Source organism: Schistocerca nitens, chromosome 3, assembly GCF_023898315.1.
Source record: "Schistocerca nitens isolate TAMUIC-IGC-003100 chromosome 3, iqSchNite1.1, whole genome shotgun sequence".
Taxonomy (NCBI): Eukaryota; Metazoa; Arthropoda; class Insecta; order Orthoptera; family Acrididae; genus Schistocerca; species Schistocerca nitens.
This window is the reverse complement of record NC_064616.1, coordinates 75549478-75604498: the sequence shown is the minus strand read 5'-3', so window position 1 is coordinate 75604498 and position 55021 is coordinate 75549478. Positions and strand designations below refer to the sequence as shown.

Here is a 55021-nt window from a genome sequence, read left to right as displayed (position 1 = left end):
AGCCCTGGGACGCAGAGACCAGATGGCAGAGGCAGCAGCAGAAGAAGCACCGACGACTGGGATGCGGCGACCAAGATGCCGAGGCAACAGCAGCAGCAGCAGCGAGCCCCGGGAGGCGGAGACCAGGTGCCTGAGGCAGCAGCAGCAGAAGCACCGATGACTGGGATACGGTGCCCAGGAGGCCAAGGCAGCAGCTAGCACTGGGAACCGGAGACCGGGCGGCTGAGGCAGCAGCAGCAGAAGCACCAACGACTCGGATGCAGTGACCGGGAAGCCGAGACAGCACCAGCAGCGAGCAGTGGGAACTGGAGACTTGGCGGCTGAAGCAGCAGCAGCAGATGCACTGGCGACTGGGATGTGGTGACCAGGAGGCCGAGGCAGCAGCAGCAGCGAGGCCTGGGACGCGGAGACTAGGTGGCAGAGGCAGCAGCAGCAGAAGTAGCGACGACTGAGATGTGGTGACCGGAAGGCCGAGGCAGCAGCATCAGCGAGCCCTGGGACGCAGAGACCAGATGGCAGAGGCAGCAGCAGAAGAAGCACCGACGACTGGGATGCACCGGAGACCAGGTGCCTGAGGCAGCAGCAGTAGATGCACCGATGACTGGGATACGGTGCCCAGGAGGCCAAGGCAGCAGCTAGCACTGGGAACCGGAGACCTGACAGCTGAGACAGCAGCAGCAGAAGCACCGACGAGTGAAATGTGGCGACTGGGAGGACGAGGCAGCAGCAGCAGCAGCGAGCCGTGGATGGCGGAGACCAGGTGGCAGAGGCAGCAGCAGTAGAAGCACCTATGAACTGGGATGCGGTGACTGGGAGGCTGAGGCAGCAGCAGCAGCGACCACTGGGAACCAGAGACCTGGACGGCTGAGGCAGCAGCAGCAGAAGCACCGACGACTGGGATGCGGCGACCGGGATGCCGAGGCAGCAGCAGCAGCAGCAGCAGCAGCAGCGAGCACCTGATGGCGGCGACCAGTAGGCGGAGGCAGCTGCAGCAGCGAGCAGTGGGAACCGGAGACCTTGCGGCTGAGGCAGCGGCAGCAGAAGCACCTATGAACTGGGATGCGGTGACTGGGAGGCTGAGGCAGCAGCAGCAGCGACCACTGGGAACCAGAGACCTGGCAGCTGAGGCTGCATCAGCAGAAGTACAAACGATTGGGATGTGGTGTATGGGAGGGCGAGGCAGTAGCAGCAACAGCAGCAGCAGCAGCAGCAGCTAGCACTGGGAGCCAGAGAACTGGATGGCTGAGGCAGCAGCAGGAGAAGCACCGACAACTGGGATGCAGTGACCGGGAGTCCGAGGCAACAGCAGCAGCGAGCATTGGGAACCGGAGGCCTGGCGGCTTTGGCAGCAGACGCACTGACGACTGGGATGCGGTTACCGGGAGGCCGAGACAGCAGCAGCAGCAACAGCAACAACGAGCACTGGGCACCGGAGACCTGGCGGCTGAGGCAGAAGCAGCAGAAGCACCGACGACTTGGATGCGGTGACCGGGAGGCGGAGGCAGCAGCATCAGCAAGCAGTGGGAACCGGAAACCTGCCGGCTAAGGGACCAGTAGCAGAGGCACGGGTGACTGGGATGCGGAGAAAGGGAATCCGAGCCGACTGGGAGGCGGTGATCGGGAGGCCGAGGCAGCAGCAGCAGCAGCAGTGAGCACTGGGAGGCGGAGACCAGGTTACAGAGGCAGCAGCAGCAGAAGCACCAACGACTGAGATGCAGCAAGCGGGAGGCTGAGGCAGCAGCAGCAGCAGCAGCAGCGAGCACTAGGAGGCGGGGACCAGGCGACGGAGGCAGCAGCAACAGCAGCGAGCACCTGGTGGCGGCGACCAAGCGGCGGAGGCAGCAGCAGCAGCAGCAGCGAGCCCCGGGAGGCGGAGACCAGGTGCCTGAGGCAGCAGCAGCAGAAGCACCGATGACTGGGATACGGTGCCCAGGAGGCCGAGGCAGCGGCAGCAGCGAGCACTGGGAACCGGATACCTGGCGGCTGAGGCAGCAGCAGCAGAAGCACCGACGACTGGGATGCGGCGAACGGGAGGCCGAGGCAGCAGCAACAGCAGCAGCGCGCCCTGGGAGGCAGAAATCAGGTGGTTGAGGCAGCAGCAGCAGAAGCACCGACGACTGGGATGCGGTGACCGGTAGGCCGAGGCAGCAGCAGCAGCGAGCCCTGGGACGCGGAGATCAGGTGGAAGAGGCAGCAGCAGCAGCAGAAGCGAGCCCTGGGCAGCGGAGACCAGGTGGCTGAGACAGCAGCAGCAGAAGCACCGACGAGTTGGATGTAGTGACCGGAAGGCCGAGGCAACAGCAGCAACGAGCACTGGATACCGGAGACCTAGCAGCTGAGGCAGCAGCAGCAGAAGCACCGACGAGTGGGATGCGGCAACCAGGAGGCAGAGGCAGCAAAAACAGTGAGCCGTGGGAGGCGGAGACCAGGTGGCAGTGGCAGCAGCAGCAGAAGCACTGACGACTGGGATGCGGCGACCAGGATTCCGATGCAGCAGCAGCAGCAGCAGCAGCAACGAGCCCGGAGAGGTAGAGACCAGGTGGCAGACGCAGCAGCATCAGAAGCACCGGCGACTGGGATGCAGCGACCGGGAGGCCGAGTCAGCAGCAGCAGCTGGCACTGGGAATGGGAGACCTGGCGGCTGAGGCTGCAGCATCAGAAGCACCGACGACTGGGATGTGGCGATTGGGAGGCCGAGGCAGCAGCAGCAGCACCAGCAGTGAGCACTGGAACCGGAGACCTGGCGGCTGCGACAGCAGCAGCAGAAGCACCAACGACTGGGATGCGGTGACCGGGAGGCCGAGGCAGCAGCATCGGCGAGCAGTGGGAACCGGAGACGTGGCAGATGAGGCAGCAGAAGCAGAAGCAGAAGCACCGACGACTGGGATTCGGTGACCGCAACGCAGAGGCAGCAGCAGCAGCGATCACTGGGAACCGGAGACCTGACAGCTGAGGTAGTTGCAGCAGAAGAACTGACGTCTGGGATGCGGTGACCGGGAGGCGAGGCTGCAGCAGCAGCGTGCAGTGGGAACGTGAGACCTGGTGGCTGAGACAGCGGTTGGAGAAGCACCGATGACTGGGATGTGGTTACCGGGAGGCCTAGGCAATAGCAGCAGCTATACCTGGCGGCTGATGCAGCTACAGCAGATGCACCAGCGACTGGGATGTGGTGCCCGGAAGTCCGAGGCAGCAGCAGCGAGCCCTTGGCCGCGGAGGCCAGGTGGCAGTGGCAGCAGCAGCAAAAGCACCGACGACTGAGAAGCGGTGACCGGGATGCCGAGGCAGCAGCAGCAGCGAGTCCTGGGACGCAGAGACCAGATGGCAGAGGCAGCAGCAGCAGAAGCACCGACGACTGGGATGTGGCGACCAAGATGCCGAGGCAACAGCAGCAGCAGCAGCGAGCCCCGGGAGGCGGAGACCAGGTGCCTGCGGCAGCAGCAGCAGAAGCACCGATGACTGGGATACGGTGCCCAGGAGGCCAAGGCCGCAGCTAGCACTGGGAACCGGAGACCTGGCGGCTGAGGCAGCAGCAGCAGAAGCACCAACGACTAGGATGCAGTGACCGGGAAGCCGAGAGAGCACCAGCAGCGAGCAGTGGGAACTGGAGACTTGGCGGCTGAAGCAGCAGCAGCAGATGCACTGGCGACTGGGATGTGGTGACCAGGAGGCCGAGGCAGCAGCAGCAGCGAGGCCTGGGACGCGGAGACTAGGTGGCAGAGGCAGCAGCAGTAGAAGCACCGACGACTGGGATGCGGCGACCGGGATGCCGAGGCAGCAGCAGCAGCAGCAGCAGCAGCAGCGAGCACCTGATGGCGGCGACCAGTAGGCGGAGGCAGCTGCAGCAGCGAGCAGTGGGAACCGGAGACCTTGCGGCTGAGGCAGCAGCAGCAGAAGCACCTATGAACTGGGATGTGGTGACTGGGAGGCTGAGGCAGCAGCAGCAGCGACCACTGGGAACCAGAGACCTGGCAGCTGAGGCTGCAGCAGCAGAAGTACAAACGATTGGGGTTTGGTGTATGGGAGGGCGAGGCAGTATCAGCAGCAGCAGCAGCAGCAGCTAGCACTGGGAGCCAGAGAACTGGACGGATGAGGCAGCAGCAGGAGAAGCACCGACAACTGGGATGCAGTGACCGGGAGTCCGAGGCAACAGCAGCAGCGAGCATTGGGAACCGGAGGCCTGGCGGCTGAGGCAGCAGAAGCACTGACGACTGGGATGCGGTTACCGGGAGGCCGAGACAGCAGCAGCAGCAACAGCAACAACGAGCACTGGGCACCGGAGACCTGGCGGCTAAGGGAGCAGTAGCAGAGGCACGGGTGACTGGGATGCGGAGAAAGGGAATCCGAGCCGACTGGGAGGCGGTGATCGGGAGACCGAGGCAGCAGCAGCAGCAGCAGTGAGCCCTGGGAGGCGGAGACCAGGTTACAGAGGCAGCAGCAGCAGAAGCACCGACGACTGGGCGTGCGGCGACTGGGAGGCCAAAGGCAGCAGCAGCACCAGCAACGAGCCCTGGGAGGCCGAGACCAGGTGGTAGAGGCAGAAGCACCGACGACTGGGATGCGGCGACCAGGAGGCCAAGGCAGCAGCAGCAGCTAGCACTGGGAATGGGAGACCTGGCAGCTGAGACAGCAGGAGCAGAAGCACTGACAACTGGGATGCGTCGACCGGGTAGCCGAGGCAGTAGCAGCAGCGAGCACCGGATGGGGGCGACCAGGAGTCGGAGGCAGCAGCAGCAGCGAGCAGTGGGAACTGGAAACGTGGCGGCTGAGGCATCAGCAGCAGAAGCACCGACGCCTGGGATGTGGTGACCGGAACGCCGAAGCAGCAGCAGCTCTCGGTAGTGGGTACCGTAGACCTGGCAGCTAAGGCAGCAGCAGCAGTAGCACTGACGGCTGGGATGCGGTGACTGGAGGCGAGGCAGCAGGAACAGTGAGCTGTGGGAACTGGAGACCTGACGGCAGACGCCGCAGCAGCAGAAGCACCGATGACTGAGATGCGCTGACCGGGAGGCCGAGGCAGCAGCAGCAGCAAGCACTGGGAAACGGAGACCTGGCGGCTGAGGCTTCAGCAGCAGAAGCACCGACGACAGGGATGCGGTGACCGGGAGGCCGAGGCAGATGCAACAGCGAGAAGTGGGAACTGGAGACCTGGCGGCTGAGGCAGCAGCAGCAGATTAACCGACGACTGGGAGGTGGCGACTGGGAATCCGAGGCAGCAGCAGCAGCAGCGAGCACTGGATGGCGGCGACCAGTAGGCGGAGGCAGCAGCAGCAGGGAGCAATAGGAACCAGAGACCTGCGACTGAGGCAGCGGCAGCATAGGCACTGACGACTGGGATGCGATGACTGGGAGGCCGAGGCAGCAGCAGCGGTGAACAGTGGGAACCGGAGACCTGGCAGCTGAGGCAGCAGAATCAGAAGCAGAAGCACCGTCGACTGGGATTCGGTGACCGCAAGGCAGAGGCAGCAGCAGCAGCGATCACTGGGAACCGGAGACCTGACAGCTGAGGTAGTTGCAGCAGAAGAACTGTCGTCTGGGATGCGGTGACCGGGAGGCGAGGCTGCAGCAGCAGCGTGCAGTGGGAACGTGAGACCTGGTGGCTGAGGCAGCGGTTGGAGAAGCACCGATGACTGGGATGTGGTGACCGGGAGGCCTAGGCAATAGCAGCAGCTATACCTGGCGGCTGATGCAGCTACAGCAGATGCACCAGCGACTGGGATGTGGTGCCCGGGAGTCCGAGGCAGCAGCAGCAGCGAGCCCTTGGCCGCGGAGGCCAGGTGGCAGTGGCAGCAGCAGCAAAAGCACCGACGACTGAGAAGCGGTGACCGGGATGCCGAGGCAGCAGCAGCAGCGAGCCCTGGGACGCAGAGACCAGATGGCAGAGGCAGCAGCAGAAGAAGCACCGACGACTGGGATGCGGCGACCAAGATTCCGAGGCAACAGCAGCAGCAGCAGCGAGCCCCGGGAGGCGGAGACCAGGTGCCTGAGGCAGCAGCAGCAGAAGCACCGATGACTGGGATACGGTGCCCTGGAGGCCAAGGCAGCAGCTAGCACTGGGAACCGGAGACCTGGCGGCTGAGGCAGCAGCAGCAGAAGCACCAACGACTCGGATGCAGTGACCGGGAAGCCGAGACAGCACCAGCAGCGAGCAGTGGGAACTGGAGACTTGGCGGCTGAAGCAGCAGCAGCAGATGCACTGGCGACTGGGATGTGGTGACCAGGAGGCCGAGGCAGCAGCAGCAGCGAGGCCTGGGACGCGGAGACTAGGTGGCAGAGGCAGCAGCAGCAGAAGTAGCGACGACTGAGATGCGGTGACCGGAAGGCCGAGGCAGCAGCAGCAGCGAGCCCTGGGACGCAGAGACCAGATGGCAGAGGCAGCAGCAGAAGAAGCACCGACGACTGGGATGCACCGGAGACCAGGTGCCTGAGGCAGCAGCAGTAGATGCACCGATGACTGGGATACGGTGCCCAGGAGGCCAAGGCAGCAGCTAGCACTGGGAACCGGAGACCTGACAGCTGAGACAGCAGCAGCAGAAGCACCGACGAGTGAAATGTGGCGACTGGGAGGACGAGGCAGCAGCAGCAGCAGCGAGCCGTGGATGGCGGAGACCAGGTGGCAGAGGCAGCAGCAGTAGAAGCACCTATGAACTGGGATGCGGTGACTGGGAGGCTGAGGAAGCAGCAGCAGCGACCACTGGGAACCAGAGACCTGGCAGCTGAGGCTGCAGCAGCAGAAGTACAAACGATTGGGGTTTGGTGTATGGGAGGGCGAGGCAGTATCAGCAGCAGCAGCAGCAGCTAGCACTGGGAGCCAGAGAACTGGACGGATGAGGCAGCATCAGGAGAAGCACCGACAACTGGGATGCAGTGACCGGGAGTCCGAGGCAACAGCAGCAGCGAGCATTGGGAACCGGAGGCCTGGCGGCTGAGGCAGCAGAAGCACTGACGACTGGGATGCGGTTACCGGGAGGCCGAGACAGCAGCAGCAGCAACAGCAACAACGAGCACTGGGCACCGGAGACCTGGCGGCTAAGGGAGCAGTAGCAGAGGCACGGGTGACTGGGATGCGGAGAAAGGGAATCCGAGCCGACTGGGAGGCGGTGATCGGGAGACCGAGGCAGCAGCAGCAGCAGCAGTGAGCCCTGGGAGGCGCAGACCAGGTTACAGAGGCAGCAGCAGCAGAAGCACCGACGACTGGGCGTGCGGCGACTGGGAGGCCAAAGGCAGCAGCAGCACCAGCAACGAGCCCTGGGAGGCCGAGACCAGGTGGTAGAGGCAGAAGCACCGACGACTGGGATGCGGCGACCAGGAGGCCAAGGCAGCAGCAGCAGCTAGCACTGGGAATGGGAGACCTGGCAGCTGAGACAGCAGGAGCAGAAGCACTGACAACTGGGATGCGTCGACCGGGTAGCCGAGGCAGTAGCAGCAGCGAGCACCGGATGGGGGCGACCAGGAGTCGGAGGCAGCAGCAGCAGCGAGCAGTGGGAACTGGAAACGTGGCGGCTGAGGCATCAGCAGCAGAAGCACCGACGCCTGGGATGTGGTGACCGGAACGCCGAAGCAGCAGCAGCTCTCGGTAGTGGGTACCGTAGACCTGGCAGCTAAGGCAGCAGCAGCAGTAGCACTGACGGCTGGGATGCGGTGACTGGAGGCGAGGCAGCAGGAACAGTGAGCTGTGGGAACTGGAGACCTGACGGCAGACGCCGCAGCAGCAGAAGCACCGATGACTGAGATGCGCTGACCGGGAGGCCGAGGCAGCAGCAGCAGCAAGCACTGGGAAACGGAGACCTGGCGGCTGAGGCTTCAGCAGCAGAAGCACCGACGACAGGGATGCGGTGACCGGGAGGCCGAGGCAGATGCAACAGCGAGAAGTGGGAACTGGAGACCTGGCGGCTGAGGCAGCAGCAGCAGATTAACCGACGACTGGGAGGTGGCGACTGGGAATCCGAGGCAGCAGCAGCAGCAGCGAGCACTGGATGGCGGCGACCAGTAGGCGGAGGCAGCAGCAGCAGGGAGCAATAGGAACCAGAGACCTGCGACTGAGGCAGCGGCAGCATAGGCACTGACGACTGGGATGCGATGACTGGGAGGCCGAGGCAGCAGCAGCGGTGAACAGTGGGAACCGGAGACCTGGCAGCTGAGGCAGCAGAATCAGAAGCAGAAGCACCGTCGACTGGGATTCGGTGACCGCAAGGCAGAGGCAGCAGCAGCAGCGATCACTGGGAACCGGAGACCTGACAGCTGAGGTAGTTGCAGCAGAAGAACTGTCGTCTGGGATGCGGTGACCGGGAGGCGAGGCTGCAGCAGCAGCGTGCAGTGGGAACGTGAGACCTGGTGGCTGAGGCAGCGGTTGGAGAAGCACCGATGACTGGGATGTGGTGACCGGGAGGCCTAGGCAATAGCAGCAGCTATACCTGGCGGCTGATGCAGCTACAGCAGATGCACCAGCGACTGGGATGTGGTGCCCGGGAGTCCGAGGCAGCAGCAGCAGCGAGCCCTTGGCCGCGGAGGCCAGGTGGCAGTGGCAGCAGCAGCAAAAGCACCGACGACTGAGAAGCGGTGACCGGGATGCCGAGGCAGCAGCAGCAGCGAGCCCTGGGACGCAGAGACCAGATGGCAGAGGCAGCAGCAGAAGAAGCACCGACGACTGGGATGCGGCGACCAAGATGCCGAGGCAACAGCAGCAGCAGCAGCGAGCCCCGGGAGGCGGAGACCAGGTGCCTGAGGCAGCAGCAGCAGAAGCACCGATGACTGGGATACGGTGCCCTGGAGGCCAAGGCAGCAGCTAGCACTGGGAACCGGAGACCTGGCGGCTGAGGCAGCAGCAGCAGAAGCACCAACGACTCGGATGCAGTGACCGGGAAGCCGAGAGAGCACCAGCAGCGAGCAGTGGGAACTGGAGACTTGGCGGCTGAAGCAGCAGCAGCAGATGCACTGGCGACTGGGATGTGGTGACCAGGAGGCCGAGGCAGCAGCAGCAGCGAGGCCTGGGACGCGGAGACTAGGTGGCAGAGGCAGCAGCAGCAGAAGTAGCGACGACTGAGATGCGGTGACCGGAAGGCCGAGGCAGCAGCAGCAGCGAGCCCTGGGACGCAGAGACCAGATGGCAGAGGCAGCAGCAGAAGAAGCACCGACGACTGGGATGCACCGGAGACCAGGTGCCTGAGGCAGCAGCAGTAGATGCACCGATGACTGGGATACGGTGCCCAGGAGGCCAAGGCAGCAGCTAGCACTGGGAACCGGAGACCTGACAGCTGAGACAGCAGCAGCAGAAGCACCGACGAGTGAAATGTGGCGACTGGGAGGACGAGGCAGCAGCAGCAGCAGCGAGCCGTGGATGGCGGAGACCAGGTGGCAGAGGCAGCAGCAGTAGAAGCACCTATGAACTGGGATGCGGTGACTGGGAGGCTGAGGAAGCAGCAGCAGCGACCACTGGGAACCAGAGACCTGGACGGCTGAGGCAGCAGCAGCAGAAGCACCGACGACTGGGATGCGGCGACCGGGATGCCGAGGCAGCAGCAGCAGCAGCAGCAGCAGCAGCGAGCACCTGATGGCGGCGACCAGTAGGCGGAGGCAGCTGCAGCAGCGAGCAGTGGGAACCGGAGACCTTGCGGCTGAGGCAGCGGCAGCAGAAGCACCTCTGAACTGGGATGCGGTGACTGGGAGGCTGAGGCAGCAGCAGCAGCGACCACTGGGAACCAGAGACCTGGCAGCTGAGGCTGCATCAGCAGAAGTACAAACGATTGGGATGTGGTGTATGGGAGGGCGAGGCAGTAGCAGCAGCAGCAGCAGCAGCAGCAGCTAGCACTGGGAGCCAGAGAACTGGATGGCTGAGGCAGCAGCAGGAGAAGCACCGACAACTGGGATGCAGTGACCGGGAGTCCGAGGCAACAGCAGCAGCGAGCATTGGGAACCGGAGGCCTGGCGGCTTTGGCAGCAGACGCACTGACGACTGGGATGCGGTTACCGGGAGGCCGAGACAGCAGCAGCAGCAACAGCAACAACGAGCACTGGGCACCGGAGACCTGGCGGCTGAGGCAGAAGCAGCAGAAGCACCGACGACTTGGATGCGGTGACCGGGAGGCGGAGGCAGCAGCATCAGCAAGCAGTGGGAACCGGAAACCTGCCGGCTAAGGGACCAGTAGCAGAGGCACGGGTGACTGGGATGCGGAGAAAGGGAATCCGAGCCGACTGGGAGGCGGTGATCGGGAGGCCGAGGCAGCAGCAGCAGCAGCAGTGAGCACTGGGAGGCGGAGACCAGGTTACAGAGGCAGCAGCAGCAGAAGCACCAACGACTGAGATGCAGCAAGCGGGAGGCTGCGGCAGCAGCAGCAGCAGCAGCAGCGAGCACTGGGAGGCGGGGACCAGGCGACGGAGGCAGCAGCAACAGCAGCGAGCACCTGGTGGCGGCGACCGAGCGGCGGAGGCAGCAGCAGCAGCAGCAGCGAGCCCCGGGAGGCGGAGACCAGGTGCCTGAGGCAGCAGCAGCAGAAGCACCGATGACTGGGATACGGTGCCCAGGAGGCCGAGGCAGCGGCAGCAGCGAGCACTGGGAACCGGATACCTGGCGGCTGAGGCAGCAGCAGCAGAAGCCCCGACGACTGGGATGCGGCGAACGGGAGGCCGAGGCAGCAGCAACAGCAGCAGCGCGCCCTGGGAGGCAGAAATCAGGTGGTTGAGGCAGCAGCAGCAGAAGCACCGACGACTGGGATGCGGTGACCGGGAGGCCGAGGCAGCAGCAGCAGCGAGCCCTGGGATGCGGAGATCAGGTGGAAGAGGCAGCAGCAGCAGCAGAAGCGAGCCCTGGGCAGCGGAGACCAGGTGGCTGAGACAGCAGCAGCAGAAGCACTGACGAGTTGGATGTAGTGACCGGCAGGCCGAGGCAACAGCAGCAACGAGCACTGGATACCGGAGACCTAGCAGCTGAGGCAGCAGCAGCAGAAGCACCGACGAGTGGGATGCGGCAACCAGGAGGCAGAGGCAGCAAAAGCAGTGAGCCGTGGGAGGCGGAGACCAGGTGGCAGTGGCAGCAGCAGCAGAAGCACCGACGACTGGGATGCGGCGACCAGGGGCCGAGTCAGCAGCAGCAGCTGGCACTGGGAATGGGAGACCTGGCGGCTGAGGCTGCAGCATCAGAAGCACCGACGACTGGGATGTGGCGATTGGGAGGCCGAGGCAGCAGCAGCAGCACCAGCAGTGAGGACTGGAACCGGAGACCTGGCGGCTGAGACAGCATAAGCAGAAGCACCAACGACTGGGATGCGGTGACCGGGAGGCCGAGGCAGTAGCATCGGCGAGCAGTGGGAACCGGAGACGTGGCAGATGAGGCAGCAGAAGCAGAAGCAGAAGCACCGACGACTGGGATTCGGTGACCGCAACGCAGAGGCAGCAGCAGCAGCGATCACTGGGAACCGGAGACCTGACAGCTGAGGTAGTTGCAGCAGAAGAACTGACGTCTGGGATGCGGTGACCGGGAGGCGAGGCTGCAGCAGCAGCGTGCAGTGGGAACGTGAGACCTGGTGGCTGAAACAGCGGTTGGAGAAGCACCGATGACTGGGATGTGGTGACCGGGAGGCCTAGGCAATAGCAGCAGCTATACCTGGCGGCTGATGCAGCTACAGCAGATGCACCAGCGACTGGGATGTGGTGCCCGGGAGTCCGAGGCAGCAGCAGCAGCGAGCCCTTGGCCGCGGAGGCCAGGTGGCAGTGGCAGCAGCAGCAAAAGCACCGACGACTGAGAAGCGGTGACCGGGATGCCGAGGCAGCAGCAGCAGCGAGTCCTGGGACGCAGAGACCAGATGGCAGAGGCAGCAGCAGCAGAAGCACCGACGACTGGGATGTGGCGACCAAGATGCCGAGGCAACAGCAGCAGCAGCAGCGAGCCCCGGGAGGCGGAGACCAGGTGCCTGCGGCAGCAGCAGCAGAAGCACCGATGACTGGGATACGGTGCCCAGGAGGCCAAGGCCGCAGCTAGCACTGGGAACCGGAGACCTGGCGGCTGAGGCAGCAGCAGCAGAAGCACCAACGACTAGGATGCAGTGACCGGGAAGCCGAGAGAGCACCAGCAGCGAGCAGTGGGAACTGGAGACTTGGCGGCTGAAGCAGCAGCAGCAGATGCACTGGCGACTGGGATGTGGTGACCAGGAGGCCGAGGCAGCAGCAGCAGCGAGGCCTGGGACGCGGAGACTAGGTGGCAGAGGCAGCAGCAGTAGAAGCACCGACGACTGGGATGCGGCGACCGGGATGCCGAGGCAGCAGCAGCAGCAGCAGCAGCAGCAGCGAGCACCTGATGGCGGCGACCAGTAGGCGGAGGCAGCTGCAGCAGCGAGCAGTGGGAACCGGAGACCTTGCGGCTGAGGCAGCAGCAGCAGAAGCACCTATGAACTGGGATGCGGTGACTGGGAGGCTGAGGCAGCAGCAGCAGCGACCACTGGGAACCAGAGACCTGGCAGCTGAGGCTGCAGCAGCAGAAGTACAAACGATTGGGGTGTGGTGTATGGGAGGGCGAGGCAGTATCAGCAGCAGCAGCAGCAGCTAGCACTGGGAGCCAGAGAACTGGACGGATGAGGCAGCATCAGGAGAAGCACCGACAACTGGGATGCAGTGACCGGGAGTCCGAGGCAACAGCAGCAGCGAGCATTGGGAACCGGAGGCCTGGCGGCTGAGGCAGCAGAAGCACTGACGACTGGGATGCGGTTACCGGGAGGCCGAGACAGCAGCAGCAGCAACAGCAACAACGAGCACTGGGCACCGGAGACCTGGCGGCTAAGGGAGCAGTAGCAGAGGCACGGGTGACTGGGATGCGGAGAAAGGGAATCCGAGCCGACTGGGAGGCGGTGATCGGGAGACCGAGGCAGCAGCAGCAGCAGCAGTGAGCCCTGGGAGGCGCAGACCAGGTTACAGAGGCAGCAGCAGCAGAAGCACCGACGACTGGGCGTGCGGCGACTGGGAGGCCAAAGGCAGCAGCAGCACCAGCAACGAGCCCTGGGAGGCCGAGACCAGGTGGTAGAGGCAGAAGCACCGACGACTGGGATGCGGCGACCAGGAGGCCAAGGCAGCAGCAGCAGCTAGCACTGGGAATGGGAGACCTGGCAGCTGAGACAGCAGGAGCAGAAGCACTGACAACTGGGATGCGTCGACCGGGTAGCCGAGGCAGTAGCAGCAGCGAGCACCGGATGGGGGCGACCAGGAGTCGGAGGCAGCAGCAGCAGCGAGCAGTGGGAACCGGAAACGTGGCGGCTGAGGCATCAGCAGCAGAAGCACCGACGCCTGGGATGTGGTGACCGGGACGCCGAAGCAGCAGCAGCTCTCGGTAGTGGGTACCGTAGACCTGGCAGCTAAGGCAGCAGCAGCAGTAGCACTGACGGCTGGGATGCGGTGACTGGAGGCGAGGCAGCAGGAACAGTGAGCTGTGGGAACTGGAGACCTGACGGCAGACGCCGCAGCAGCAGAAGCACCGATGACTGAGATGCGCTGACCGGGAGGCCGAGGCAGCAGCAGCAGCAAGCACAGGGAAACGGAGACCTGGCGGCTGAGGCTTCAGCAGCAGAAGCACCGACGACAGGGATGCGGTGACCGGGAGGCCGAGGCAGATGCAACAGCGAGAAGTGGGAACTGGAGACCTGGCGGCTGAGGCAGCAGCAGCAGATGAACCGACGACTGGGAGGTGGCGACTGGGAATCCGAGGCAGCAGCAGCAGCAGCGAGCACTGGATGGCGGCGACCAGTAGGCGGAGGCAGCAGCAGCAGGGAGCAATAGGAACCAGAGACCTGCGACTGAGGCAGCGGCAGCATAGGCACTGACGACTGGGATGCGATGACTGGGAGGCCGAGGCAGCAGCAGCGGTGAACAGTGGGAACCGGAGACGTGCCTGCTGAGGCAGCAGCAGCGGAAGCACCGACGACTGGGAGGCGGCGACCAGGAGGCCGAGGCGGCAGCTGCAGCGAGCAGTGGGAACCGGAGACTTGGCGGCTGAGGCAGCAGCAGCAGAAGCACCAACAACTGGGAGGATGCGACCGGGAGGCCGAGGCCGCAGCAGGAGCAGCGAGCACCGGATGGCGGCTACCAGGAGGCGGAGGCAGCAGCAGCAGGGAGCAGTGGGAACCAGAGAGCTGGCGGCTGAGGCAACAGCAGCAGAAGCACCGACGACTCGGAGGCGGCGTCCGGGAGGCCGAGGCAGCAGCAGCAGCAGCAGCGAACACCGTATGGTGGCGACCAGTAGTCGGAGGCAGCAGCTGCAGCGAGCAGTGGGAACCAGAGACCTTGCGGCTGAGGCAGCAGCAGCAGAAGCACCGACGACTGGGATGCGGTGACCGGGAGGCTGAGGCAGCAGCAGCAGCGACCACTGGGAACCGGAGACCTGGCAGCTGAGACAGCATCAGCAGATGCACTAACGTCTGGGATGTGGTGTCTGGGAGGGCGAGGCAGCAGCAGCAGCAGCAGCAGCAGCTAGCACTGGTAGCCAGAGAACTGGACGTCAGAGGCTGCAGCAGGAGAAGCACCGACGACTGGGATGCGGTGACCGGGAGCCTGATGTCGCAGCAGCAGTGATCATTGGGAACCGGAGAGCTGCCGGCTGAGCGAGCAGTTGCAGAAGCACTGACAAATGGGTTGCGGTTACCGGGAGGCCGAGGCAGCAGTATCAGCGAGCAGTGGCAACCGGAGAGCTGCCGGCTGAGGGAGCAGTAGCAGAAGCACCGGAGACTGGGATGCGGTGACCAGGTTTCCGAGCCAGCAGTAGCAGAAGCACCGACGACTGGGAGGCGGTGACCGTGTGGCCGAGGAAGCAGCAGCAGCAGCATCGAGCACTGGATGGCGGCGAGCAGGAGGCGGAGGCAGCAGCAGTAGCAGCAGCAGCAGTAGTAGCGAGCATTGTGACGCAGGGACCAGGAAGCGGAGGAAGCAGCAGCAGCGAGCACTGGGAACCAGAGACCTGGCGGCTGTGGCAGCAACAGCAGAATCACCGACGACTGTGATGCGGTGACCGGGAGGCTGTGGCAGCAGAAGCAGTAAGCATTGGGAACCGGAGACCTGACAGCTGAGGCAGCAGCAGCACAAGCACCGACGACGTGGACGCGGTGACTGAGAGGCCGAGGAGGAGCAGCAGCGAGAAGTGGGAACCGGAGACCAGGAGGCTGAGGCAGCAGCAGCAGAAGCTCTGAGGACTGGTAAGCGGTGACCGGGAGGCCGAGGAAGCAGCAGCTAGCACTAGGAACCGGAGACCTGGCGGCTGAGGCAGCAGCAGCAGATGCACCTACGACTGGGAGGTGGAGACCGGGAGCCCGAGGCAGCAGCAGCAGCAGCAGCAGCGACCACCGGATGGCGGGGACGAGTAGGCGGAGGCAGCAGCAGCAGGGAGCAGTAGGAACCGGAGACCCGGCGACTGAGGCAGCGGCAGCAGAAGCACTGACGTCTGGGATGCGGTGACCGGGAAGCCGAGGCAGCAGCAGCGGCGAGCAGTGGGAACCGGAGTCGTGGCGGCTGAGGCAGCAGCAGCAGAAGCACCGACGACTGGGAGGCGGCGACCGGGAGGCTGAGGCAGCAGCACCAGCAGCGAGCACCAGATGGTGGCGACCAGGAGGCGGAGGCAGAGCAGCAGCGAGCAGTGGGATCCTGTGACCTGGCGGCGGAGGCAGCAGCAGCAGAAGCACCGACAACTAGGATGCGTTGACCTGAGGCCGAGGGAGCAGAAGCAGCGGGCAGTGGGAACCAGAGTCCCGGCGGCTGAGGCAGCAGCAGCAGAGGCACCAACGGCTGGGATGCGGTGACCGGGAGGCTGAGGTAGCAGCAGCAGTGAGCAGTGGGAACAGGATTTCTGGTGGCTGAGGCAGCATCAGCAGAAGCACCGACGACTGTGAGGCGGCGACGGGAGGCCGAGGCAGCAGCAGCAACAGCAACGAGCACCGGATGGCGACGACCAGGAGGCGGAGACAGCAGCAGCAGCGAGCAGTAGGAACCGGAATTCTGGCGGCTGAGGCAGTAGCAGCAGAAGCACCGACGACTGGGAGGCGGCGACCGGGAGGCCGAGGCAGCAGCAGCAGTAGCAGCAGATGCGAGCATCGGATGGCGGTGTCCAGGAGGCAGAGGCAGCAGCAGCTGCGAGCAGTGGGAACCGGAGACCTGGCGGCAGAGGCAGGAGCTGCAGAAGCGCCGACGACTGGAATGCGGGGACCGCCAGGCCGAGGCAGCAGCAGCAGCGAGCACTGGGAACCGGATACCTGGCTGCTGACGCAGCAGCAGCAGAGGGACCAACGACTGGGAAGCAGTGACCGGGAGGCCGAGGCAGCACCAGCAGCGAGCAGTGAGAACCGGAGACGTAGCGGCTGAGGCAGCAGTAGCAGAAGCACCGACGATTGAGCTGCGGTGATGGGGAGACCGAGGCAGCAGCAGCATCGAGCAGTGGGAACCGGAGACTTGGCGGCTGAGGCAGAAGCAGCAGAAGCTCCGACGACTGCAATGCGGTAACTGTAGGCCGAGGCAGCAGCAGCAGCGAACAGTGGGAACCGGTGACTTGGCTGCTGCGGCAGCAGCAGCGGAAGCGCTGACGGCTGGGAGGCGGCGAACGGGAGGCCAAGACATCATCAGCAGCAGCAGCAACAGCGAGGATCGGAAGGCGGCGACCAGGAGGCGGAGGCACAGTGGCAGCGAGCAGTGGGGACCGGAGACCTGGCGGCTGAGGCAGCATCAGCAGAAGCTCCGAGGAATGGGATGCGGTGACCGGGAGGACGAGGCAGCAGCAGCAGCGAGCAGTGGGAACCGGAGACCTGGCGGCTTAGGCAGCAGCAGCAGAAGGACCGACGACTGGGAGGCGGCGACTGGGAGGCCAAGACAGCAGGAGCAACAGCAGCAGCGAGCACCGGATGGCAGCAACCAGGAGGCGGAGGCAGCAGCAGCAGTAAGCTGTGAGAACCGGAGACCTGGTGGCTGAGGCAGCTGCAGCAGAAGCACTGACGACTTGGATGCGGTGACCGGGATGCCGAGGCAGCAGCAACAGCGAGCAAGGGGAACCGGAGACCTGGCGGCTGAGGCAGCAGCAGCAGATGCACCGACGACTGGGAGGTGGCGACCGGGAGGCTGAGGCAGCAGCAGCAGCGAGCAGTGGGAACCGGAGACCTGGCGACTGAGGCAGCAGCAGCAGAAGCACCGACGCCTGGAAGGCGGCCACCTGGAGGCTGAGGCAGCAGCAGCAGCAGCGAGCACCGGATGGCGGGGACCAGGAGGCGGAGGCAGCAGCAGCAGCGAGCAGTGGGATCTGGGGACCTGGCGGCGGAGGCAGCAGTAGTAGAATCACCGTTGACTGCGATGCGGTGACCAGGAAGCCTAGGCAGCAGCAGCTGCGCGCAGTGGGAACCGGAGACCTGGCGGCTGAAGCAGCCGCAGCAGAAGCACGGACGACTGGGATGTGGTGACTGGGAGGCCGAGGCAGCAGCAACAGTGAACAGTGGGAACCAGAGACCTGGCGGCTGCGGCAGCAGCAGCAGAAGCACCGACAACTGGGAGGCGGCGACCGGGGGGTCGAGGCAGCAGCAGCAGCAGCAGCAGCGAACACCAGATGGCAGCGACCCGGAGGCGGGGCATCAGCAGCAGGGAGCAGTGGGATCCGGAGTCCTGGCGGCTGAGGCAGCAGCAGCAGAAGCATCGACAACTGGGAGGCGGCGACCGGGAGGTCGAGGCAGCAGCAGCAGCAACAGCAGCAGCAGCGAGCACCGGATGGCTGCGACCAGGATACGGAGCCAGCAGCAGCAGTGAGCAGTGGGAACCAGAGACCTCGCGGCTAGGGCAGCAGCTGCAGAAGCAATGACGACTGGGATGCGGTGACCGGGAGGCCGAGGCTGGAGCTGCAGTGAGCTGTGAGAAGCGGAGACCTGGCAGCTGAGGCAGCAGCAGTAGAAGCACAGACGACTGGGATGCGGTGACCGGGAGGCCGAGGCAGCAGCAACAGCGAACAGTGGGAACCAGTGACCTGGCGGCTCAGGCAGCAGCAGCAGAAGCACCGACGGCTGGGAGGCGGCGACCGGGAGGTCGAGGCACCAGCAGCAGCAGCAGCAGCGAGCACAGGATGGCGGTGTCCCGGAGGCGGAGGCAGCAGCAGCAGCGAGCAATGGGATCCGGAGACCTGGCGGCAGAGGCAGCAGCTGCAGAAGCACCGAAAAATGGGAGGCGGCGACCGGGAGGTCGAGGCAGCAGCAGCAGCAGTAGCAGCAGCTGCGAGCACCAGATGTCGGCTACCAGGAGGCAGAGGCATCAGCAGCAAGGAGCAGTGGGATCCGGAGAGCTGGCGGCTAAGGCAGCAGCAGCAAAAGCACCGATGACTGGGAGGCGGCGACCGGGAGGCCGAGGCAGCAGCAGCAGCAGCAGCAGCAGCAAACAGCGGATGGTGGCGACCAGGAGGCGGAGTCAGCAGCAGCAGCGAGCAGTGGGAACCGGAGACCTGGCGGTTGAGGCAGCAGCAGCAGAAGCACCATCGACTGGGAGGATGCGACTGGGAGGACGAGGCAGCAGCAACAGCGGCAGCAGAAAGCACCGGATGGCGGCTACCAGGAGGCGGAAGGAGCAGCAGCTGGGAGCAGTGGGAACCAGAGAGCTGGTGGCTCAGGCAGCAGCAGCAGAAGCACCGACAACTGGGATGCGGTTACCCGGAGGCCGAGGTAGCAGAAGCAGCCAGCAGTGGGAACCAGAGACCTGGCGGCTGAGGCAGCAGCAGCAGAAGCAACGATGACTGGAAGGCGGCAACCGGGAGGTCGAGGCAGCAGCAGCAGCAGCAGCAGCGAACACCGTATTGTGGCGACCACGAGACAGAGGCAGCAACAGCAGGTAGCAGTGGGAACAGGAGACTTGGCGGCTGAGGCAGCAGCAGCAGCAGAAGCACCAACGACTGGGAGGATGCGACCGGGAGAACGATGCAGCAGCAGCAGCAGCAGCAGCGAGCACCGGATGGCGGCTACCAGGAGGCGGAGGCAGCAGCAGCAGGGAACAGTGGGAACCAGAGAGCTGGCGGCTGAGGCAGCAGCAGCAGAAGCACCGACTGTTAGGTGGCGACCGGGTGGTCGACGTACCAACAGCAGCAGCAGCAGCGAGCACCGGATGGCGGCGATCAGGAGGGGAAGGAACCAGCAGCAGGGAGCAGTTGGAACCGGAGATCTGGCGGCTGCGGCAGCAGCAGCAGAAGCATCGACGTCCGGGAGGCGGCGACTGGGAGGCTGAGGCAGCAGCAGCAGAGAGCACCGTATGGCGGCGTCCAGGAGACTGAGGCTGCAGCAGCAGGGAGTAGTGGGAACAGGAGACCTGGCGGCTGAGGTAGCGGCAGCAGAAGCACCGACGACTGGGAGGCGGCTACCGAGAGTCCGAGGGAGCAGCAGTAGCAGCAGCAGCAAACAGTGGATGGCGCCGGCCAGGAGGCCGAGGCAGCAGCAGCAGCGTGCAGATGGAACCGGAGACCTGGAGGCTGAGGCAGCAGCAGCAGAAGCACCGACGACTGGGAGGCGGTGACTGGGAGACTGAGAGAGCAACAGCAGCAGCAGCAGCGAGCACCGGATGGCGGCTACGAGGAGAAGGAGGCAGCAGCAGTAGGAGCAGCAGCAGTAGCAGTGAGCACCGTGACGTGGGGCCCAAGAGGTGGAGGCAGCAGCGGAAGCGAGCTGTGGGAACCGGAGACCTGGAGGCTGAGGCAGCAACAGCAGAAGCACCGACGACTGGGAGGCGGTGACTGGGAGACTGAGAGAGCAGCAGCAGCAGCAGCAGCGATCACCGGATGGCGGCTACGAGGAGAAGGAGGCAACAGCAGTAGGAGCAGCAGCAGTAGCAGTGAGCACCGTGACGTGGGGGCCAAGAGGTGGAGACAGCAGCAGCAACGAGCAGTGGGAACCGGAGTCCTGGCGGCTTAGGCATAAGCACGGACGACTGGGATGTGGTGACCTGAAGGCAGAGGCAGCAGCTGGAGCGAGCAGTGGGAACCGGAGACCTGGCGGCTGAGGCAGCGGCAGCAGAAGTACCGACGACTGGGAGGCGGCGACCGGGAGGCCGACGCATTAGTAGCAGCGAGCAGTGGGAACCGGAGACCTAGCGGCTGAGGCAGCAGCGGCAGAAGCACCAATGACTGGGATGCGGTGACCGGGAGGCCGAGGCAGTAACGGCAGCGAGCAGTGGGAGCCGGCGACCTGGCGGCTTAGGCATAAGCACGGACGACTGGGATGTGGTGACCGGGAGGCCGAGGCAGCAGCAACAGCGAACAGTGGGAACCAGAGACCTGGCGGCTGAGGCAGCAGCAGCAGAAGCACCGACAACTGGGAGGCGGCGACCGGGGGGTCGAGGCAGCAGCAGCAGCAGCGAGCACCGGATGGCGGCGACCAGGAGGCGGGGCATCAGCAGCAGGGAACAGTGGGATCCGGAGACCTGGCGGCTGAGGCAGCAGCAGCAGAAGCACCGACGGCTGGGAGGCGGCGACCGGGAGGCTGAGGCAGCAGCAGCAGCAGCAGCAGCAGCAGCAGCAGCGAGCACCGGATGGCGGTGTCTCGGAGGCGGAGGCAGCAGCGGGAGCAAGCAGTGGGATCCGGAGAGCTGGCGGCAGAGGCAGCAGCAGCAGAAGCACCGACAACTGGGAGGTGGCGACCGGAAGGTCACCCCCCTGCGGGTTCGGGGTTAGAATAGGCCCGCGGTAATCCTGCCTGTCGTAAGAGGCGACTAAAAGGAGTCTCAAACGTTTGGGCCTTAATGTGATGGTCGCCATTAGGGTTTGACCTCCATTTTTCCAAATTCCACAGAAGTACGAGCCTCTTGGGAAAGGACACCTTGCGTGGTGCACCATCAGTCCTCTGTGCCCTAAGGCCTTGGCACTCTTGATCGTCTTGGCGTCGTCACTGCACCCTTCATCCCTCATTTTGGGCATACACACCTGATGGGTTGTGTACGTCACGCCCTTAGTGCGTCACCATCTGCACCCATGATCACTATGGACTACCCATGGCACCCAAAATCCTGCACGGTAGCCAGCCCGTTGTGGTGGGGTCGTCATGTACCCTCTAGGTTGTAGCCCCCTGACAACACAGGGATCGTACTGCCGATGCCTGAGCTGACACCTCCCCACGTAAGCCAAGGAGTAGATGCCCGTCTCTCTGGGGCATCGGGACTCCCAGCAACGGCCATCCTGCCAGGTGGCCTTTGCTGTGGCTGGGTGGCGCCCGTGGGGATAGCCCCTGGTCGGAGTTGGTGGCATCGGGGCGGATGCCCCGCAATGAAGTGGGTGAAATCTCAATCTGGTGGTCGCCCGACCGCCAATGTCTCTAAGCATGGTAAGGTGGAATTTAACGCCGTGACATATAACCCGAAATCGTTCCCATCCCTAGCCACACCATGGGAGGAACGTCGGGCTGCAGACAGACAGGAGCCGTATTCGCCACGATACCTTGTATGCAGCAAAACTGATGGGGATTCGTTTTTGGGGACTAAGCCTCTTTTCTTTGTGCACAATCTCGAAGATAAGTTTGGGGAAGTGGCGTCTCTTTCCAAAATGAGAAGCGGGGCCATTCTGATACAAGCAGCTTCATCTGCACAGTCCCAGGCATTACTCGCCTGTGAGAAGCTCGGTGACATCCCCGTTACTGTCACTCCTCATAAGTCCTTAAATTTGGCCCAGGGGATTATTTTTCATAAAGATCTTCTGCTACAGTCTGATGACGAGCTACGTGAGAACTTGGCACGACGAGGTGTACACTTTGTCCGTCGTGTCTTTAGGGGGCCGAAGGATAATAGGGTCGCTACCGGTGCTTTCATCCTGGCCTTCGAGGGCGACTGCTTGCCTGAGAAAGTCAAGGTCATGATCTACCGGTGCGATGTCAAGCCCTATGTCCCGCCCCCTATGCGATGCTTCCAGTGCTGGAAATTCGGACACATGTCCTCCAGGTGCACTGCCAGCCCCACGTGTCGTGATTGTGGACGACCTCCGCATCCTAATGCTCCATGTGCTCCGCCTCCCACCTGCGTTAACTGTGGGGAGCATCATTCTCCCTGCTCACCAGACTGTGCAGTCTATCAACGAGAGCGGAAGATACAAGAAATTAAGACCTTTGACCGTTTAAGTTACCAAGAGGCAAAGAAGAAGCTAGAACGACTCAACCCCACACCTATGTTGAGGAGTTATGCTACCGTCACACTGCCGCCACCAGCTCCTGCACAGACTCCCTTCTCTGTTGGCCCACAGAGAACTCAAGTCACGTCTGCCCCACCGCTGGGACAGGCCACTCTCTCTTCCACTGCTCCAAAAACACCCAGTTTGGGAGCAGTGCGCCCCAAGCAACCGGGGACATCAGTCCCCACCTCTCAGCCGGAGCGGCGACGGCCCTCTCCGGCTCCTCAGCTGGGGAAGCGACAGCTCTCTCCGGCTGCTCAGCCGGAGACGCAACAGCCTCCTCCGGCCTCACTTGTTCGGAAGGGATCCCTTGGGGGAGTCCCTTCCAAGGACTTCCCCAGTGTCTCCCCCTCAGGGGACTCAGCATTTATTTGCTGGGTACGGGCTTGGCGAACCCGGGGTCCCCGAGCTGTGGACTGGTGTGCGCCGCCAGTCCTCTGACACCGTAAGCTCTGGGCATGCTTCAGCGACCACCGTGTGGCGCAACGGTGGAACGTTGTGTGTCGCAGGGACCGGGGATCTTGGCTTGATTGCCTGGATCGCGAGGATGGTGCATACCTCTATAAAAAACCCTTCAATCTTAAGGTGTGCTGCGCGCCGATAAGATGCATGGCTGTTGAGGTGGAACAGTCGCTAGCGGGCGACCTCTGAGGAACCTGCCGCACCTCAGTTGTATAAGGCTTACCCAGGCATGCGGGGCTCTGTCTGGGCTGACGTTTCGTTCCCTAGCTGCTCGTGGGACGCACATGGCAACCACGTATTTTCCTTCACCAACTTCGCAATCAGTCAAGCGCATGAGGGAGGCTAGTCCTCCCGATATGCAGATGGAAAAGAGTAACAGGGCTCTTGGAGTCGTTAATGACAATGTTTTCATCGTGATTAAGAGGAAGGAGGGCTCATTTGAAAAAGTGTCTCCTTTCTACATACATAAAGGTTTAGGAGGACTCGCAGGTACACTGAAATCTATCAAACGCCTGAGGAATGGTACCCTGTTAGTTGAGACTACTAGGGCAAAGCAAGTGGAGCTGCTTCGAAAGTCAACCAAGTTAGGCGAGTATGATATTACTGTCGAGTTGCACAATTCCCTCAACTCCAGTAAAGGCGTTGTCACCTGCCGTGATTTAATGGATATCGGTGTCGACGAGCTGAAGCAAGAATGGGCAACGCAGGGGATTGTAGACGTGGAACAAAGGACACGTAGGAATAATGGAGTTCTTGAGAAATCTGCCACCTTCATTGTGACTTTCAATTCGCCTGTCTTACCTGAATACGTTCTGGCTGGTTTTCTCCGACTTAGGGTTCGGCCTTATATACCTAACCCTATGCGCTGTTTCAAATGTCAGCGATTTGGCCATACGACATTGAGTTGTGGGGGTGAACCGACCTGCGGTATATGTGGCAAGGCAGCCCATGAAGCTGGGACCAACTGCACATCTCCAGCGCTGTGTATCAACTGCTCTGGGAGCCATCCCGTCTGGAGCAGAGACTGCCCCGTCTTTGCGGAAGAACGCAAAATTCAGGAGATCAAGGTGACAAAGAGGCTACCTTATGTGGAAGCCAAAAAAGAGTATCGGGCTACAAAACCCCCTGTCTTTGCCACATCCTATGCCTCCTTGGTGCAGAACCGTGCGTCGAAAGTGGACGCTTCGACGCAGACCATGTCCAGCGTCGCAGTATCTTCCACCAATACCTGTACCTGCGTTTGTACCTGCCAGAGCACTCCCACTAACGATATAGCTCTTCAGGCTGCTCCACCTGCACCAACTGCTATTGCTGAGAAAACTCCAGTGAAGCCTTCGAAGGCCCTCCAGAAACAGAGTGCCTCTCCACTTCCCCCATCCCCGACTTCCACAAGGAAAACGGGACCAGGGAAAGGGGCACGGCGTTTGACGTCAAACCTGCCGCAGGCGCCATCGGATGTCGTCATGGCATCCCTGACTGATGAGGAGGAAATCGTCATGGATTTTGATACCTCTTCCCCAGAACCTGGCAGCCCCTCTGCTGCCACTCGCTCTACAAGTGCCTCACCAGCGCGGCGCAAAGACAGGGGGAAATCTAAACCGAAACGCTGATATGGCTCCCATACTTCAGTGGAATCTGAATGGAGTCAGACCTCACTTTGCAGAATTGCGGCTGTTAGTACAGGCAAACCCCTTTTGCATCTCTTTGCAAGAGACGCATTTTAAAGAGACCGATACGCCTGTACTTCCAGGATATCGCGTGTACAGGAAAGACGACCTGACTGGTAATAGGGCTCAGGGTGGGGTGGCCGTGTTCATTAAGGACACGTTCCACTCCTCACCTGTGACCTTAACCACAACGCTACAAGCGGTTGCAGCTCGGATCCTGGCCCAGGTTGATGTCACAGTGTGCTCCCTGTATCTACCACCTGCTGAGCACATTGACAGTGAAGCCCTCGCACGGCTCATTGCTCAGCTACCCCGACCCTTTCTCATTTTAGGAGACTTTAATGCTCATCATGCATTATGGGGTTCCAACAAAACCTGCCCCAGAGGCCAGATGATTGAGCAGTTGCTCAGGACTTCCGACGTCATACTGCTGAACACAGGTCAGGCCACGCATTTTAGCACCGCTTCAGGTTCGTCTTCTGCCATAGACCTCTCTATTTGTTCGCCTGTGCTTGCGGACATTGTTCAGTGGGTCGTAGACGACGACCTTCATGGCAGCGACCATTTTCCTATCTGGCTTCATCTGCCAGTTGAAATGGGTCGTGTCGCACAGCCGCCGAAATGGTTGTTCCGGAAAGGAAACTGGACGCTCTACCGGCAGTTGGCTGTTTTTGAACGGTGTGAAGGCGTCCAGGATTGGGTGGATCACATTACGGCGGTGATGCACCATGCCGCTGATGTATCCATACCAAAGTCACAGGGAACACCTTTGAGGCAGCCTGTCCCTTGGTGGAATGACGACTGTCGTACCGCCATCAGAGATAGACGGGCGGCTTTGAGAAGATTCCGTCGGTGCCCCACTGCAGCGCATCTGACAACTTTCCGGATAGCACGGGCGCGGGCGAGACAAATCGTTAGGGAGAGTAAACGGAGGTCTTGGCGTGAGTTCCTGAACTCCATCAATAGGTCCACGTCTTCAAGCAAAGTATGGGAAGCCATTAGGAGGATCTCAAGGCGATACTCTCGACCGCCAATAGCAGCTATACGTGAGCGGGGGTGTCTCCTAACATCTCCGAGAGACATCGCCCGGGCGTTGGCAGAATCTTTCCAAACTATTACGGCCGATTCTAGCCAGGACCCGGAATTTCTGCGCTATCGGGGTACACAGGAGAGGGCTGGTTTTGATTTCCGTTCAAAGAACGCTGAGGAATACAACCAGCCTTTCTCTTTGTGGGAGTTGGACTCTGCTCTGTCCGTATCTCGGGATACCGCACCTGGTCCAGACCTGATATCGTATAGCATGCTGCAGCAGTTGGATCTGCGGTCGAAGGAAGTCCTCCTCCAACTTTTTAATGAAATTTGGAAGACAGGCGACTTTCCTAGTTCGTGGAAAGAATCGATTTTAATTCCCCTTTTAAAACCAGGGAAGGATCGGACCGAACCCAGTAGCTATCGTAGCATTAGTCTCACGAGCTGCGTAGGAAAGACATTTGAGCGTATGGTCAATCGGCGCCTGGTGTGGGTTCTCGAATCCAGATCCTTACTTACCCGCTGCCAGTGTGGGTTCAGGAGGTATCATTCCACCCTCGATAACCTGATCCTACTCGAAACAGCGATACAAGATGCTTTCCTACGTAAGCAACACCTTATCGGGGTTTTCTTCGACCTGGAGAAGGCATACGATACTACCTGGAGGCACACCATTTTGCGGCAGCTTTATGAGTGGGGTTTCCGTGGGCGTCTACCCACACTCATCCGATCCTTTCTGTCGGACAGATATTTTCAGTATAGGGTTGGGAATGTCCTGTCTGACCGTTTTAAGCAGGAGAACGGTGTCCCTCAAGGAAGTGTCCTCAGTGTGACAGCTTTCGCAATTGCCATCAATAGTATTGCGTCCACAGTACGACGGCCCGTGCAGTGCTCCTTGTTTGTGGACGATTTCTCCATTTTCTGTGCGTCTTCCTCCCTCACAGCTGCTACACGCCAATTACAGCTGACACTCGTGCGATTGGAGGAATGGTCTAAGACCACAGGCTTTAAATTCTCTTTGGAGAAGACCGTTTGTGTAGATTTTAACCGTTCCCGTTCTCTTTTTAATCTCCCTGTTTTAAAACTAGGCGACACTGTTCTCCCCTTTATGGGACAAGTGAAATATCTCGGGCTTATTTTTGATGAGAAGCTCACATGGTTGCCACACTTAAAGGATCTAAAGGTCCGCTGTTTAAAGGCATTAAACGTCCTTAAATGCGTCAGTCATAGATCCTGGGGCGCTGACAGGGCACGTCTGCTCCAACTTTATAAGGCCTTTGTGCGACCTCGACTGGAATACGGATGTCAAGCTTATGGCTCTGCCAGACCTTCCTACCTCAAAATGTTGGACGTGATTCACCATGAGGGTATTAGGCTTTCAACGGGGGCTTATCGCACGAGTCCGGTTGCTAGTCTGTGTGTCGAGGCGGGAGAGCCTCCGCTGTCCATTCGGCGTCTTCTCCTCGTGGTACGGCACGCGTACAGGGCCAAGTCCACTCCTCTTTCATTGGCGTCCAACACCTTTTCCCAGCCGGCACTGGAACGTCTCTTCCGCCACCGTCCGAAGGCAACAAAGCCGTTTGGCATCCGTGCGAAGGAGAGTCTCGAGTTAGTACACCTGGAGGGCATTAAGGTACTCCACCAGGGATGGAGTAGGGGATCTCCCTGGCGACTACAAAGGCCAAGATTACTTCTTGATCTGGCTGCTTACAGGAAGTATTGTACCCCAGACCACCTTTTTAAAATTAAACTTACTGAGATTTTAGAACGCCATTCCGATTTTATTACTGTTTACACGGATGGGTCTAAACAGGGTGATTTTATGGGCTGCTCTGCTGTGTTTCCCGATACTGTCCATCGTATAGGGCTCCCGGAGCAGTTCTCAGTTTACTATGCAGAACTGTTTGCCATTCTGCAAGCATTAGAGCATATGCGCCGACATCGTGGCACGAAATTCATCATCTGCTCCGATTCCCAAAGTGCTCTACACGCTCTTGAACAGATGTACCCAGCAGATCGGATGGTGCAAGAGGTGCAGGACGCACTCCTGCTCTTGCAACAGCAGGGTAAGGATGTAATTTTCTGCTGGGTTCCAGGGCACATAGGGATTCCTGGCAATGAACTTGCAGATGCGGCTGCCAAGGAGGCTTGCTCCATCCCACCTTCTGCTCGCTGTTCCGTCCCCCTGCAGGCCATTACGTCTTTCGTGACTCGGAAGGTCATGCGTTGGTGGGAGGCTCAGTGGCTGGACGTGAGGGATAATAAGTTGCGAGCGGTGAAGGATTCTGTCCGACCGTGGCTCACCTCCTTCCGCCACCGACGCGCTGAGGAAGTAGCCCTTACACGGCTTCGAATAGGACATTGTCCTTTGACACATGGTTTTCTGTTACGTCGTGAGGAGCCACCAACGTGTCAGACATGTGGGACACAGCTGTCGATACGACATATTTTAACTGAGTGTGTTTTATATGCGGGTTTGAGGGAAGATTTCAGTTTTCCACCAGACCTACCCTCTCTTTTAACTAATAATGAGGCGAGTGTCGCTAGGGTTTTACGTTTTTGTGTGATGTCTGGCCTTCTTCCCAAAATATTGGGATTGCAGTCTTAATGTGCTGTCCGGTGGTTTGGTCACCCATTATTTGTAAGTGGTCACTCAGCCACCGTTAATTCCTTTTTTACCCGTTTGTACTGCTATTTTATTTTTAGTTTTATCACCCTGTCTTGCTGTGCTGTGTCCAATCTTGCAATTTGAACAATAACATTTCTCTCACAATTCGGCTCTGAATTGAACTTTTGGGAACGGGCGCTGATAACCTCGCTGTTGTGCGCCCTAAAACACTAATCATCATCATCATCCCCAGTGTCTCCCAAGACACTAGCCAGTGGCTGAAGAAGCCACCAGCTGCTGGTCGAAGGGCTTCCCGCTCTTCATCTGTTCCCGATAATGCGTCAGCATGCCAACCCTCCTCCCAAAGACAAGAGAGAGAAGAGGAAGCTCTCCAAGAAGGATAAGGACCCGGTGGTTCCCGCACGAACGCTTCCTGTCAGTTCAGCCTCTGAGGATGAGGTCGAGCTCTTTGCGTCCCCTGACGACCTGGATCTCACAGTCTCCTCAGAAACCATGGCTGTAGCGACGTCCGTCACTCAGTCGGTGGCAGCATGTGACCCTGTGAAGTAATTTGCTTTTTCAGTACCTTCATGCCCTTACAGGACACGCTTTGTACGATCCTCCAGTGGAATTGTGGCGGTTATTTTAGCCATCTCCCTGAGCTACGACAGCTTCTAAGCATGACACCTGCTTTCTGCATTGCCCTCCAGGAAACCTGGTTCCCGGCAATGCGGACCCCTGTCCTTCGTGGATACAGGGGTTATTACTGCAACCGTAGCACCTACAATTGTGTGTCAGGTGGATCCTGCGTGTATGTCCTTACCTCTGTATATAGTGCTCCTGTGCCCCTTCAAACATCATTGGAAGCTGTGGCTGTCCGCGTAAGGACTACCCAGGACATAACCGTCTGCAGTGTCTATCTCCCTCCAGGTGGTGCAGTCTCCCTGACCGAATTGGCTGCACTTGTCGCCCAACTTCCCACGCCTTTTCTTCTCCTGGGGGATTTTAACGCCTGCAATCCACTGTGGGGTGGAACGAAGGTTACTGGCCGAGGCAGAGAGGTCGAGAATCTCATCTCCCAACTCGACCTCTGCCTCTTAAACACTGGCGCTGCCACACTTTTCAGTGTGGCGCATGGCACGTTCTCGGCCATAGATCTGTCGTTGTGCAGCCCAGGGCTTGTACCATCGGTCCACTGGAGAGTCCACGAGGTCTTGTGTGGTAGTGACCATTTTCCGATCTTCCTTTCACTACCACAGCGTCGCTCCCTTGCACGCTCGCCTAGATGGGCATTTAGCCAGGCAAACTGGGACACGTTCTCCTCTGCTGCCACTGTTGAATCTCTCCCCCATGGTACCATCGATGTGGCGGTTGAGACACTGACTGCGGCGATTGTTTCCGCTGCGGTACGTACCATTCCTCGTTCGCTAGGGTGCCCCCGGCGAAAGTCGGTGCCTTGGTGGTCTCCAGAGGTCGCCGACGCCATTAAAGAACGTCGGCGGGCTCTTCAGCGACATAAGCGGCACCCGTCTTTGGAGAACCTCATTTTATTCAAACGTCTCCGTGCTCAGGTACGGAGGCTTATCAAACGGCGGAAACAGGAGTGCTGGGAGAGGTACGTTTCCAACATTGGTTCCCGTACTTCCCCCTCCCAGGTGTGGATGAAGATTCGGCGCATCTTTGGATTGCAGTACTCTACAGGTGTCCCAGGGCTTACCATCAACGGGGCGATATCCACCGATGCCGATGCAATCGCCGAGCATTTCGCACAGCACTATGTTCGGGCCTCTGCGTGGGGGAATTACCCGCCTGCGTTTCGCGCGCTCAAACGCCGGGAGGAAGGCAAACGGCTTTCTTTCGCTTCTCGCCACCCTGAGGCGTATAACGCCCCATTTAGTTTGTGGGAACTCCAGAGCACCCTGGCACAGTGCCCCGATACAGCCTCTGGGCCAGATGGCGTCCACAATCAGATGCTCAAACACCTGTCCCCGGACTGTCAGCGATGTGTTCTTGCCATCTTCAACCGCCTATGGGGTGATGGTGTCTTTCCGTCGCAGTGGCGAGAAAGTACCATCATTCCGGTGCTGAAGCCTGGTAAGGACCCGCTTACTGTGGATAGTTATCGGCCCATCAGCTTAACAAATACTCTGTGCAAGCTGCTGGAACGCATGGTGAGTCGACGGCTGTGTTGGCTGCTCGAGTCTCGGGGTCTTCTGGCTCCATGCCAGAGCGGCTTCCGTCAGGGCCGTTCCACCGCCGATACTTTGGTCTTCCTTGAGTCTGCAATCCGCACTGCTTTTTCCAGGCGCCAACACCTCGTCTCCGTCTTTTTCGACCTCTCCAGAGCATATGACACGACGTGGCGGCACCATATTCTCGCCACGTTGCACGGGTGGGGTCTCCGGGGCTCTCTCCCCATTTTTATTCAGAATTTTTTATCTGTTCGGACATTCCGCGTTTTAATTGGCACATCCCATAGTTCACTTCATATCCAGGAGAACGGCGTTCCACAGGGCTCTGTATTGAGCGTGCCCCTTTTCCTTGTGGCCATTAATGGCCTTGCAGCAGCAGTAGGGTCGTCTGTCTCACCCACGCTATATGCTGACGATTTCTGCATCTTTTTCAGCTCCTCCACCATTGGTGTTGCAGAACGTCGGTTGCAGGGAGCCATTCGCAAGGCGCAGGCGTGGGCCCTAGCCAATGGGTTTCAGTTTTCTCCTGCGAAGACTTGTGTTATGCACTTCTGTCGGCATCGCACTGTCCATCCCCACCATGAGCTCTATCTTCAGGATGCCATGCTCAGGGTTGTTGACTCTTTCCGTTTTCTGGGATTGCTGTTCGATGGCCGGCTTACTTGGCTTCCACATATTCGTGAGCTCAAACGTCAGTGCTGGCAGCATCTGAATGCCCTCCGCTGCCTCAGCAACACAACTTGGGGTGCAGACCGTAACACCCTGCTGCAGCTCTACAAAGCCCTTGTGCTGTCCCGACTGGATTATGGGAGTGTGGCGTATGGCTCAGCGTCGCCCTTAGCGTTGCAACTGCTGGACCCCGTTCACCACTGTGGGGTTCGACAGGCGACAGGAGCATTCCGCACCAGTCCTGTTAATAGCCTACTTGCTGAGGCTGGGGTTCCTCCGCTCCACATTCGGCGTCGACAACTCTTAGCCAACTATGCTGCCCACGTCCGTCGTTCTACCTGTCACCCTAACTACCGTCTCCTTTCCGCCGATGCGGCAGTCCATATTCCACGCCGGCGGCCGCGATCAGGCCACGCAATTGGGATCCGTGTTCGGTCACTCCTTAGTGAACTCGAGTCTTTGCCTCTTCCATCTGCTTTTCAGGTCCGTCCACATACACCACCTTGGTGTATCCGTCGGCCGCAGCTTCAGCTGGACCTCTCCCAATGGCAAAAGGATTCAGTTCCTCCTGCAGTCTTGCGCCGCCAATTTCTTGCTCTCCTCGATGCATCCCGTGACTCTGAGGTTATCTATACCGATGGCTCGATGGTTGATGGCCGTGCGGGGTACGCTTACGCTCATGCGGACTATGTAGACCAGCGCTCCTTGCCGGACGGCTGCAGTGTTTACACCGCAGAGCTAACAGCTATTTTTCGTGCCCTTGAGCGTGTTTGTACCAGCACTGGCGAGTCTTTTGTCATTTGCAGTGACTCTCTCAGTAGTCTACAGGCTCTTGACCAGTGCTACCCACGCCATCCCATTGTTGTTGCCATCCAGGAGTCCGTTCATGCTCTTGAACAGCGTGGACGTTCAGTGGTGTTCATATGGACCCCGGGACACGTTGGGATAGCGGGCAACGAACACGCCGACAAGTTAGCTAAAGAAGCCACCCGCAAACTGCCGTTGGAGATCGGCCTTCCGACAACTGATCTCCGATCGGTGTTACGCCGTCGGGTCTTTGGGATATGGGCAGACGAATGGCGCACTCTGTCTGTACCCAACAAGCTGCGGCGTGTAAAGGAGGCCACGACTCTGTGGGGTTCCTCCATGCGGGCCTCTCGCAGGGATTCTGTGGTTCTCTGTAGGCTCCGCATTGGTCACTCTTGGCTGACGCATGGTCATCTGCTGCGTCGAGAGGACCCCCCCCTCATTGTCGCTGTGGTGCGATTATGACGGTGGCCCATATATTGTTGGACTGTCCTCTTTTAACCGCCCTCAGGCGAACTTTTAATCTCCAGGGTTCTTTATCATCTCTTTTAGGTGACAATGTCTCTATGGCAGATCGGGTTTTAAGTTTTATTCGCGCAAGCGGCCTTTATAGGTCCATTTAAATTTTTTTAACATCACCCTCATTTGAGCTCTCTCTTTTAATTAGTTTTGTGTTGTGATTCGACTCCACCCTAAACTTTTAGGCTGGAGGTTTTAACATGTTGCAGAGTGGCTGCCTCATCCTATTATTTTCGTGATCAGCCAGCCACAGTCCTCTGCTGTGCATTTTTAATTCCTTTTGCCTTTGTTCTCTATGTTGGTTTTGTTGCTGTGCTCTGTTTTCCTTGTTGTCTTACAATGGACTATGGGGCTTTTCTTCCCCCGGAATTTTTCTTTTAGTGCTTCGCCTGACTGGTGGATAGTTTCACTGTGCTCTGTGTTTTTATGAAACAAGGGACCGATGACCTTTGTAGTTTGATCCCTTTCATCTTTAACCCAGCCAACCAACCAAAGCAGCAGCAGCGAGCAGTGGGAACCAAGACCTGGCGGCTGAGGCAGCAGCAGCAGAAGCACCGACGTCTGGGAGGCGGTGACCTGAAGGCAGAGGCAGCAGCTGGAACGAGCAGTGGGAACCGGAGACCTGGCGGGGGAGGCAGCAGCAGCAGAAGTACCGGCGACTGGGAGGCGGCGACCGGGAGGCCGACGCATTAGTAGCAGCGAGCAGAGGGAACCGGAGACCTAGCGGCTGAGGCAGCAGCGGCAGAAGCACCGATGACTGGGATGCGGTGACCGGGAGGCCGAGGCAACAGCAGCAGCGAGCAGTGGGAACCGGTGACCTGGCGGCTTTGGCAGCAGCAGGAGAAGCACCGACGACTGGAAGGCGGCGACTAGGATGCCGAGGCAGCAGCAGCAGCAACAGCAACGAGCACCAGATGGCGGCGACCAGGAGTCGCAGGCAGCAGCAGCAGCGAGTAGTGGGAACCGGATTTATGGAGGCTGAGGCAGCAGCAGCAGAAGCACCGACGACTGGGAGGCGGTGACCGGGAGGCCGAGGCAGCAGCAGCAGCAGCAGCGAGCAGTGGGAACCGGAGACCTGGCGGCTGAGGCAGCGACAGCAGAAGCACCGACGACAGGGAGGCGGCAACCGGGAGGCCGAGGCAACAGCAGCAGCGAGCAGTGGGAACCGGAGCCCTGGCGGCTGAGGCAGGAGCAGCAGACGCACCGACGACTGGGAGGCGGTGACCTGAAGGCAGAGGCAGCAGCAGGAGCGAGCAGTGGGAACCGGAGCCCTCGTGGCAGAGGCGGCAGTAGCAGAAGCTCCGACGACTATGATCCGGTGTCTGGGAAGCTGAGACAGCAGGAGCAGCGAGCAGTGGGAACCGGAGACCTGGTGGCTGAGGGAGCAGCAGCAGAAGCACTGACGACTGGAGGGCGGCGACTGGGAGGCCGAGGCAGCAGCAGCAGCAGCAGCAGCGAGCACCGAGCACCGCATGGCGGCGACCTGGAGGCGGAGGCAGCAGCAGCAGGGAGCAGTGGGAACCTGAGACCTTGTGGCTGAGGCAGCAGCAGCAGCAGCAGAAGCACCAACGACTAGGAGGCGGCGACTGGGAGGCCGAGGCAGCAGCAGCACCAGCAGTAGCAAGCACTGGATGGCGGCGCCCAGAAGCCGGAGGCAGCAGAGGCAGCGAGCAGTGGGAACGGGACACCTGGCGGCTGAGGCTGCAGCAGCAGAAGCACCGACGACTGTGAGGCGGTGACCGGCAGGCCGAGGCAGCAGCAGCAGTGAATAAAGGGAACCGGATACCTGGCGGCTGAGGCAGCAGCAGCAGAAGTTGCCACGACTGGGATGTGGTGACCGGGAGGCCGAGGCAGCAGCAGCAGCGAGCAGTGGGAAACGGAGACCTGGCGGATGAGGCAGCAGCAGCAGAAGCACCGACGACTAGGAGGCGGTGATTGTGAGGCCGAGGCAGCAGTAGCAGCAGCAGCAGCAGCGAGCACCGGATGGTGGCGACGAGGAGGCGGAGGCAGAAGCAGCTGCGATCAGTGGGATCCGGGGACCTGGCGGCTGAGGCAGCAGCAGCAGAAGCACCGACGACTGGGAGGCGGCGACCAGGAGGTCAATGCAGCAGCAGCAGCGAGCATTCGGAACCGTAGACCTGGCGGCTGACGCAGCAGCAGCAGAAGCACCGACGACTGGCAGGCGGTGACCGGGAGGCCGAGGCAGGAGCAGCAGCGAGCAGTAGGAACCGGAGAACTGGCGGCTGAGGCAGCAGCAGCAGAAGCACCGACGACTGTGAGGCGACGACCGGGAGGCCGAGAAAGCAGCAGCAGCGAGCAGTGGGAACCGGAGACCTGGCGGCTGAGGCAGCAGCAGCAGAAGCACCGACGTCTGGGAGGCGGTGACCTGAAGGCAGAGGCAGCAGCAGGAGCGAGCAGGGGGAACCGGAGACGTGGCGGCTGAGGCAGCAGCAGCAAAAGTACCGACGACTGGGAGGCGGCGATCGGGAGGCCGACGCATTAGTAGCAGCGAGCAGAGGGAACCAGAGACCTAGCGGCTGAGGCAGCAGCGGCAGAAGCACCGATGACTGGGATGCGGTAACCAGGAGGCCGAGGCAGCAGCAGCAGAATCACCGACGACTGGGAGGCGGTGATTGGGAGGCCGAGGCAGCAGCAGCAGCGAGCAGTGGGAACCGGAGGCCTGGCGGCTAAGGCAGGAGCAGCAGACGCGCCGACGACTGGGAGGCGGTGACCTGAAGGCAGAGGCACCAGCAGGAGCGAGCAGTGGGAACCGGAGACCTCGTGGCAGAGGCGGCAGCAGCAGAAGCACCGACGACTATGATCCGGTGTCAGGGAAGCTGAGGCAGCAGCAGCAGCGAGCAGTGGGAACCGGAGACCTGGTGGCTGAGGCAGCAGCAGCAGAAGCACTGACGACTGGAGGGCGGCGACTGGGAGGCCGAGGCAGCAGCAGCAGCAGCAGCAGCGAGCACCGAGCACCAGATGGCGGCGAACAGGAGGCGGCGGCAGCAGCAGCAGGGAGCAGTGGGAACCTGAGACCTTGTGGCTGAGGCAGCAGCAGCAGAAGCACCAACGACTGGGAGGCGGCGACCGGGAGGCCGAGGCAGCAGCAGCAGCAGCGAGCACCGGATGGCGGCGACCAGGATTCTGAGGCAGCAGAAGCAGCGAGCAGTGGGATCCGGGAACCTGGCGGCAGAGGTAGCAGCAGCAGAAGCACCGACGACTGGGATGCGGTGACCGGGAGGTCGAGGCAGCAGCAGCAGCAAGCAGTGGGAACCAGAGACCTGGCGGCTGAGGCAGCAGCAGCAGAATCACCGACGACTGGGAGGTGGTGACCGGGAGGCCGAGGCAGCAGCAGCAGCGAGCAGTGGGAACCGGAGGCCTGGCGGCTGAGGCAGGAGCAGCAGACGCATCGACGACTGGGACGCGGTGACCTGAAGGCAGAGGCAGCAGCAGGAGCGAGCAGTGGGAACCGGAGACCTCGTGGCAGAGGCGGCAGCAGCAGAAGCACCAACGACTGGAATGCGGTGACCGGGAGGCCGAGGCAGCAGCAGCAGCGAGCAGTGGGAAAGGGAGAGCTGGCGGCTGAGGCAGCAGCAGCAGAAGCACCGACGACTGGAATGCGGTGACCGGGAGGCCGAGGCAGCAGCAGCAGCGAGCAGTGGGAACCGGAGACCTGGTGGCTGACGCAGTTGCAGAAGAAGCACCAACGACTGGGAGGCGGCGACTGGCAGGCCGAGGCAGCAGCAGTAGCGAGCAGTGGGAACCGGAGTCCTGCTAGCTGAGGCAGCAGCAGCAGGAGCACCGACGACTGGGAAGTGGTGACCGGGAGTCCGAGGCAGCAGCAGCAGCGAGCAGTGGGAACCGGAGACCTGGCGGATGAGGCAGCAGCAGCAGAAGCACCGACGACTAGGAGGCGGTGATTGGGAGGCCGAGGCAGCAGCAGCAGCGAGCAGTGGGAACCGGAGTCCGGGTGGCTGAGGCAGCAGCAGCAGAAGCACCGACGACTGGGAGGCGGCGACTGGCAGGCCGAGGCAGCAGCAGTAGCGAGCAGTGGGAACCGGAGACCTGGCGGATGAGGCAGCAGCAGCAGAAGCACCGACGACTAGGAGGCGGTGATTGGGAGGCCGAGGCAGCAGTAACAGCAGCAGCAGCGAGCACCAGATGGCGGCGACGAGGAGGCGGAGGCCGAAGCAGCTGCGATCAGTGGGATCAGGAGACCGGGCGGCTGAGGCAGCAGCACTAGAAGCACCGACGACTGGGAGGCGGCGACCGGGAGGTCAATGCAGCAGCAGCAGCGAGCATTCGGAACCGGAGACCTGGCGGCTGAGGCAGCAGCAGCAGAAGCACCGACGACTGGGAGGCGGTGACTGGGAGGCCGAGGCGGCAGCAGCAGCGAGCAGTGGGAATCGGAGTCCTGGTGGCTGAGGCAGCAGCAGCAGAAGCACCGACGACTGGGAGGCGGCTACCGGCAGGCCGAGGCAGCAGCAGCAGCGAGCAGTGGGAACCGGAGTCCTGGCGGCTGAGGCTGCAGCAGCAGGAGCACCAACGACTGGGATGTGGTGACCGCGCGTCCATGGCAGCAGCAGCAGTGAGCAGTGGGACCGGAGAACTGGCGGATGAGGCAGCAGCAGCAGAAGCACCGACGACTAGGAGGTGGTGACCGGGAGGCCGAGGCAGCAGCAGCAGCAGCAGCGAGCACCGGATGGCGGCGACGAGGAGGCGGAGACAGCAGCAGCAGCGATCAGTGGGATCCGGAGACCTGGCGGCTGAGGCAGCAGCAGCAGAAGCACCGACGACTGGGAGGCGGTGACCGGGAGGCCGAGGCAGCAGCAGCAGCGAGCAGTGGGAACTTGAGAACTGGCGGATTAGGCAGCAGCAGGAGAAGCACCGACGACTGGGAGGCGGCGACCGGGAGGCCGAGGCATTAGTAGCATCGAGCAGTGGGAGCCGGAGATGTAGTGGCTGAGGGAGCAGCGGGAGAAGCACTGATGACTGGGATGTGGTGACCGGGAGGCCGAGGCAGCAGCAGCAGCGAGCAGTGGGAACCAGAGACCAGGTGGCTGAGTCAGCAATAGCAGAAGCACCGACGACTGGGAGGCGGTCACCGGGAGGCCGAGGCAGCAGCAGCAGCGAGCAGTGGGAACCGGAGACCTGGCGGCTGAGGCAGCAGCAGCAGAGGCACCGTCGACTGGGATGCGGAGACCGGGAGGCCGAGGCAGCAGCAGCAGCGAGCAGTGGGAACCGGAGAACTGGCAGCTTAGGCAGCAGCAGGAGGAGCACCGACGACTGGGAGGCGGCGACCGGGAGGCCGAGAAAGCAGCAGCAGCGAGCAGTGGTAACCGGAGTCCTGGCGGCTGAGGCAGCAGCAGCAGAAGCACCGACGACTGGGAGGCGGTGACCTGAAGGCAGAGGCAGCAGCAGGAGCGAGCAGTGGGTAACGGAGACCTGGCGGCTGAGGCAGCAGCAGCAGAAGCACCGACGACTGGGAGGCGGCGACCGAAAGGCCGAGGCATTAGTAGCATCGTGCAGTGGGAACCGGAGACCTAGCGGCTGAGGGAGCAGCGGCAGAAGCACTGATGACTGGGATGCGGTGTCTGGGTGGCCGAGGCAGCAGCAGCAGCGAGTAGTGGGGACCGGAGACCTGGTGGCTCAGGCAGCAGCAGCAGAAGCACCGACGAATGGGAGGCGGTGATTGGGAGGCCGAGGCAGCAGCAGCATCGTGCAGTAGGAACCGGAGAACTGGCGACTGAGGCAGCAGCAGCAGAAGCACCGACGACTGGGAGGCGGCGACCGGGAGGTCAATGCAGCAGCAGCAGCGAGCATTCGGAACCGGAGACCTGGCGGCTGAGGCAGCAGCAGCAGAAGCACCGACGACTGGGAGGCGGTGACCGGGAGGCCGAGGTAGCAGCAGCAGCGAGCAGTAGGTACCGGAGAACCGGCGGCTGAGGCAGCAGCAGCAGAAGCACCGACGACTGTGAGGCGGCGACCGGGAGGCCGAGTAAGCAGCAGCAGCGAGCAGTGGGAACTGGAGACCTGGCAGCTGATGCAGCAGCAGCAGAAGCACCAACGTCTGGGATGCGGTGACCTGAAGGCATAGGCAGCAGCAGGAGCGAGCTGTGGGAACCGGAGACCTGGCGGCTGAGGCACCAGCAGCAGAAGTACCGACGACTGGGAGGCGGCGACCAGGAGGCCGACGCATTAGTAGCAGCGAGCAGTGGGAACCGGAGACCTAGCGGCTGAGGCAGCAGCGGCAGAAGCACCGACGACTATGTTACGGTGTCTGGGAAGCTGAGGCAGCAGCAGCAGAGAGCAGTGGGAACCTGAGACCTTCTGGCTGAGGCAGTAGCAGCAGAAGCACCAACGACTGGGAGGTGGCGACCGGGAGGCCTAGGCAGCAGCTGCAGCAGCGTGCACCGGAATGGCGGCGACCAGGATTCGGAGGCAGCAGCAACAGCAAGCAGTGGGATCCGGGGACCTGGCGGCAGAGGCAGCAGCAGCAGAAGCACCGACGACTGGGATGCGGTGACCGGGAGGCCGAGGCAGCAGCAGCAGCAAGCAGTGGGAACCAGAGACCTGGCGGCTGAGGCAGCAGCAGCAGAAGCACCGACTGTTAGGTGGCGACCGGGAGGTCGACGTACCAGCAGCAGCAGTAGCAGCGAGCAACGGATGGCGGCGATCAGGAGGAGAAGGAATCAGCAGCAGGCAGCAGTTGGAACCGGAATTCTGGCGGCTGAGGCAGCAGCAGCAGAAGCACCGACGTCCGGGAGGCGGCGACTGGGAGGCTGAGGCAGCAGCAGCAGCGAGCACCGTATGGCGGCGACCAGGAGACTGAGGCTGCAGCAGCAGGGAGTAGTGGGAGCAGGAGACCTGGCGGCTGAGGCAGCCGCAGCAGAAGCACCGACGACTGGAAGGCGGCGACCGGGAGTCCGAGGCAACAACAGTAGCAGCAGCAGCAAACAGTGGATGGCGCCGACCAGGAGGCCGAGGCAGCGGCAGCAGCGAGCGGTGGGAATCGGAGACCTGGCTGCTGAGGCAGCAACAGCAGAAGCACCGACGACTGGGAGGCGGAGACTGGGAGGCTGAGAGAGCAGCAGCAGCAGCAGCAGCGAGCACCGGATGGGGGCTACGAGGAGAAGGCGGAATCAGCAGTAGCAGCAGCAGCAGTAGCAGCGAGCACCGTGACGCGGGGACCAGGAGGTGGAGGCAGCAGCGGCAGCGAGCTGTGGGAACCGTAGACCTGTTGGCTTAGGCAGCAGGAGCAGAAGCAAGACGACTGGGAGGTGGTGACCGGGAGGCCGAGGCAGCAGCAGCAGCGAGCAGTGGGAACAGGAGACCTTGCAGCTGAGGCAGCTGCAGCAGAAGCACCGACGACTGGAATGCGGTGACCGGGAGGCCGAGGCAGCAGCAGCAGCGAGCAGTGGGAAAGGGAGAGCTGGCGGCTGACGCAGCAGCAGCAGAAGCACCGACGACTGGAATGCGGTGACCGGGAGGCCGAGGCAATAGCAGCAGCGAGCAGTGGGAACCGGAGACCTGGTGGCTGACGCAGCAGCAGCAGAAGCACCGACGACTGGGAGGCGGCGACTGGCAGGCCGAGGCAGCAGCAGTAGCGAGCAGTGGGAACCGGCGTCCTGGCAGGTGAGGCAGCAGTAGTAGGAGCACCGACGACTGGGAAGTGGTGACCGGGAGGCCGAGGCAGCAGCAGCAGCGAGCAGTGGGAACTGGAGACCTGGCGGATGAGGCAGCAGCAGCAGAAGCACCGACGACTAGGAGGCGGTGATTGGGAGGCCGAGGCAGCAGCAGCAGCGAGCAGTGGGAACCGGAGTCCTGGTGGCTGAGGCAGCAGCAGCAGAGGCACCGACGACTGGGAGATGGCGACTGGCAGGCCGAGGCAGCAGCAGTAGCGAGCAGTGGGAACCGGAGACCTGGCGGATGAGGCAGCAGCAGCAGAAGCACCGACGACTAGGAGGCGGTGATTGGGAGGCCGAAGCAGCAGCAACAGCAGCAGCAGCGAGCACCAGATGGCGGCGACGAGGAGGCGGAGGCCGAAGCAGCTGCGATCAGTGGGATCCGGAGTCCTGGCGGCTGAGGCAGCAGCAGCAGAAGCACCGACGACTGGGAGGCGGCGACCGGTAGGTCAATGCAGCAGCAGCAGCGAGCATTCGGAACCAGAGACCTGGCGGCTGATGCAGCAGCAGCAGAAGCACCGACGACTGGGAGGCGCTGACCGGGAGGCCGAGGCAGCAGCAGCAGCGAGCAGTAGGAACCGGAGAACTGGCGGCTGAGGCAGCAGCACCAGAAGCACCGACGACTGTGAGGCGGCGACCGGGAGGCCGAGAAAGCAGCAGCAGCGAGCAGTGGGAACCGGAGACCTGGCGGCTGAGGCAGCAGCAGCAGAAGCACCGACGACTGGGAGGTGGTGACCTGAAGGCAGAGGCAGCAGCAGGAGCGATCAGTGGGTAACGGAGACCTGACGGCTGAGGCAGCAGCAGCAGAAGCACCGACGACTGGGAGGCGGCGACCGGGAGGCCGAGGCATTAGTAGAATCGAGCAGTGGGAACCGGAGACCTAGCAGCTGAGGGAGCAGCGGCAGAATCACTGATGACTGGGATGCGGTGACCGGGAGGCCGAGGCAGCAGCAGCAGCGAGCAGTGGGAACCAGAGACCAGGTATCTGAGGCAGCAATAGCAGAAGCACCGACGACTGGGAGGCGGTCACCGGGAGGCCGAGGCAGCAGCAGCAGCGAGCAGTGGGAACCGGAGACCTGGCGGCTGAGGCAGCAGCAGCAGAAGCACCGACGACTGGGATGCAGTGACCGGGAGGCCGAGGCAGCAGCAGCAGCGAGCAGTGGGAACCGGTGAACTGGCGGCTTAGGCAGCAGCAGGAGAAGCACCGACTGGGAGGCGGCGACCGGGAGGCCGAGAAAGCAGCAGCAGCGAGCAGTGGGAACCGGAGTCCTGGCGGCTGAGGCAGCAGCAGCAGAAGCACCGACGACTGGGAGGCGGTGACCTGAAGGCAGAGGCAGCAGCAGGAGCGAGCAGTGGGTAACGGAGACCTGGTGGCTGAGGCAGCAGCAGCAGAAGCACCGACGACTGGGAGGCGGCGACCGATAGGCCGAGGCATTAGTAGCATCGTGCAGTGGGAACCGGAGACCTAGCGGCTGAGGGAGGAGCGGCAGAAGCACTGATGACTGGGATGCGGTGACCGGGTGGCCGAGGCAGCAGCAGCAGCGAGCAGTGGGGACCGGAGACCTGGTGGCTGAGGCAGCAGCAGCAGAAGCACCGACGAATGGGAGGCGGTGATTGGGAGGCCGAGGCAGCAGCAGCAGCGAGCATTCGGAACCGGAGACCTGGCGGCTGAGGCAGCAGGAGCAGAAGCACCGACGACTGGGAGGCGGTGATCGGGAGGCCGAGGCAGCAGCAGCAGCGAGCAGTAGGAACCGGAGAAATGGCGGCTGAGGCAGCAGCAGCAGAAGCACCGACGACTGGAAGGCAGCGAATAGGATGCCGAGGCAGCAGCAGCAGCAGCAGCAACGAGCACCAGATGGCGGCGACCAGGAGTCGGAGGCAGCAGCAGCAGCGAGTAGTGGGAACCGGATTTATGGAGGCTGAGGCAGCAGCAGCAGAAGCACCGTTGACTGGGAGGCGGCTACCGGCAGGCCGAGGCAGCAGCAGCAGCGAGCAGTGGGAACCAGAGTCCTGGTGGCTGAGGCTGCAGCAGCAGGAGCACCGACGACTGGGATGTGGTGACCGCGAGGCTGTGGCAGCAGCAGCAGTGAGCAGTGGGACCGGAGAACTGGCGGATGAGGCAGCTGCAGCAGAATCACCGACGACTAGGAGGTGGTGACCGGGAGGCCGAGGCAGCAGCAGCAGCAGCGAGCTCCGGCTGGCGGCGACGAAGAGGCGGAGACAGCAGCAGCAGCGATCAGTGGGATCCGGAGACCTGGCGGCTGAGGCAGCAGCAGCAGAAGCACCGACGACTGGGAGGCGGTGACCGGGAGGCCGAGGCAGCAGCAGCAGCAGCTAGCAGTGGGAACCGGAGAACTGGCGGCTTAGGCAGCAGCAGCAGAAGCACCGACGACTGGGAGGCGGCGACCGGGAGGCCGAGAAAGCAGCAGCAGCGAGCAGTGGGAACCGGAGACGTGGCGGCTGAACCAGCAGCAGGAGAAGCACCAACGACTGGGAGGCGGTGACCGGGAGGCAGAGGCAGCATCAGCAGCGAGCAGTGGGAACCGGAGAACTGGCGGCTTAGGCAGCAGCAGGAGAAGGACCGACGACTGGGAGGCGGCGACCGGGAGGCCGAGAAAGCAGCAGCAGCGAGCAGTGGGAACCGGAGACCTGGCGGCTTAGGCAGCAGCAGCAGAAGCACCGACGACTGGGAGGCGGTGACCTGAAGGCAGAGGCAGCAGCAGGAGCGAGCAGTGGGTAACGGAGACCTGGCGGCTGAGGCCGCTGCAGCAGAAGCACCGACGACTGGGAGGCGGCGACCGGGAGGCCGAGGCATTAGTAGAATCGAGCAGTGGGAACCGGAGACCTAGCGGCTGAGGGAGCAGCGGCAGAAGCACTGATGACTGGGATGCGGTGACCGGGAGGCCGAGGCAGCAGCAGCAGCGAGCAGTGGGAACCAGAGACCTGGTGGCTGAGGCAGCAACAACAGAAGCACCGACGACTGGGAGGCGGTGACCGGGAGGCCGAGGCAGCAGCAGCAGCGAGCAGTGGGGACCGGAGAACTGGTGGCTGAGGCAGCAGCAGCAGAAGCACCGACGACTGGGAGGCGGTGATTGGGAGGCTGAGGCAGCAGCAGCAGCGAGCAGTGGGAACCGGAGACCTGGCGGCTGAGGCAGCAGCAGCAGAAGCACCGACGACTGGGATGCGGTGACCGGGAAGCCGAGGCAGCAGCCGCAGCGAGCAGTGGGAACCGGAGACCTGGCGGCTGAGGCAGCAGCAGCTGAAGCACCGACGACTGGGAGGCGGTGACCGGGAGGCCTAGGCAGCAGCAGCAGCAGCAGCAGCAGCAGCAGGGAGCACCGGATGGCGGCGACCAGGAGGCGGAGGCAGCAGCAGCAGCGATCACTGGAACCGGAGACCTGGCGGCTGAGGCAGCAGCAGCAGAAGCACCGACGGCTGTGATGCGGTGTTCGGGAGGCCGAAGCAGCAGCAGCAGTGAGCAGTGGTGACCGGAGTCCTGGTGGCTGAGGCAGCAGCAGCACAAGCACCGACGACTGGGAGGCGGCGACCGGGATGCAGAGGCAGCAGCAGGAGCGAGGCGTGGGAACCGGAGACCTTGCGGCTGAGGCGGCAGCAGCAGCAGAAGCACCGACGACTGGGAGGCGGCGACCGGGAGGCCGTGGTAGCAGCAGCAGCGAACAGTGGGAACCGGAGACCTAGCGGCTGAGGCAGCAGCAGCAGAAGCACCGACGACTGGGATGCGGTGACCGGGAGGCCGAGGCAGCAGCAGCAGCGAGCAGTGGGAACCGGAGACCTGGTGGCTGAGGCAGCAGCAGCAGAATCACCGACGACTGGGAGGCGGTGACCTGGAGGCCGAGGCAGCAGCAGCAGGGAGCACCGGGAGGCGGCGACCAGGCGGTGGTGCCGTCGGTGACGGCGGTGGTTAGCTACGGGAGGCTCCCGGCGGCGGCGGCGGCGGCGGGGACCGGATGGCGGGCAGCAGTGACGGCGTGCAGACGGGCGAAAATACGATAGTAACGATTGCGGCTTTTCCAGGTCGATGATACACCCTGAGTGTAGGCCAGGCAGTTTGAGTTTTCGATTATGATCTGAGGGGATCCAGTCCTCGAATGAAATGCATCAGACACTTGTTGCCGACCGCAGCGCCGTATTTTGCCTGTTTACATACCTCTGTATTTGAAACACATGCCTATAACAGTTTCTTTCTCGCTTTAGTATATATGGTGATATACATGGTATTTAAAGACTTTTCTAGTAGAAGCGTCTTGTCTCGTACGCGAAGAGAACTTTAGGAGAATTTCTAAAGTATTACAATTTCTAGAAGTCCTTACTCTGTAGAGGATATTTTTCAATTCCCTGTACAAACTGGTAGAGCTTGTAGGGGGCAGTTAGTGGTTAAAGTTTCAAATTCTGAATTTGGCAGGGGTGAAATACAGGGACCGAAAGGCTATTTACAATTTGTACAGAAACCAGATGGCAGTTATAAGAGTCGAGGGGCATGAAAGGCAAGCAGTGGTTGGGAAGGGAGTGAGACATGATTGTAGTCTCTCCCCGATGTTATTCAATCTGTATATTGAGCAAGCAGTGAAGGAAAGAAAAGAATAATTCTGAGTACGTATTGAAATCCATGGAGAAGGAATTAAAACTTTGAGGTTCGCCGATGACATTGTAATTCTGTCAGAGACAGCGAAGGTCTTGGAAGACCAGTTGATCGGAATGGATAGTGTCTTGAAAGGAGGATATAAGATGAACATCAACTAAAGCAACACGAGGATAATGGAAAGTAGTCGAATTATGTCAGGTGATGCTGAGGGAATTAGATTAGGAAATGAGACACTTAAAGTAGTAAAGGAGTTTAGCTATTTGGGGAGCAAAATAACTGATGATGGTCGAAGTAGAGAGGATATAAAATGTAGACTGGCTATGGCAAGGAAAGCGTTTCTGAAGAAGAGAAATTTGTTAACATCGAGTATAAATTTAAGTGTCAGGAAGTCGTTTCTGAAAGTATTTGTATGGAGTGTAGCCATGTATGGAAGTGAAACATGGACGATAAATAGTTTGGACAAGAAGAGAATAGAAGCTTTCGAAATGTGGTGCTACAGAAGAATGCTGAAGTTTAGTTGGGTAGATCACATAACTAATCAGGAGGTATTGAATAGGATTGGGGAGAAGAGACGTTTGTGGCACAACTTGACTAGAAGAAGGGATCGGTTGGTAGGACATGTTCTGAGGCCTCAAGGGATCCCCAGTTTAGTATTGGAGGGCTGCGTGGCGGGTAAAAATCGTAGAGGGAGACCAAGAGATGAATACACTAAGCAGATTGAGAAGGATGTAGGTTGCAGTGGGTACTGGGAGATGAAGAAGCTTGCACAGGATAGAGTAGCATGGAGAGCTGGATCAAACCAGTCTCAGGACTGACGACCACTACAACAACAACAAGGAACCCATGTCCAGAAAAGTGCCGTTTGGTCGTAAAATATGCTTTAAGATTAGATCACTTTCAAACCACCCGCTTCACGGTACGGTACGTAATGGTGGAGCTGCGCAACGCATGTAGCGAGAACGCTCTACGGATCACCTCAGTATATCACATACGGCGGCGGGCGCAGTCGAGGCATGGATGAGGATTGCGTTTTTGCCTGTTTAGAGTGACAGTTGCGGTACACTCATACACGTGCTTTGCGTTTGAAGAAAGCATTTATTCTACGAATTATATCTCTCGCTTGCTTGCATAGAATTTGTCGGTTACCACCAACATCAGCGATGACAACTTGCAACATATTAAATGAAATTCACTATGTTATTCGCTGCGATCATATTTAATTTTCGAAATGGTTACAACATTCACAGCAGAGTGCTCAGAACACTACTCGGTGCTCATTGGCTGTCGGAGAATGTGTTACGTATGTGCGCTGTTCACCCCTAAACTCAACCGCTGCCGTTCGTGACTCCAACTACAGCAACTAGGAAGGTTGACTGCGATCTTCCACGGACGCGCACTAGGGTTTGTGGAGCGTGGGTATGAAAGAATTCGTCGCAGATACGCCTTGGTCGCTCCTGTAGAATACACGGGTCAGAACTCATGTTTCCATTGCGTATGTTGTGTGAAGTGAGAGATTTGAAAGTGATCCGATTTTCAAACTTATTTTACACCCGAACGGTACATTCCCGGACATGGGTTCCTTATCAAAACAGTATCTGCTATAATGGAAATGATCGTATAACGTTGTTGGCCGGGAGGACCCATTCGGAGGACTTCGGCCGCCATATTGCAAATCCTTTTTAGGTGACGCCACATCGGCGACTTACGAGTCAATGATGATGAAGGACACACAACACCCAGTCCCCTGTCGGGAATCGAACCCAGGCCCTTTGCGTGGTAGGCGGTTACGCTACCGCTACGCTAGCGAGGCCTGCTAAGGCCTATGTGAAACCTCTGTATGCCTGTAATAGGAATTGCGAAATACCTTGTGTATTGGTAAACATCTGCAATTTTATTCCTTGTAAGCCTTTTGGTACGAAAGTCTGAGTCACGTACACTGTCTGGAATATGGTAGCCAAAGAAGAGCGAAAAAACACAAGATGTCAATAAATGTTCTAATCTTCAAGCGTTTAGTTTTACTGCTTGTAGGAGTCTGCTGTTGCACGACTTCCAAATTTCCGGATCACAGTGGTTGTAGTTCAAGGGAGAAAGCGGCCATTGTTCCGTAATTGATTAATTAGCAGCGCACACTGTAAGCGGAAGGAGGAGCCGCTACAAGCTTCCCTCATTACCCGCCTTCCCGTCACTCCAAATTATCCACTTTTCGCCACTACAAACATCTTCTTCATCGGTGTTAAGCTCCCGTGGACACACGAGTCACTTGTTTAACACACCATAACGAAAGGAGAACCTACCTTACGTGATGAGTTAGTGGAACATTTAATGTTTCGATACACTTTTTGCACTGCTTTCGTGACGACAACCAGTTCATCTCATACAGCATTTCGGCAGATGTAGTGAAAAACCACGTAGAAGAACCGTGAGAATGTTGGTTTTCCACATTAATTTTTAAGTAACTTCACAGTAATTGTTAACTGTAGAGACGGCTGCACAGCCTGGAACTCTGCCCCTTTTTCGTTTTTGTATTAACTCCATTTCCCCATTTTAATCTATATATGTCTCACTATTGTCATTTTTCACCCCCCAAGCCAATCTGATGATGTGCCAAATGGGCGAAACGCGTCATTTCCTGTAAATAAAAAAGGTTTTCCAACCGAGATTGTCGTAGTTCAATAAAATTACAGTATTGTTGTACTGGCACATGTTATATAACAAGTGTCAACTTGATCCGAGGAATAATTCTGTTGATACGGCTTTGTAAGGCAGACGTGCTGTGTGTGTCCTTCAAATGGAAAAACTGCAACTCCGTTCTGGCAGAAATTTCTTTTGTTTCTAGCTGTTTGTTGACAGCGGAAATTCGTCAAAAAACGGTGAACGTTTAAGATGAGTTTCATCGTTCGTTTCCGACATTACGAAATGAGCGACTGATCTCAATTATGGCCACAGTTCTCTCGAAGACCATGCGCGTCTATGCACGGCTCACGCAATTCCCGTAAAGCACGAGTTGGTGGTTTGTGGGCGCGAAATTGACATCCGATAGCGTCCTTGATGTATTCCGTCGGGTTCAGATCGGGCGGATCTTGTGGCCAAGACATCGACGTGGGCTCACGACCGTGCTCCTGGAATCACTGTAGTACGATTCTGGCCTTGTGACACGGACAGATAACTTGCTAGAAATACCATCGCCATCGGGCAGACGTCAAGTACGAGGGGATGCCATAATGTTCAAGTAGTCTACAGCTGTCATGGCGCCTTTGATTACTGCCACAGGCCACGTGAAAACAGAGGGTAATGACCCCATAGCATAAAACTGCTCCTACTGGTCTGTGTCCATAGCACGGTGCAACCGGTCACCTGGATGAGGGCATATCCGGGAACGACCATCGACTTAGTGATTCATCCGACCAGGCGATACTTTTCCAATGATACACGGTCCAGAGTCGATGATTCCTTGTACACGGCAATCGTACTTTAAGATGTCGTTGGGACAACATAGGAACTCGTAAAGATTGTCTGCTGCGGAGTCCCATATTCGACAATGTGAGCTGAACACTGAGCTCTGCAGCACTTGTGCCTGCACCAGCATGGAGTTCTGTCATCCTTTCTGTTGCAGATTGACACCTACCCTGCTTTCGAGGGCAGGCGAGTGTCCGACATCCACGTTCTGTGATGAGGCGTGGGTATCCAACACCTTATCGCCTACTCGTGGTGTTACCGACTTTCAACCACTTTCCATAGATACTCGCGAGAGTAGCACTCCAGCAGACAACCAGCTTTGCCATTCCTGAAATGTTCCTATCATTGCTAGAATGATTCCCCATTCGTCTCATCTAAAGTCATACAGCGTGTTCCACTGTTCCTATTATAGACTGTTAGGGTTTGTAGACGGGATGGATAAAGTTTTGATAAGGAACATGTGTTATGCCCAGAGATCGTGGTGCCACGCCGAAGTCGGCAACTGATATCAATACCAGACACATTAGCGACATCTCACTGCAATCCGCAACAACGAATGGGTGAGGCTTAAGAAGATAAACCCTCTGACCCGGGACAGTAGCGCCTTCGCATGGAGGTCAATGTAGAGCCGAGCATCAAAGTGCTCTCTCCCAGTTATGAACTTCAGCTGAAGTAGTCAACAACATCGACCAGGACCACTGTTAGTCATGTCTCAGATGGAAATGTTGAAAATGGTTCAAATGGCTCTGAGCACTATGGGACTTAACTTCTGAGGTCATCAGTTCCCTAGAACTTAGAACTACGTAAACCTAACTAACCTAAGGACATCACACACATCCATGCCCGAGGCAGGATTCGAACCTGCGACCGTAGCGGTCGCGCGGTTCCAGACTGTAGCGCCTAGAACCGCTCGGCCACACCGCCTAGCAGATGGAAATGTACTTTTGTGAAAGCTGAACATTGTACTTCAAAAGAACAGTTTGTAATTGTACGCCGGCCGTGGTGGCCGAGCGGTTTTAGGCGCTACAGTCTGGAACCGCGCAACTGCTACGGTCGCAGGTTCGTATCCTGCCTCGGCCATGGATGATTGTGATGTCCTTAGGTTAGTTAGGTTTAAGTAGTTCTAAGTTCTAGGGGACTGATGACCTTAGAAGTTAAGTCCCATAGTGCTCAGAGCCATTTGAACCATTTTTTTTTTTTTTTTTTTTTTTTTTGTAATTGTACGCATCAAGTGATGCTTTCATAGTCAATGACAGTTGTAAATTGTCAAGAACTGCTGTGGCTATGGACTGCATAAAGTTAAGTAAATTTTCTGAACATTCGTGTAATCAAATGAACTAATATTTTATATGTTGTAGTTAAGCTGAGCCACCCACAGTGATGGCCGGTCGATTGTAGTTTCTTCTGGCCATGACAGAACCTATGCCCAGAAATGTACCGCTTGAATACAGAACAGTTGGAAGATCGGGTCGTTTTCAAATCTCCTGCTTCACGATACACACACAAACTGAGAACAGGGCGCCGTCATCGGTTCCTGCTGTAATTGTGACATCATAAATCATTTTGGTCGGACTAAAAGAACGGCTGCAAGAAACTTGTACGTTTGCAATTAGGAAGTAGTCCGCGTTGCTCCACGGACGCGCGGTACTCTCGACTTTGAAGAGGACGTCCTTCGTCACGTTGAAGAGAACCCGATGACGAGTACTCGAAATATTGTCCTTAATATTGGCTCCTGCAGAGGACAGGGGTCACAGCTCTTTGTCTCCGCTGCGTGCTTTAATATGCCTCTTTTATAAAGGTCTACACAATAACTTATTCACAGCATAGGTGTTAGTTACTTTGAATGAAGTTGAAAAAACACATGCACAATGTACATTCACGTACAGAAGAAAACAGAACACCTTGAATGACTAGAGACAGGATGTTCATATTCACGGGCCATGTACATTAATATGTTCTGTAGAAATGATTATCATTTCAGGCACCTCTGTTCAGCATGTCTCCTTTTGCCTAGTAGGCACACAGTCCGCCATAGGTCCTGATAACGTCTTCCATGCGTGATGGCATCGACGGGTATAAGGTGCGAATGGCGTCCTGTGGTACAGCCATCCATGCTGCATTCATCTGGTTCCAAAGTTCGTTTGTGGAGGTTGGCATTCAGTCACAGCGCTGGACCTGTCGTTTGATCACATCCCAAACATTTTCGATTGGCGACAAGTCTCGTGATCTGGTGAGCCATGGCAAAAGGCTGACATCCTGTGACATCAAGAAGGCACGTTATGGTACAGCAACATGTGGTTGTGCATTGTCTAGCTGAAAAATGGCGTCTAGGGTGTTGTGCAGAAGGGTATGGCTCGGGTCCCAGGATGTCATTCACGTAGGTCACACTGGTCACAGTGTCCTGGATACACACCAACTGTGATTTGTTGTTGTACTCAATAGCGCCCCACACCATTAGACCTTCAGTTGGCGCTGTATATCTTGTGCGAATGTAGTCACTTTGATGCCGCTCCCTTTGTCTGCAGTGAACCAAACTGCGGCCATCATTTTCAAACAAACAGATCCCGGATTCGTCCCAAAACACAAGCTGATGTCATTCCCGTCCCCAGTGACATCGTTCTATACACCATTGCCGTATAGCACGTTTCTGCACGTTCGTCAAAGATAGGCGGAGAAGTGGCGACGTGTATGTAACCCATGCTATAATAAACGGGGACGGTCACCCCTGATATGATACGATGCGTTACACTTTTCCAGTGTTGCGCCAGAGCCGAGGAGGACGCACGTCTGTCCTGCAATGCCATTTGGATGAGGCCTCGATCTTGTCAGGGTGGTGCGCCCTGACCCATTTGATCGTGGTCTACGGCCTTCTGTGTACCATTCTGCACACACCTGTTGCACTGTTGAAACACTTTGTCCCACACAAGCAGCTATTTCCCGGATGGATGCATCACATTCCCTAATGCCAATAATGGGCCCTCTTTCAGACTCACTGATCTGTTGGTACGGTTCACACATACACCTGCGAGACATCCTGCACATCTGCTCGAGTCACACTGATCCATTATCTTCAGTTTACAGTGACAACGAGACTGCAGGCACATTTTAACGGTAGGTGGTGTTGCACCATGATATCGATGTTGACCCTGAACCCGTGGGCCGACAGAACATATTAGTGTGTGTGTCCTATGAATACGAACGTCCAGTCTCTTGTTGTTCAAGGTACTCTGTTTTTTCTGAACATGAGTGTATAACTATTAAATCTGTACTTAGCTGATTATCTTGATATTGGATTCGTTGTCTCTTCTCAAGGGTGTGATCATGTCCACAGATTTTGTTTCTAGGAAGAAATGGTACTATTTTTGGTATTGTTAAGTTCGATGGTTTACTAACTACCAAATAAACACAGTTTCTTCATCACGTCTACTGTATTCTCAGTTTGTCAGATGACTGATCACAATAATAATACAACTTCCACATTAATGATATTTTATGCTCACATGCACTACAAAATCATAGTGGTCCTTTATGTCTGTATAAAACAAGTCTGTCCGTTCCAAGTAACTTCTCAAAACCCCTCTCTACAACTGCTCTACCCACTAAATTGGAGGAACCAGAACAGACCTAATGTGCATGAAGACCAAAGATTTCAATCATTTACACAGATACTGAACAAAGTGTTTTAACTGTCTTACATAAATTGAAATATAAACATTGAAACAGTTGGTGTTAACATCTATGCAAAGTACTTTATAAAAATTGGCGTATTTATGCGCACTTAATTTAAATTTTTCTTCAGTAGAATGGTTGTTATTGCGCTGGCGTACGCTAGCGCCAGCACACTAGGCAGCAAAGACATTGCGAGAAGATCGATAGAGACCAAAGACAGACTGGCAAGAAACGGGCTGTGAACGCCCTCTCGGCCACCACTATTTAGATCGCCGCCGCGGGCAGGACAGCCCAGTCAGTTGCAGTGAGTTAATGAATTGAGTCATCAGTCGCAGCTCAGTGGGAGTCGCAGTCGCTGTTAGGTCAGCCTCTAGCTCAGACTCAGGCAGCACACAGCGAACAGAGTAGTGTACATAGTGGGACTTGTACTTCATCAGCAGTGAGGCTAACATGGACTATTACGGAAGAGCTTGTACCACAGAACATCGAATCTTGAGTTAAGTAACTTCTTATTGTTATGAATAAAGAACCCTGCTAATTCAAGCATGCAGTTTGTGTTACAGAAAGAGGATACTGGCCAATAAACAAGATCCTCTCCTTGCTTCCAATGGTACAAGCTTACAGTGACAACGAGACGACACAAAAGTTCACAAGCTACAAACATGAATATTTTTATATAGTTTCTATTTTATTTAGATGTGAAGTGATCGATACGGTGTCGGAGATTTCACATTATGTGTTAGGCATGGTTACATCACAGTGCATACAGTGCAGCACTTCTTTTACATTCAAACGGTAGACTTCCAGACATGGGTTCCGTATCAAAACTTTTTCTGCTAAGTCCCATCTAGAAACCATAGAAGCCTATAATATGGGTTGTGAAATACCCTGTAATCTCTCCTTATCGCGTCACGTGACGAAAGTGCCACTTGGCAGCACTTAATCTCTTGGTGGACAGTGTTGATGATATTTTGGCTCATCTTTGTAAGAAAATATCTATACGATGTTGGCAGATACATTATTATAGGTGTATGACGTACCTCTTATCGAAGGTATATAAGAAGAAAACATATGTTTTACGTGAAGAGTTAAGTATGAGAAATTTTGTCCTGAATGGGGCCTTTATTTGTTGAATGTCGATCAGAAAGAACTAGCAGAATGAATTTCTGTCATATCTAGACCGTTTTTATAAAGATTCAACCCGATATACACTCCTGGAAATTGAAATAAGAACACCGTGAATTCATTGTCCCAGGAAGGGGAAACTTTATTGACACATTCCTGGGGTCAGATACATCACATGATCACACTGACAGAACCACAGGCACATAGACACAGGCAACAGAGCATGCACAATGTCGGCACTAGTACAGTGTATATCCACCTTTCGCAGCAATGCAGGCTGCTATTCTCCCATGGAGACGATCGTAGAGATGCTGGATGTAGTCCTGTGGAACGGCTTGCCATGCCATTTCCACCTGGCGCCTCAGTTGGACCAGCGTTCGTGCTGGACGTGCAGACCGCGTGAGACGACGCTTCATCCAGTCCCAAACATGCTCAATGGGGGACAGATCCGGAGATCTTGCTGGCCAGGGTAGTTGACTTACACCTTCCAGAGCACGTTGGGTGGCACGGGATACATGCGGACGTGCATTGTCCTGTTGGAACAGCAAGTTCCCTTGCCGGTCTAGGAATGGTAGAACGATGGGTTCGATGACGGTTTGGATGTACCGTGCACTATTCAGTGTCCCCTCGACGATCACCAGTGGTGTACGGCCAGTGTAGGAGATCGCTCCCCACACCATGATGCCGGGTGTTGGCCCTGTGTGCCTCGGTCGTATGCAGTCCTGATTGTGGCGATCACCTGCACGGCGCCAAACACGCATACGACCATCATTGGCACCAAGGCAGAAGCGACTCTCATCGCTGAAGACGACACGTCTCCATTCGTCCCTCCATTCACGCCTGTCGCGACACCACTGGAGGCGGGCTGCACGATGTTGGGGCGTGAGCGGAAGACGGCCTAACGGTGTGCGGGACCGTAGCCCAGCTTCATGGAGACGCTTGCGAATGGTCATCGCCGATACCCCAGGAGCAACAGTGTCCCTAATTTGCTGGGAAGTGGCGGTGCGGTCCCCTACGGGCACGTGCACCTTCCGCCGACCACTGGCGACAACATCGATGTACTGTGGAGACCTCACGCCCCACGTGTTGAGCAATTCGGCGGTACGTCCACCCGGCCTCCCGCATGCCCACTATACGCCCTCGCTCAAAGTCCGTCAACTGCACATACGGTTCACGTCCACGCTGTCGCGGCATGCTACCAGTGTTAAAGACTGCGATGGAGCTCCGTATGCCACGGAAAACTGGCTGACACTGACGGCGGCTGTGCACAAATGCTGCGCAGCTAGCGCCATTCGACGGCCAACACCGCGGTTCCTGGTGTGTCCGCTGTGCCGTGCGTGTGATCATTGCTTGTACAGCCCTCTCGCAGTGTCCGGAGCAAGTATGGTGGGTCTGACACACCGGTGTCAATGTGTTCTTTTTTCCATTTCCAGGAGTGTATTACTGCGAATGAGACATGTGTGCCCCACATAAAGCCAGAACTAAAACAACAGCCTGTAGTGTCGCACCAATAATAGACGAAAGCGATTTCGTCCTCTGGAACAAATATGACCAGTGTTTTCTGGGATGTAATGACTTATCATATTGATTACTTTGCAAAACATAAAACAAGAACTGGTGAAGACTATATTATTCCCCTTGAAATAAATGGATGAAAAAATGGATGTGCAGGACTGGATCTCAGTAGAAAATATTTATCTTTCATTACTACAATTCACCTGCCGACAAAGGTGGTTTGCAGTGCAAAATTTAACGCATTTGAAGCAAGAATGATTGAAACATGTACCCCATTCACCAGCTCTACCTGTTACCATGCGTGAAGACTTCTGTGGCAGGAAAATTTCTGATAATAATTGTTGAAATCGGTATTTTTAACCTTTCACATCCACCTTTTAGGCCTAGAATCTACTTATACTGAGCAAGCAGTAAAGGAAACAAAAGAAAAATTTGGAGTAGTAATTAAAATCCATGGAGAAGAAATAAAAACTTCGAGGTTTGCCAACGACATTGTAATTCTATCAGAGACAGCAAAGGATCTGGAAGAGCAGCTGAACGGAGTGGACAGTGCCTTGAAAGGAGTGTATAAGATGAACATCAACAAAAGCAAAACGAGGATAATGGAATGTAGCCGAATTAAATCCGGTGATGCTGAGGGAATTAGATTAGGAAGTGAGATACTTATCGTAGTAAATGAGTTTTGCTATTTCAGGAGCAAAATAACAGATGATGGTCGACGTAGAGATGATGTAAAATGTAGACTGGCTATGGCAAGGAAAACGTTTCTGAAGAAGGGAAATTTGTTTACAATGAGTATTGATTTAAGTGTCAGGATGTCTTTTCTGAAAGTATTTGTATGGAGTGTAGCCATGTATGGAAGTACAACATGGACGAGAAACAGTGTAGACAAGAA

The 55021-nt window shown here is 58.7% G+C and overlaps 3 protein-coding genes across 3 annotated transcripts; all 3 read left to right on the top strand.

Annotated features, from left to right (window-relative positions):
* The first annotated feature begins 913 nt into the window (after window positions 1–913).
* On the top strand, window positions 914–2791 carry LOC126249085 (polyglutamine-repeat protein pqn-41-like). Its single transcript, XM_049950736.1, has 5 exons — window positions 914–972; window positions 1086–1374; window positions 1681–2083; window positions 2139–2233; window positions 2336–2791. Exons 1-5 carry the CDS (start codon window positions 914–916, stop codon window positions 2789–2791), a joined length of 1302 nt encoding a protein of 433 aa, XP_049806693.1.
* A 17541-nt stretch (window positions 2792–20332) lies between these two features.
* On the top strand, window positions 20333–33804 carry LOC126249084 (cyclin-dependent kinase 13-like). The gene is made up of 3 exons (XM_049950735.1): window positions 20333–20538; window positions 33061–33568; window positions 33619–33804. The coding sequence occupies exons 1-3, from the start codon at window positions 20333–20335 to the stop codon at window positions 33802–33804; spliced, it is 900 nt and encodes a 299-aa protein (XP_049806692.1).
* Window positions 33805–36689: 2885 nt separating this feature from the next.
* On the top strand, window positions 36690–38859 carry LOC126249083 (spidroin-2-like). Its single transcript, XM_049950734.1, has 4 exons — window positions 36690–36988; window positions 37087–37408; window positions 37681–37993; window positions 38417–38859. Exons 1-4 carry the CDS (start codon window positions 36690–36692, stop codon window positions 38857–38859), a joined length of 1377 nt encoding a protein of 458 aa, XP_049806691.1.
* The last annotated feature ends 16162 nt before the right edge of the window (window positions 38860–55021 follow it).

Coding starts and splice junctions, on each gene's coding strand:
- LOC126249085 (XM_049950736.1), top strand. CDS start 914: ATGCCGAGGCAGCAGCAGCAGCAGCAGCAGCAGCAGCGAGCACCTGAT. Junction 973..1,085: donor GCACCTGATGGCGGCGACCA/GTAGGCGGAGGC, acceptor AGGCTGAGGCAG/CAGCAGCAGCGACCACTGGG. Junction 1,375..1,680: donor GCACTGACGACTGGGATGCG/GTTACCGGGAGG, acceptor ACCAGGTTACAG/AGGCAGCAGCAGCAGAAGCA.
- LOC126249084 (XM_049950735.1), top strand. CDS start 20,333: ATGGCGGCGACCAGGAGGCGGGGCATCAGCAGCAGGGAACAGTGGGAT. Junction 20,539..33,060: donor GGCAGCAGCGGGAGCAAGCA/GTGGGATCCGGA, acceptor AGGCTGAGGCAG/CAGCAGCAGAAGCACCGACG. Junction 33,569..33,618: donor GCGGCGACCTGGAGGCGGAG/GCAGCAGCAGCA, acceptor TGGCTGAGGCAG/CAGCAGCAGCAGCAGAAGCA.
- LOC126249083 (XM_049950734.1), top strand. CDS start 36,690: ATGAGGCAGCAGCAGCAGAAGCACCGACGACTAGGAGGTGGTGACCGG. Junction 36,989..37,086: donor TGGGAGGCGGCGACCGGGAG/GCCGAGGCATTA, acceptor GGTGACCGGGAG/GCCGAGGCAGCAGCAGCAGC. Junction 37,409..37,680: donor AGCAGCAGCAGCGAGCAGTG/GTAACCGGAGTC, acceptor TGGGTGGCCGAG/GCAGCAGCAGCAGCGAGTAG.